Below are 72,089 nucleotides of genomic sequence, written 5' to 3'. Positions count from 1 at the left end.
TACATAGGTGTTTTAGGTAACACAACGGAACACCGTTCTAGATTGTTTAAGTGATATATATGTTATGATCGATCTCAAAACCTAATCTGTTTTGCTTTTTACCCCTTGAACATGGTATATTAAGTTTGCCACGAAGTTTGCACCCATAAAGAAACATCGGAGACGTTATAAAATATATATGAAATGATCAGCGTGATGAGTTCAGTGGATTTAGTCCTGTTTGTCTGTCTGTCTGTATATAAGCGAAATAATCATTCAAATCTGTAAAAAGCTGCTCATTTGTTGAAATCGCTGATATCAGATCACTTTAAAATACAATTGCCATACAAACTGAGCGATTAAAGTCAAGTTCGTGTATAGAAAACATTTTATTTAACAAAGAAGCTTCACGAAATTTGAAATGACTGGTTATCCAAGGCAACGTTGTAGTGACCAATTATTTTCATTCAGTATAGCATATACATAGCTGTCATACAAATTTAAATATGGAGCCTTTTTTTGCGAAAGGTATTATGGCTTTGGCGCTGCCATTTAAAAAACAAATCGCTTTCCAGTGCGAGGCGCGGTGGTTGTTCATTTCAAAGCCTAGCGTGTGATTAGAAATTATTGTTATAGGCACTTAGGACTATAAAATATTACTGAATTAAACTGATTGCCTTTTCCGTTTAATAATTACTTGGTTTTAGAAAGTATAATTTTTGAACATTTTCATATCTCTGTATTTCCGAAATTGAAGAGATACGCAATTAAATACAATAAGAAGCGAATTTATGCGACTTCAATTTATAAATATCAAGCTTGCCTTCCCTAGCACTTTAGACATATTTGCATACAAATTGTTCACCGTTCTAATTTTCAGCTGATTTTTCGCAACGTTTAACCATAACAGTAAAATAAACATTGAATGATTTCCGCTACGGCATATTAATATTATTTCAATACGGAGTAACTGTAATTGAAAATATTCACCTGCGCCGACTGTGTAGTAAAGATAAGGTTTAAATCCCTAAGCAACAATGCAGCCACACCTCAAACTGAAGACACGCGCACACAACACAAAGCAGGCCATTATGCGGTTTTAGTAGCACGGCAGCGGTTTTGATTATGCCACTAATAGCTTACAAGTATAGTACAAGTAGCTGCGTAAGTTAGTGGCGCAGCTGCACGCTTTTTCCTCCTCCCTCACCCACCACTTCTGGTGTTGGCAAACCACTCGGCTAACTTCATTTCGTACGCTTAATTAGCATAATACAAGCATCATGACAGCAGTCGCTCAAGCGTTTGTCGATTGGGCTGCTTATCTGCTAATTCATGACCGAATGGAGGCTGCGGTTAAGATACCCTGCACACTTGCGCCCAAACTCATGGCATAGATAAGTAGTACTCAGCTGTACAACGACGGGTTTTAGGCAGATGATTGTTGCAACAAATGCGCCACCTTCTACGAAAGCGTGAAGGTATTTTAAGTATTACGTAGATGTGAAATTTTATAACTTTAAGAGGTTGTATAGCACATAACTGAGTTGTAGGTAAACCTTAAGCTGTTTGAAATTACTACAATGTTACAATTTAGGCTTGAAATTTAAGGCACACTTTCTTATCTATGAAAATTTGTTATATGTTCAGTTTCATCAATGTTTATAGATTTTTTATGTTGCTCATTGTAAGTAAGTGTTCTCAATACTTAGTGTGGATTACTATTACAGCTCTTATCAACATGACACCACTTCAGCGTGGAAATAAGGCGCACACTTTAACGATACGGTTACAATGTGTTCTTAAATGGAATGCAATTAAGATTTTGCTGGCAAATTTATGACACTAAGAGGGCTTTGCAGTGGAATATAGTTACTGACAGTATTGTTGACAGCACTTTTGACAACATTTTTGGCGGTTAACAATGAAAACTCAATGCAAAACAGAAGAGAACAGAGCAAACGTGAGAGGAAAGAACACGTAGAGAGAACATTAATCAGAGTAATACACGGAAGGCTTTTACTTTTTTTAAGTAATATAATATTTCAACCAGTTTATTAAAACTTAGTTTTCGAAAAATTACTTTTGAAAATGACAAATATAAAATAAGTAAGTAATAAAAAAACGACTCACCAACCGTTTCTCAGTTTTGTTCTCAAAAGCAGAAAGCATTGAAGTGCTGAAAAGAAAGTAAGTGATACTTAAATTATTGATTAAATTATAGTACATTTTGAAAATGTATGAAATGTAAGTATAAATGAACTGCTATAAGCGCTAAATACTTCAAGTTCCTATAACAATCTGAAATCCAAAATTTTAAGAATAAAAAGATTTTGTTTAAGAATTCACGCTTCGTTATTAGAAGAATTTAAAGAAAAATATTTCACGTATTTGAAAGGCATAAGAACAGTTTTTACTATATTTATTGAGTGAAACTTACTTACTGATAAATAAACAATAAAATTAACTCACACATCGTTTTCTCAATATTTTGCCGTTACAGTATAGCCGTAAGCCGATTTTATGTATTTCGACCTGGTTTCCAGAGTTCCGTTAGGTAACTATTTATAGTACTACCCGAAGTATAAATTATCGAAATATAACATCATGGATGCATTACTCTGCCATTTTGATTTTATAAGAAATAAAATGTAAGAAGTGACAATTCAGGTGTAACTGAACATTTTATACTCTGGCTTGCAAGAATCAAAATCCGAGAAATTTCGTCAGGAAAATATAGAAGTTGGGGATAATATTGGCCCGATTTCATTTATTTTTGCCAGTAACATATTCTATTGGGTAGTCGAAAAAGTCTCATCGTATTTTGTCAATAATGTCGTTGCAGTCGTATGTCTCCAGTGCTACCAATCACATTGCGTCATGCCATATAGTGTTTGAAAGGTGAGATTTTAAGCTTCATTTAACCAAAACTTGAATTCGGGGAAGTTGAAAAAAAGTTACAGCTGTTCAAAAATTAGTGAAAATAATAAAGAAATTCCCCGAATAATGAAATTTTTTTTTTAAGGGAAGAATGCCACGCAAGCCGCCAATGAAATTTGTGAAGTTTACAGATTAAACAATGGGTCATCAAACGGTTTTCAATAATTTAAAAAGGGCTGGTTACAAAAAGATGCTCGATGTTTGGGTACCACATGAATTGTCTGTGAAAAATTTAAAGGACCAAATTAACATCTGCGTTTCTTTGCTGAAACGAAATGAAAAATTTTACATTGACGGAATAACGTTTCTAGCGGAAAAAGGCAAAAAGTGGTCAACCAAAATGGTTTATATTTGGTTCAATAAAGTTCGTTATAACTATAAAAAAAGTTGAAGTTTGATCAGAAATACGAAAATACTTTTTCGTCTACCCAATATTAACATGCCACGTACTAAAAAAATGTTCTCTGGGTTAAATTAAGGTACCTCACATACAATCACCAATTATGGTATATGGTGTAAGGACAGATGTTCGAAAATTGTTAAACTAGTTATATAGGGGGCTAAGTCAAAGTTTTTGCTGAATATTATAAAACACAATCTCTCGTTTTCATTGCGATAACTCACTTGTTATCGATATATGCGGTATAAAGTCATCCGGAAGTTCGAAAATCAATACATTAGCTATAAAAAGGCTCAGAGAAGTATTGACTGATTCAACCCATTATAAATGTACAGAGAATATATTATCAATAGATGATTTACTCTGAACTTTAATTGTATATCCTATAAATTGACCGATATTTTCGGTAAAAAGTCAAATATAGATACAAAAGTCCACATTTCTGGTACTTGGGAGCTTGAACAGTTTTGGTAAGATTTGAACATATTTTGTCATAAGGTGGCATACTTTAAAGGAACTATTAGTGAAAAGTCTTTTTCCGTTATATCAATTGCTTCTAGATTTGTGTTCTTGAAAGGCAAGAATCAAGTGAAATTTAAAATTCTGTTATACTGGAAGTAGGCGCGTTTGTAGTCCGACCTCGCTCATTTTCGCACTGTAGTATAAGAACATAGACTGTTTTTCGATAAAATTGAGTGATTTTGAAACCAATCGCACTGTCACATTTCTTAGGCCCAAGTGATCTTTCAAAAAGGTTTTCACTGATCTTTCCGATATTCCACTGATGCAAATAAGGTCTTTATCTGTTAATCGTCGATCCTCAATTCCTATATTTTATTGACGTGTTAATCATTAGTTGATGTTGTTGGTCGTCTTGGACGTGGTTCGTCGTCAACGTGCTCTCGTCGCTCTTTGAATAGTTTGTACCAATCAAAACCACTTGCTCGCAAAAAAAACTTATTGCCGAAGTCCTTTTCCATAATTCTAAACTTTTCGGTACCAGAAATTTGATTCCGCACACTTAATTTAATGGAACTTCTTTGTTGAATAGTTTCACTCATCGTAAAAATCGCCGAATGTACTTTACAGAGTTTGTCCGGAATGTACTTCAGAAAGACAAGCGTATACTAAACACTATTGATGTGACATTTGGCACAGATGTCACTGACAGTCATACCAACCTAGAAAAAAATTACATCGACGAATGAGAGTTCGGGCGAAATTTAAATTACAAAGTCTTACTATTTTGTGCTTATAGTAGTAAGAAGAAGTTCACGTACCAAATTAAGTCGAAATCGGTCGGCCGGGTCCCGAAATATATGGTTTTACCCAAAAATGGACGGAGCCTCGTCCATCGTCCAATTTTTACCCTGGTTCCCATAAAGCCGTTTCGTACCATCTCGGGTGCAAAAATGTATGTCACTGTCGTATTAAGTTATTGATTTATGCCACTTTTAGTAGTATTTACATCACCATTTAAAAGTACCGTTATATGAAGAGGGGATGAGGTTATCTTCCGATTTCCACCATTTTTACAGTCCCAGTAGGGGGTGTTTAAGGTATTTATTCTGAGTGAATTTGGTTTTTATAGTTCAAGTAGTCAGAAGATATATACATACATATTATATAGTAGAATATAAAAGTTTGAATCCTTATAAATCTCTGACGTTTCTTATTAGGTCTTACAAAATTAATGTACCCTATTCAGGGTATAATAATATGATATTGTATGAAAATTTTCATAATATTGAATAATATTAAAGTTTTGCAGTTTCGCATATAACCGTTATATTTTTGGTGTACTATCTAGTATACTGGTAATTTCTTTTAAAGTGAAATTATACATGGAAATAAAAGAAGGTTCAATAAATAATTAAAACATACATGTTAATACCTCTTTTATTTAAAATTACCCGTAGGAGCTCTAAAACGTATGTAAGTATTCAAATTTAAAATTACATAAGCCAAGTAAATACAATTCGTAAAAATTCTGTGAGCAAGATTTGTCTTTGTTTTAACTCAGTTTATGATTTTTTTTTCAATGGCAATTCCCACTCACAACATCTTAGCGTTTCTTAGAATAATTTCCTGCCTACCGACTTTAGGCTTTCTTAATCCTAATCCTTCAAAAAAAAGTAAGAAAAATCTTTTCAGTCAAAATCAAGGTTGTGTATATGTAAATCTGAATATTTACATATTAACGCGTTTATCAGCATCTAAAAATTTCACGAATTTGAGCAGATTTTGCAATGCAGGAAAAAACGAGGTCAAATACAAATGTACATGTGTTATATATGACTAAATCACTGCCAATGACAGCACTGCCGACAATGTTGTCGGCGCGACAGGCCTCCGCCTAAGCGCGAAGACTTAATATCAACGCCGGAGAATGGGCAGACATACTTATATTCATATGTACATATGTATGTAGATTGAATCCACCTGACAGCAGAAGAAAAAAATCTCTATCTACACTAGCAAAAAATGTCTAGTGTATTTTGGCAACGCGGCTTTAATCCCCTACACTTTCAGCGTGACCTCCTACACTGGTGTATATTACACATGAATTTACATATAACCGCTCATATGTGTATGTATATGTATGCGCGGAATTATTGAATTTTTTTACATACCCACCCTAAATAGCTTGGGGTTCATCGAGGTGGGTGTTTAATTCATCGAAGCGTTAGAAATCGGCGGGGTTTCCAAGGTTCATCGAAGTGATGCGATTTCAATGCAACAAAGCATGAACTTTGTAAGGCAACAAAAGCAACAAAAAACTGAATGGAAAATATGCTGTCACATGCAGGGGCGCTTTCATTCACGTTCGTTTTCAAATAAACTTTCGGTGCATAGAAATATTGTATGGTATGAAAGCTTTGAATATGTAAACGTTCCATACAGAAATACTGCACTCGAAGTTTATTAAAGCATTTATTTTGCGTAACGTTATATACTGTATTAGGTAATGAAAATTGAATTTAAAGTGTAACAAGATTAACATTAACTTCAGTTGCACCGAAGCTAAATACCCTTCACAGGTGCATTTATGTTAGTAACTATGTGTTCAGTTTGTATGGAAGCTATATGCTAAAGTAATCCGTTCTGAAAAATTTTTTTTGGATATTATATTGTTATCTTAAGAAGTAATCCATGCCAAATTTTTTGAAGATACCACGTCAAATGCGAAAGTTTTCCATACAAGCCCTTGATTCCGATCGTTCGGTTTGTATTGCAGCTATATGCTATAGTTAACCGATCTGAAAAATTTCTTCTGATATTACATTATTTCTATAAACAATAACTCATACCAAATTTCATGAAGACATAACGTCAAATGAGAAAGTTTCCCATGCAAGCATTTGATTCCGATCGTTGAGTTTGTATGGCAGCTATATGTTATAGTGGTCCGATTCCAACAAATGAGCAGCTTCTTGAAGAGAAATGACGTTTGCATAATTTCAAAACGATATCATAAAAACTGAGGGACTAGTTCGTATATATATAGAAGAACCGACGGACGGACGGACGGACGGACATGATCCACTCAGTTCAACATACTGACCATTTATATACATATATACTTTATAGGGTCTCCGACGCTTCCTTCTGGGTGTTACAAACTTCGTGACAAACTTTGTTTCTTCTTTTGGCTGTTTGTTGCCAAGGCTGTTCGAGATACCAAGTGTAGCCAGGTCCGTCTCCACTTGATCTGTCCGACGGAGTGGAGGTCTTCCTCTTCCTCTTTTTCCCACGGCGGGCACTGCGTCGAACACTTTCAGAGCTGGAGTGTTTTCGTCCATTCGGACAACATGACCCAGCCAGCGTAGCCGCTGTCTTTTAATTCGCTGAACTATGTCAATGTCGTCGTATATCTCATACAGCTCATCGTTCCATCGACTGCGATACTCGCAGTTGCCAATGCGCAAAAGACATAAATTTCTGCAAAACCTTCTCTCGAACACCACTAAGAACGGCTCATCATACGATATCATTGTCCATTTGTACGCTCCATTGAATAGGACAGGAATGATGAGGGACTTGTAGAGCTCGATCTTTGTTCATCGAGAGTGGACTTTACTTTTAAATAAGTAGCACCATTTGAGAAAATGTGATTTTGCGTTGGATTTCAAGGCTGATATTGTTGTTGGAGTTGATGCTGGTTCCACGATAGATGGGGAGTGATGGGGTATAGTCATGCTTCTGGGTTACAGTCATAGGACTATTCCCAATTCCTACTCCCGCCAACCCGTACTGTACTTGCAGCGTCTGTTTACCAGAGGTGCGGCTGCGAACGAGTGTCGGTCTTCAAACAAGTAGCTCACTATATGAATGTGTATTCAAGTTTATACTACTCGCCTAGCGGAGTTGAGTGTTGGGTTGGGGGCCCGCCACGTAGTATACGAAAAATATTTGTGGGCAGCTTGCCTTGACTTTTCAATGTGGCGACTTGTTATAATATAGGTATAGATAAATATATAGATTGTGTGGTTGTTATATGGAACTAAATTAGCGCTTATTTGAAATTATCGATTCTTTTAAATGTAGATCTTTAAATAATTTGTTTTTTTTTAGTATTTCTGTCTGCTTACCGATCTAAACAAAGTTAAATCGCTGAATTCCGGTAACGTAGAACCGGCCGTTGGAGATTTTGATTGGTTGCACAACTCTAAAAAATTCTTGCTGTCTTGGATATTTTAGCAAAACTTGATTTTTCAAGTGTCTTAAGTACGATTTTTTTTATGAATGTATTGAATTTCTGATTTTTGTATATCTCATATTTTGACTTGTTGCTAATAAAATTAATTTTTCTAAGTTATAAGTAGAGTTCTGTGTATCTTTTTCGCGCGAAGCAAACGTCACGTGATCCCCACTCAATGCTCTTCTACGAAATTATGCCAATGGTTTTAATAAAAATCCAACGTGCAGATATCTAAAATAACTCCCAGTAATCGGTCTTCTACCTGTGGAAAAGAATGGAACATCTACGCCAAATTTATCTTCTTAAAACTTACTCAGTCATTAATTAAGTGCTGAAGTTAGGTATGATAAAGCAATATTTCAAAGCGGTCGAGAAGGAAGGGATTATTTTAACCAAATTCTTAAAATAAATTCCAAAGCATATTATGGAAAATTTGAAACGTGGAATTGGTAGTACCTAATGAACGATACAGATTTAATACCGCATATGACTGTTCCGAAAATCTTAGTTTGAAAAGTTTGGTATTAAAAATTCTAAGATAAATATGCTGACAAGCTTTCAGACTCCAGGAACAAATATAAATATCAAGTTAGACCATACCAACATTCATCTAGAAAATGTTTCGCATAGTTTCGGAAATTTTAGTGGAAATTTTAGTTAAGAAGAGAAAAAGCTATTCAACTAGGCTGATAGAAGGAAGGAGAAGAAAGGAAGCTTAAAGGAATCGTCCCATCAAAGCAGATTATTGCTGGTCTCTAAAAAAAATTTTAAATCGCATAATTAAACAGAAAAATCTCATTAAAAGTAGTTTTATTGAAGCTGGGCATATGTTTTCGACATTTTCTTATCAGTTTACTTGAACGTATCCTTGCTTTTCAAAACTAAAGTGGCATATATTTTTTTGGTTCATATTTTCTGGTTTTTAATGTACAATAGGAACGAGGATGCAAAAGTAAACAAGACCTAATCATATAGTATGAAAGCATCGATATTATCAGGATTTATGAGTCCAACTATATCCAAAGTAGATGCTATGTCTAGGGCAAAAAAATCACTGTAGACATTTGTATTGATTTGTATTTGAATCATTTGTAATTTTTAGGAGAAAACTTCTCTCAATAAAATTATAACTAAGAAGCAGATTATAACCTTTTGACGTTTTCTGTTCATTATTCGTTATTACTTTATTAATTCTTCGTCCTTTAAATTACACCTATCAAATCCTATCAAACTTTAATAAATTTATCTCCTCATATAAAAATTCTTTACAGAAGTATTTTTGCGGACTTTTTGTGCATATTTGAAGGGGATCATGAAAAACTTATTATTTTAAAAGAAAAGTTAACCATACGAATTTTACAAAAAGAAAGATATCCCAGCTTTTCAGACATCATAAAATCAAGCTGCAGCCTCAATTGATCCAATTTTATTAAATTTTTTGACACATCTCATTCTCACATTGAGTATAATTTCTAGTTTGGAACATGTCTTAAAAATATCAAGTATCCATATTGTTGAAGGTGTCGACGAAAGTCATAAGAGACATACTGAGAATCAAATTTTTGCTACATACAATGTAAGCATCAATATTCACCATTTGCAATCCAAAAGTCGAACAATTTTCCAAAATTGCATAAAAATAAATATTGCTATTAAATATGCAGTAGCAAAAAGTGTACGAAACCTCAGCTTTTCACAGAAATTCACCGATTTTCATTGTCTCGTTGCGCACGAAAAACACGGCCCAAAAGCAAACAATGGCTCAGACAGCAATAAAGAAAACGACAGATCAAAGGCACGTAATCGGGATGCAATAGCATTAAAATTGCATGCGCAGGATGTCAGCAATGACAACAATTGCTGTTGTAAAATACATAAACTGCAACAGCAACAACAACACAACAGCTGCTTAAGCAGCAGCAACAGCAACAGCAACAACAACGGCAACAGCCGCACTGACAGTCGTAACAATCCAAAGGTGCATGTTGCCAATCACAACAGCACGAACCGAACTGCAACAAAGATAGCGCCGTAGAGCAAAGCAAACATGAAGACAATAAAACGACATCAACAACAACAAAAATGGCGCAACGACCAGTTAAAACTGTAACGTTGACAATGGCGCGCACGCAATACACAATAAGCCACTTTAAACCGAAAGTTAAGCAGCGGCTGGCTCAGCCCGGCTCAGCTCAGTCACAGCCAAGGCTGGGCGTTTGCAAGCCAGCCCCACTGTGTGTGCGGTTGACGTCTTCACCGAACGGCAACAAAAACGAACAAACGATTACAACGCCCGCACCAACGAGTCTTCAAACGAGAATTAGAAGCAGTTGGAGAAGCAACAGAGGTGCCACGGCTAGCGCAGAGCAAACGCAACGCCAAGCCAAGCCAAGGGGGATTGAGTGTCAAACGCAAAGAGGCTGTGTTGAGTGGGAGTGAGAGCTTTCAAGTGCGCATTCGGGTGGTGCTAAATGAAGGCCACAACAGCTTGCGTGCTGTGAAATTTATCATGAGGCACGTCGCCTGCCGCAACACTTTAGCACAGTGCACGAAGAAAAGAGTGGAAAAGAGTAGAGCAAACTCGAACAGTAGCCACAAAAATCGCTGGAAAATGGTGTAAGAAAAAATTAAGTTTTAGCCAAGCAGCTCAGGCGCAAGGGCGTTGAGGTGTGAACGCACGAAGTAAAAACAAACGGAAGAAACCAATAAGTGGCACAATGTGAACGACGTTGCACTATCGAACACCTCACGAGATTTGCTTGTGAGGCGCCTAGTGGCAGCAAGGGACAGAGATTGCGGCGAAATTGAGATGAAGCACGAAAAGCGCTTTATCACCAATTTCTCCGCACAATGTGCAATGGGCGAAATGAAAAGAAAATACGTAAAGATTGCAACTACTAAATGTGCATTTGCATTAACTGCGCATAAAATAAAATTCAGATTATTTTTAAACAAATTTCTATGGAACAAGTTGTAAAAGGTTACTCTTTAGCATATTATGTTACCCAGAAAGCGATTACATAAATAAGTTCAAAATTCTCAACCACTTTCATCACGTTTAAACGGATTCAATCGATCAGAGGATAGTAAGAGTTTTCCATAAAACACATTACTAATTTTAAGGCGAGTTAAAATTTATAGGAGCTTCCTTTTAATGACTGTTGTTGTTGTAGCTGTAGAATTCTGCTGAGTTGATAGTCCTTGGCCGGATAAAAAATCCGGGTCCGTTCCGGTTACATACACCCGACTGTCGTGGGAACGGCTTGCTTACCAGATCTTAAGAAACAGTGAGTATCAGTGATATTGTAGCGCCAAAGCATTCCCCATGAAATTTTCAGGCTGGCGAATAAACAGTTCTTGATCGCATATACATTAATCCGGATGCTTACCGATTATGCTAAACCGACTGTAGTGAGAAAAGCGAGCTCAACTAATCTGACAACTGAGAGCTTTGAGATGCCGTCGTCTCTTAATGTTTATAGCATGACCGATAAAACTTCAAGTTAATTGGATAAAGAGGTACAATCTTAGGTAAATATTCATGTCAATGAAATAGTACAGTTTTTTAAATTATTAGTATTCAGTTTCGATAACTTGCAACTCCATGAAATTTGTCCGAAGCCAATGATGCAATCTCCAAGAAAATTGTTCAGATCGGATAACTATATATACATAGGTTTCCTCGGGTGAAAAAACCCTATTTTCAACAAATTTTTTCTTATATAAAGAAATATTTTCGATGACCCCTCGGAAAAAAATGGACCCCCGTTGGCTTGATAATTCCTTCCAAGATCATCTAAAGTGAAAACACATGTATTTTAGTTGAAACCTTAACTTAGAACTTGGGCGAAGGAAAAAAACTGAAAATTGGAGTTTTTGCAGAGAGTTCCATAAAAAAATTCAAATTTCGCGTCATTTTTTTTCAAATAGTTGTAATTGAAAAAACAAATCCTTCGTCCAAGTCTTTGAGAATTGTATCTCAAAAACCTGTGGAAAATTTCATGAAGAACTGTTGAGTAGTTCTTGAGAAATCTTGTCAACCGACTTCAAAGACACAGTTTCGAGAAAAACGCGTTTAAAGACGGCGCACTTAGCCGGTGCACTTAACCACGAGCTCACAAGTTCTTAAGGCTGTATCTCCGAAACTATTACTTGGATCAACTTGAAAATTTAGGAAAATATTCTAGAACTGTTCTAGAATATAATAAGAATAAAAAAGTCGATTCTTTAAACTCATAAACTCATGTAACGAGGGCAAGACGAAATATCTCCTGTCATCAAACAAACAGTCGTCGCACTCGCGACTTGGCTCTCACGTCACTGTTGACAGTCATAACTTTGAAGCTGTAGATAATTTCGTCTATTTAGGAACCAGTATTAGCACCACCAACAATGTCAGCCTGGAAATCCAACGCAGGATTGCTCTTGCCAACAGGTGCTACTTCGGACTGAGTAGGCAATTGAAAAAAAATCCTCTCTCTACGAACAAAAACCAAACTCCATAAGGCACTCATTATTCTCGTCCTGTTCTATGGTGCAGAGGGATGGACGATGATAACATCTGATTAGTCGGCGTTAAGAGTTTTCGAGAGAAAGGTTCTGCGATTATGATCCTTTGCGCATTTGCTACGGCGAATATCTCATTTGATGGAATAATGAGCTGTATGAGACATACGACGGCATTGGCATAATTCCCCGAATTAAAACAACAACACTGCAGCTCTGAAAGTATTCGACGCAGTACCCACCGGATGAAGCAGAGGAAGAGGATGCCCTCCACTTCGTTGGAAAGACCAGGTGGAGAAGGACCTGACTTCGCTTGGAATCTCCAATCGGCGCCACATTGAGAAAAGAGAAAACGACTGCCGCGCTGTTGTTAATTCGGTTATAACCGCGTAAGCGCTGTCTACGCCAGAAAAGAAGAACACCTATATAACCACGTAACAATTTGTATGGAAAACTTCTTCATTTCTAAAATTTTGCATGTATTATTTCCTAAGGCAGTGGTCAATATCCGAAGAAATCGTTCCGATCGCTTTAACTTTTTGTTGTTGTTTTTTTTTCCAAAAAAAAATGTAAAGTGTGGAATAAAATTGCAAAAAATTAAATATTATACATATATTTATATATGCTATCAAATATACGTTTATATATATAAAGTACAGATATTAAATATAGATGTGTATAGTTTAAATAAATTATATTATATTTCCTGCCTTAATAACAGTGAAGTTTTGTCCTATAAGGTTTCATTAGTATTATAATAGAAATTAAGTGCATATAATCTCAGCTATTCGAGGTTTGAGGACGGTGCAAATAAGTCAGCCAATGATACATCGTCTATCCAGCCAATTAAAAACAACACTTTACCCTAGAAGCCCCAGGATACGCCTGTTATAGTAAAATATGATCCAAGACCCTGTAAGTTGATGAACAGACCTTTGGAATGTTCGAGAGAGGACATTTTTTACAAATGTATACATATCGAGCGTTAAACATGTCTCATATCACAGGTCCAGTTTGGAAAATATTTAACTGCTGCCGGCATGACCGCGTTGGAAACTGTTAGGGTTTTTAGGTATTTTTTAGACTACAAGTATAATGTAAACACTGTTTAGACAGTCTTTTAGAGCAGAAAATTAGATAGAAATAAGAACACAGAAGAACTCGGGCTAAGTCTATCGCCGTAAAACCATATAAATATAAAACGTCGAGAAAATAAATATTTTTGAAGGCCCATGATCATTTTTTATGCAATTAAAAAGGTAATTTACGGGTTAGTTATTACTAATTAAAAATTAAGCAAGATAAACTGTCTTCAATAAAAAGACTGACTTGGAATAGAAATTTGCAGTTCACGCTATGTTCCGTGCAGGAAACATGCTAACAAGCTCCTTCATCTTCCAAAGCCATGTCAGCAACTGAGGAGCACAATCGAAGCAATGCAGCACTGGCACAGACATACAACTTCATGACTGATATTTGGAATGCAATTTCACTACTTGTAAAAATTTCCACAGACGCAACGACCAACTTGATAATTATTCTCTGTTTGCCTTTGCTGTATGAGCGGAATACGAGCACAAGCGCATAATTAAAGAGAAAAACAAAACAAACGAATATAGCAACACTATAAGAATTATATACAGATACATGTTTGTATATACATATGTATGCGGTGTGTGTTTTAATTGTATACACGAAGGTAAGCTCATTTGTAGGAGTCTGTGCACTACACTTGCGAATGTGCCTTATCTCTTTGTGGGAAAACCTCGCCGCTTGAAATCTTCACCTTCATCATCACTTCCTCACCGCTTCGCACGCGTTTACCAACTGAGCAGTAGTGTTCCGTTTTTTCGTGGTATAAATTTGTCATTCTCCTTGCTGTCGTCGTTCTTTCACGCCTTTGCCAGTGCCTTTCTTTGCCACACCACCAAACTGTGGCAGCAGTGAAAAACCATTTGCTTATCGCATTTGCAACGTCTGCTTTAATTTCGACACTCCCTTAGCGTTTTTTGCCTTCTTCTCCTTCACCTGTGCTTTGCTGCGGCGTTTGCAACTCGTCAATCAGCTTTGGTACGTGCGTTTGCATCCGATTTGCAACAAAATGCGCTCCCTCAAATTGCCACCTACAATAAGAAGTCAAAAGTAGCTCGCCATATAACAACAAGAGCAGCAGCTGCTTCAACAGTTTCACTTTCATTTGGGCGCGATAAGTCTTCGATGTCTCTTCGCAAGGTGCCTATACATATGTAGACATAAAGGCATATATGTCAGTATGTATGTGTGCGCAAAGTGCAGGCTGCGGCTTTTGGCTGCAGCTCATCTGCTCACTGTCGCAGCGCATAAAAATCGAAAGTTTCTCTCGCATGTTTTTGCCCTTTGCACCTTTTGTTGCAGCTTTCATTGCAACGGCGGGCGTGATTTTAACTTCTTTCGACACTGTGTCCTTCCAGCAACTTTTCCGGATCTTCATTACTTATATAATTTTTTCATACGCACATACACATATACTATATATACATATATTCTATATATAAATTTTGTTTGTTTGGCCCCCGCTCACAAATTGTAGTTTAAGTTTTTGTTGCAACTCATTTCAGAGTGAACGAGATTGCAACATCCGCAAATTGCACATAAGAACTTAGACATGTGTGCTATATATACATATATATTACTGACACAGAAGACGACAAAGGATAGATAATAAGTGTTATAAATATAGGGTGTTTTTTGGATATATGCGTTTTATGCATATAATTTAATGTTATGGCCAAAAAAAGCTACATTAGCTTTACTATAAGGTTAAGGGTTTGCCGTTATGTTGGTTGCATGGCATGAAAGGCTGTCCACATCAACAAGGCCGGCTTCATTTCTGTATATGGACCAATGATTCCTTCAGCAAATCAAACAATGACTCCTTGAGGATTTTACGGCATCTGAACCGTGGCTTGTGGATTATTATCATTTCAAATGCGACAAATTTATATATTAACGTACCAATTCAACCAAAAGTGAGCTTCATACCTTAACAATTTTTGTTTTTTTTGTGAAAACCGGAATTGATGATTATCTCGTTTTGGTAGTAAAGTTCCATTATTTACGAACGTTGCTCCCTAAGTAAGTAGGTTCATTACGAAATGGCAAACTGTACAGAGTTTAAATCGCATATAAATAAAGTAACAGCTGTTAAAAATTCCAACTCGGAAAAAGTATTGCCTCATTGAAAACTTCACCTCTAAAAAACACCCTGTATGTAGGTGTAAAATATTACATGATAATGATAAGGTAATTAAGGGAAGTTGTGCGATTCCTTAAGTTCAGAACCCGGTTAATATCTAATAAATAGTTTTTGTTTCTTGTTAAAATCTGTGACAAATTTCACATCATGGCGCATTAAGTCACATCATATCATATCACATCGCGTCACCTCTCAATGTACAACGTCACATCACATCATATCAAAACAAATCAAGTCAACATTGTTAATATCTTGTTTCTCTTTAATACAAGAACCATCTATTCCATGACGTCACGTCATTTTGCATCACATTACATCATATAAGAACACATCAAATTCAAACCATGTCATATGACGTTTTTTAAATAAAAGGTGATCCATTTCGAGGTTCCCTACTTTTATTAAGAAAACTGCAAAAACCTCAAATTCGTTGGGGAATGTTTATTATCAATCGAAAGAACATTCTTTGGCATTTATTTTCTGAAAATTATTTCTTTAAAATTTTAGCGTCTCAGATAGTCCATCCGTTTCTACTTTTAGTGACAAATGACGAATGACACGCGTGATATTTTGCTCCAAGATCTGAATCGAAGCGATATTGTCCGCATAGACTTCAGATCTCAGATCAGATGATATCTGCTCACCGAAGAGTTCTCTCAATAAATCCTTTGATTGATGCGATGTGTGGGAAATGGCGATGTCTTGTTGAAACCAAATGTCACCATAATCACGAGTTTCAATTTCAGGCAGCAAATAGACGTTTATCATGGTGCAATACGACGATTCCACCGGTCCACAAACCATATAAAACCGTTGCATTTTATGGATGAAATGACAACTTTTGAATTTTTTCAGGTTGCTCTTTGTCTTAAATGCAGCAATATTGCTTACTTACATAACCATTGAAGCAGAATCGCTGATCAAAATTGAGCTCGAAAACCTGGGATCTTCTTGGAACTTTTCAAGAGCACATAGAAGCGATGTATCGGTTTCAGTTCTTACACAGACTATATTTTTCATGCTTTCAATTTAAGATCTCGACATAAAATGCGCCAAGTCGTTCCATATGTCAGCTCGGGCTGCTGCGAAAGGCGCCGAATCGACTCTCCATGGTCTTCGAACTCTCTCAGCAACGGCTGCTATATTTTCTTCACTGCGTGGTCTATTCGGTCGAATAATATTAAATAATGAACGTTGGGTCTCAAAATTGATGATGGTGTTGTTGGTGAGTACTCTCATTATGCCGATTATGTTGACCATAAGTTAAGCGAAGCTCGCGAAACACGTGAATTGTTTTGTAATATAGTTTTACGATTTGTAAACGTTGTTCAGGCCAAAGAATCCTGAACAAAAACAACATGAGAGCTTGACACAACTCACGTGTGATTTGTTAAAAAACGGCTATTGAAAAAGGTACCTCTACTTGGATCACCCGTTACTTCGCATACTTATGTATGTTTATCAGATCGCGTAAGGTTAGGTTAGGTTAGATGGCTGATCAGAGATCGCACGTGGACTAACGTAGTCCTTTGTGAAGCCACTGAAAATAGAACTCCCGTGTTCGGACTTAAAGATCGGCAAACCGCTTAGTAGCCAATATAAATATGCAAAGACGCTTAATTTTTACGCCCGCCATCGGTGGGATGTTTGAAAGTATGTGTCCCCAAGTGTCTAAGTCTTGATCTCTGAAAAGAAGGGCAGTCAAGAAGGAAGTGCTGGCCAGTCTTACAGCACGCAAGCCGATACGGCAGTGGCCCGTCAAGAGCCCCATCACTAATGAGAGGCTAGCCTTGCTGAGGGCAAAGAGATCACTAGATCTCCTGCGATCTATCTTGGACCAAAAGGCGTTTGAGACCGCGCAGGTACCAATGCTGGCCCAGCGCTGACCTAGCAGCCGCGAGGCCCAGCTATCCAGTAGTAGAACACAAGAGGATGCAGGAGCACCAACCCGTTCCCATTCTACCGATTAGTATTCTAGGGTGCCTTTCCTTGCTAGCTCATCAGCTTTGCAGTTACCTGCGATTCCATCCTTTGAACGTAGTATAGGTAGGAGAAATATTATATTTGAATATACCTAATTTAACATTTTGATTTAACAACAGATTCCATCTGGAACGGAACTTGAAACCACGATTGATTACAGATTGAATTCACAGACAGAAAAATATGTAAATAATTTTGATACTTATTTGTAACAGAGAGTAAAATTTAAAGGCGTTTATTTATGGTTTGTCGATTTATCGAAAATATTCACCATTTGCCACAATTTCTCAAGTGTGTCCCATTATGACTCGTCAGAGCAATATGCATTCCAAGTAATGAACTCAGTTCGCAAGTTTATGCTGCAAAGTGCATAATAATGCAACATCCGCAAATTATTCAAATGACTAGCGATAAATGCCAAATTTGTCGAAAATAAAGTCATTCGAGATTTCCTGTGGAATAGATGTGTGAATCATAATATAGGCTGCCTATTAATATGTATGTGTTAAATTTGAAAACCTCTTACTCATGGTAAACTGAACTGCACGAAATATAAAAGCGCTACAAGCAACACTCATAAGAGCCCAACATCAAACGAAACATAAGGAAATTAATAAAACAACGAAATAGCTGGCCGCTGAAATAAAAAGAGCTTTTCATGAATTTTTGATAGTAACAAAACCAGCAAAATTACAACAAACATGAATAATAAAGCTTTACACAAATCAATGATAAACCCAAAACCAAAACTAAGAGGATGAATAATTTTATTTCAAATACATCATTCATTTAAGAGGAAGTAGAAGTATGTATGTATGTAGTAGTAGTATGTAGAAGTTCATGCAAGAGAGGAAAACCTTCTGATTGCCATTCACTTGGGAGTGACCAGAAACGATTCTTTTACATATGGCTCTACGCTTCCGGTCTTAGACCAAGTATTCTCCGAGTTGTCAAAGAACATCTGTTTAAAGGCGAGCCAAATTGAGAAGGCCAACCATCCCTCCCAAGGGTTGTGCACTTGGTTTGGAACCGCCACATAAAAAACGCCCCCAAACACATTAAGAATCACGATTTAAGGACATGCACCTGGAATGTCCAATTCCTTAATTGGGAAGGCGCCGATGCCCATCTGGTTGATGTCTTCATTAAAATAAAAGCTGACATTACCGTCGTCCAAGAAGAACTATGGATGGAACAAGAACTAAGACGAGTAGGTCCAGTGGCCACATAAAGGAGCAGTGTGGGATTGGTGCTGGGAGAGAGACTCCGTCGCCTAGTCCTGTCGTTCACCCGTTGAATGAACGTCTAGCTAAAATCCGCATCAAAACAAAGTTTTTCAACATTTCGCTGATTTGCGAAACGTTCCACGTCCCGACGGAAAACAAGGACGATGTGACCAAATATGTCTTCTAGGAGCGCTTGGAACGCACCTATGAGAGCTGCCCCCGCGACGATGACAAAATCGTGTTAGCGACTTTAACATCAGGATGGGAAAAGAAGGCATCTTTAGTACAACGGTCGGTTCAGTCACAAAGTCTACGAAAATACGAAAGTTTCAAGACCGGAGCATACTCTTGTAGAACTCTAAGAGGTGATCTAGTGACTGATGCCCAGAGCATACTAAAATTATGGACTTTTCCAGCCCGCTGAATGACAGTGAAAGCATAATCGATGACGATGGAGCAGGCATTCCATTGCCCGACCATGAGAAGGTTCGAATAGCAATTACCCATCTGAAAAACAACAAAGCGATGGAGGTCGATGGATTGCCGGCCGAACTACGCAAATATAGCGGCCTAAGATAAGAAGCCAACATCAGCTTCTTTGTGGAATATGGTCTTTACTGATGTAGACACCGCTTACGCGCTTAAAACCGAGTTAACAATTAATATTCACCATGCGCCAAATCTTGGAAAAGATCCGTAAAAAGAGAATTAACATGTACCACTTCTTCGTCGATTTCACAGCTGCTTTTGACATCACGAAAAGGAGCTGCTTTTATTCCGCCTCAATTTGGAATACCCGCAAAACTAATATCCTTTCTTCGATTTTTTCAATCTACTTTTGGAAAAATAGTTAGAGCTGCAGAACTAAATAGAGAAAGTACCATCTTCCAAAAGAGTGTACAGCTGCAGGCGTACGCTGCTGACATTGAAATCATTAACCTCAATAACCACACCGTTATTTCTGCCTTTTCCAGAATGAATAAGCGATGCAAATGAGTCTGGAAGTGAACGAAGACAAGACGAAATATCTTCTGTCTTCAAACAAAGAGTCATCACACTCGCGACTTGGCTCCCATGTCACTGTTGACAGTCATAACTTTGAAGTCGTAGATAGTTTCATCTATCTTGGAACCAGTATTAACAGTAACAACAATGTCAGCCACGAAATTCAACGCAGAATAAAGATTGCCAACAGGTGTTATTTCGGACTGAGTAGGCAATTAAGAAATAAAGTGCTCTTTTCGAACAAAAACCAAACTCACTCATTATTCCCGCCCTGCTATATGGTTCAGAGGCATGGACGATGAAAACATCTGATTAGTCGACGTAACGAGGTCTCATCAGAAAGGTTCTGCGGAAGATTTGTGGTCATTTGTTCATCGACCACGGCGAATACCGCATTCAATGAAACGATGAGCTTTATGAGGTATATGACGATATTGTCGTAGTTCAACGAATTAAAAACAGCGGCCACGCTGACTAGGTCGTGTCACCCGAATGGACGAAAACCCCCACAGCTCTGAAAGTATTTGACGCAGCACCCGGCCGGGGAAGCAGAGGAAGAGGAAGACCTTCACTCCGTTAAAAAGATCTGGTGGAGAAAGACCTGGCTTCTAGCAGCGAAAAGAAGAAACAACTGGCACGCTGTTGCTAACTCGGCTATAACCGCGTATGCGGTTTCTACGCTAGTAAAGAAGAAGAAGACATGATTAAAAACTTTTGTTTGCAAATTTCTAAATTTCAATCCGGAAATGGTGTGCTGCAGAATTATAACGGTGCGTTTTCAGTTGAGGGGAAATATTTCATCCTAGTTCTAGTGGTTCGTAATACTTCTTCCACTGGCTTATGAGGTGTGAGATTCAATGTTTTTTCCATTCATACACCAAAAATTACTTGAAGAAAAGTGAGGAAAGACGAGATAGGAGTTCATTCAGTAAAAAACCGTTTTCAGCTAGTAAGGGATTTCCTCTCACTTAGTTCAAGTTATACGTTGAAATTGGCAGAATACAGCTTAACATACCTCTAATGAGACACTCTCAGGTGACACCAACGATAATGTTTCCAACCTGAAGCTAGTCTCGGATCTGGCTGATTGGACTATTTTAAGTTCAAGCTTATATTTACTTTGGTTACTCGCTACAAAATTATCTTAAGGAACTATTATAGCGAATTATTTTTCAGGAATAATTTCTGTCGACGTTTTGGGATTCTATATAAAAATTATATGATAAAGAACCAGCTGGAGAACTTCACTGTAGTTTCGATTTTTTTAGCTGCTCACTAAATGGGTGCTGAGCGAAACTAACTACATAACGGTACTTAGCATAATAACGGTATTTATGAAGTTGGGTTTAAAGAATTTAAAAAATAGTCCTTTAATATGAATTTTACTCATATGGGTTTTGGTATTCCAAATATACGATTCCAAAAAAACTATTTTCCTTAAAAATTGATCAGCGATGACCTGCAATGACGTCAATATCATTTATTATTGCAAAATATATTTCTTGCAACGCACAAAGAACAGGTGACATAAAAATAAAGTTCAACGTTAAAAATAAACAAATGTGACGAATAAAAAATATACAAAGAAAGAAGAAGCGCATCTAAAGCAAATATTAAATCACCTGACCGCGAAAAGAAGAAGGAAGTAACTGGTGGCAATAGCACAGCCGGCACTACTTAGGCAATATAACAAGGTATTGCATAGCAAGGCGGTGTACCAACCAGTTTCTGGTGGCAAGTAGCTGTGTTGCAAGATGCCGCCCGGTACGATGGTTGCAACAAGGTGCACGAAACGTAGCACGTTGCCAGTGACTAAAAGCGCAACACCAACAACCGGTCAGCTGAGCTGAATAGTGACCACAAAATTTAATAACTTCCAGCGATGGTGGTTAACTTCATTTTCATTTCCAGTTCAAGTAACAGCACCTACAGCCACAACGCCACACCGAAATAACGTGCAACACAAAATCTACAGCGGCTACCGACTGCTGAAAGTGACCGCAACAAAAAAGTGACTACAACAAATTTTACCACAAACGTTTTGTGCAGCAACCGATAAGCCAGGCAACAGCCAACGGTTGGTGCAACTTGAAATTTTTGTAATGTCGCAAGCGAGAAATGCAATTACGAACGAAAATGAACAGACGATCGCACGAAGATGATTATATAACAAAAGAAATATGCTTGCCACATTGGCAAATGTCCCGTGCGGGGATGGGTAGTTGCAGCGGCAACTGGTTTAAGATACTCTTTCCAAAACTTTTTTTCCGCAAGAGAAAAGGACGAACCAAAACTTGGTGACTCAGAAATTAAAACGACAACAAAAAATATGCCATAACACATGAAGCTACACTTGCAACATCCGCTTGAACATTATTAAAAGTCAGTTAAATGCAGCCGCCGGCTACGGATCGAAAGGAAAAGTGATCCGGAATACAGTGCAAAGAGCAGACTTGAAATGATCACAGCTGCATACGTAGAATGATGCGCAAACCACAGAGGTAAGGTGGTAAGATGCTAAGGTGAGGTGCGACCACAAAAATAACAAGTTGCAGACCCTCGTGACAATTCAGCGTGTAAAAACCACAACACAGATGTTGCAAACCTGTTACCAACACTCTACCGTTACACTTGACAGCGAAAATGAGAGAAAGAGAGAGCGAGCAAGTGAGAGTATAAGTGTCTCCATGCAACTTGACTACGTCGAAACGCAAACGAAAGTGAAACTACTCACTGTGCGCCTATGAGAAACCCAAAAATTCAAACAAAAAAAATCTATAAAAATCCCAGTAAACAATGCAAACTCGTTTTCCAACAAACCGTTACTCGGCGGTGACTTAACCACGCGCCAACAAAAGAAGGCCGACCAAAGCAACTTCAAAAACAAACGTCACCGTTTGCCGGTTTTCTCAACTACTCTCTCTCTCTCTTTCTATCTTGCTCATTTCGTGCGCTCACTTATCACTATTTTTTCCGCTCCCAACACAAACACATTTTAAGCTCGCTTATCTCACTTCCCGCATGCTGACTAGCAATTTTGTGTTACAGCGCATGCGTGCGCACTGTCCGTCGGGGAGACATGTAAATTGCGAGAAATTTGCATGTTACGAGACCAGCAAGTCAACGAAGTGGAAAATGTTTCACCTTTTCAGAGAAAAAATGTTGCAAAACTGGTTGTGATTGTGCGCTTACTCATCTCCACTATGAGCTTGCTGCGGTCCAGCTAAAGCCAGCCAGCGCCACAGCCAACGCTATTAACATTGTTGGCATTACTTGCATTTATGTATTAGCGTTTTTGCGGTTTCGTTTATTCGCTTAGCGTACACACTATTTGGTTATGCTGGCTCACGTTTCATGTTGTGCTGCCGCCACTGCTATGCGGAACGCCACCTGTGGTGCACAGTGCAGCGAAAAGAGTGACTGAGCCAGAGAAAAAATACTTTTATTACACAATAAAATATCAAACAGACCTCTTCCAACTGTTTGATAAGTAAGAAAATAAGTTCTATAGAAAATGTTATTGACTTATTGTAAAAGAATGTATTTAAATATAAGTATATACAATATATTCGACATGCGACAGATTTTATATGATTGATACGAGCTTCAACTTCAAAAAAAGATATTTATTCGCCAACACTTATAAAACTAAGGCGTTTTTTAAATCATAAATGTCAACAATATTCAGTGATGAAGGTATATACTATACATATAATATAGATCAATAGGTCAGCGTTGGGCGGAAATCGATTGAAGAAACTACTAGTTAAATACGATGATGAACGACTCTTGTTGCGGGGCTGCATGCTTACTTAATCTCTCGCAAACTTTATGTACATAGATGAAACAATGAACAAAATTGTACAAGTCTATTTATCCATTCTAAGGAAGGTCCGATATAACCCTATTGAAAATCTATGGTCCTCCCTCATACAACCCAAATAAAATATTCGATAATTATTAAAACACAATGAGGTTTCAACTTTTTTAAGTTTTATTCAATTTCGAATTCTTGCGAAGATATGAATCTCAAAACGAAATGCTTTTGGCGACATCTGGGCTGTCGGGCGGCTACGGATGCCGGCCTTGGTTAGGAAGCTGTTCACAAGAAAGGCGGGGAGAGCCGGCGTGTTGTCCTGGTGTAACTTCCAATCGGCTGCGGCGTTTTGTTGGACCCGATTGATCCTTCGTTTGAGTGTCTGGAGGACTTCCACGTAAAACTTGCCGATGACGGTTTGTCCAGGAGGAAAAAAAACATGGTGGACGATGCCTTTGATGTCAAAAAAGACAATGAGCATTGTTTTCACTTTGGATTTGCTCCCTTTTTTAGGTGAGGAGAAGCCGGCCTGTGCGGTCTTCATCAGCGATCTCTTCCCAGCCCTTCCAAAAGGCCTGGTGCTACCGAAACACACCACTTCTTGCTAAAGCAACATCTGGGTAAGCCCTCTTGATCATATCAAACATCTTTGTCGCAGATTTACCGAGTTTCATACAGAAATTAATCGCGTACGATTTAAGGACAGCAAGATTAAACCGCTGTACAAGCTCAATACTCTAAGAACTCAGTACGCTCGATACTTCCTCAAAACCGGAGAACTAAATTAGTTTAAGATCAAGATGTTCTGAAGTTATTGAGTGAAAAGGCAAAAATGTCACGCAATCTACCTACAGTGATAGCAGTGTCTCTAGGGTTGAATAGTAGCGCCATTCCTATGGTAAGACCTTATCTTGATATCACGTTAAATTGGCGAGTTCAAACCATTTGGCGCTCTCACTGAAACTACATATCATATATATAGACATTCAAGTTTTAGGGTTCAAAAATTCGATAACTGGTTTGTGATAAAGCGGAGCACTCAGAGAGCAAGTGAGTACCTACTTCTTTCGAGCTTGTAGCTACTGCACGTTCTATTGTAGGGTATTACCATTTTTAACGCATATTCTTCAAACGGCCAGTATTATGGTAGCTGTAGTAAGTCTATATATACTTTTCCTGAATCTACGTAATAAGTCCTTAGATTTTGTGTTGTCATAGTTTTGTCATATCTGTTTCGCCAGCTTTGCAGCCAGCCTTGCAAAATTGAGCGATATCTACAACCAACTCCTTCTTGGTTATTCCTAGCGGACACGGTATTGTCTCGTACTCGTTTAGAGGGACTCCTAACTTAGCCAACTCGTCTGCTTTTTCGTTGCCGAAAATATTCCTATAACCCGGAATTCAAATTATGGATAAGTCGTGTTAACCTGCCAGTGAACGTAAAGCCGTCTTTGCTTTGTTTAGTACACTGGAGTTGATCTTAGGCGACGACAAGGCTGTAGTGCCGCCTAACTCTCTATGAAAATGGTTGCCTTCTGTCTCCCCTCGAAGTTGTAAAAAAAGAACTTCACAAGCAGTCGCTATGCCCAGTACTTCTGCTTGGAGCTGACTTAGATAGACGATAAGACAGAGATATACATTATTAAGCTTCTCAGAGAATACCTTCCATCGGTATAGATTGAGCAAGTATTCTCTTCAACGTGAACATTAGTGAATAGGTATGAAAATTAATGGCTGATGAGTCAGGAGTATGCTATGGAAAACTGGTTTCGAACTTCAGAAACTTTACAGCAAACGCTTGCTGCAAATGTCAACAGAGAAACTAGTATTTAGGCCGCACATTATGGAAAATTATTTCACAGTAAATTTAAAAAAAAAATTAAAATATCTAAGGCTATGATTTTCTGTTTGGACTTAAGTTCTGTAAAATAAACTCCTACCCTAATACATTTTGTGAAATACAAATAAAAATGGACCCTGACTTATAGCCACAAGCCTACTTGTGTAATTATAAGGCTCTTGGATGAACTTCAGGGTCCCTTCTTATTACTTAAGCTCGACTATCTTGAAATATATTATTCCGGTTCCGGATTAAAATTTTGTCCCACTGTTTTGCATTACAAGTCGTTTTATCACTGACCGCCTTTTACTTCTCGACTCGCATTCGACTGACGAATGTACGGAACAAATGTGGACAATAACAGTAACAACATCAACCGACAGTGGCTGCTGGTCAGCGATGGCGATGTCATTGTCATGAACGACGAATGAACGCCAACAGCAGCTTGCGACCACAAGCAGCACAAGCGCTCTACAGCTCTCTCACACAACACACACCAGCTCAGACATTTTTGAAGAGATAAGTTGGTCGTTAGCGCATCAAAAATGAGGAACCGCAATGTATATATGTACATACGAGCAGCTGATGTTGTTGCTGTTAACTGAGTGACGAATGCGACTGAATGACGGTTTTTACCCCGCAACTGCGTGGTTAGCAGATTCGTAAGTGAAGCTTAGCAGAGACCGCGTCAGTCTTGCGGACCGTGTTTTGGTTGTGCGCTTTGCTTATTGATTTTGGTATTCAACGCAGCTTTCGTTACTTTTTTTGTTGATATTTGCTTTTTCTTTTCATTTGCTAACACTTTCAGTTTCTCTTGAGTTTCTTCTTCTTGTTTCTCATCCTCAGTTTTTTGGTTCAGCTCGAAGCGAGTTGTCAGAGGTCGAGGGCGGAATTTCGCAACCGCATTCGGTGCGCTGTGCTGAGAAGACGTCACCGATTTCGACGCTTGTGAGATGCACTTTGTAAGGCCAACGCATACAGTAAGCAACAATAACAACACTCGCGCAAATATTTCGAGATCTTCTGTAACTAGACGTTGCCGCCGCTCAGCGCATGCGATCTGCAGCTTTGATCGTCTCTGCCGTTGTTGTAGCCTTTGCTGCGTCTTTACCAGTCGCGACCCGCTGCTGTTGACTTTGGCACTTTTCGGTTTTACAGGCAACTCGCTTGGCTTCTCTGGCTTATATTAGTAACTGATATCATCGCCTCGGCAACATTTTTAATTTGAAAGTGAAAAGCGACGGTCGTAGGCGCCTGAAACACGCTCACACAACGAGCTGAACGACGACAAAAATCGTATAGTTCGCGCAGTAGGTCGCTGGTGACGCGCGCTTCCTGGAAGCAATTACAATATAAAAACGAAATAAACAGAAAATTATAATAAATTCGAAAACTGTGCCAAGTTTTGGTGAACTGAAATTAATTTCTCAAATCAAACGAAAATATTTCAAGCCTAACATCACAGGAAGCACAAGTGATTGAGCTCCGTTCGTGTTGCGCGTATCCGTTTCCGTTATCGTTTTTGTTGTTGCCGTTGACGCCGCTGTCAACGTGTGCCACTCTGTTAACTCCTGTTGACTAGTTTGCCACTCGCTCGCGTTCCGCACCGTAATCTAGCTTTAGACGGAAGTTGTTAGTCCTTTCATACATACGTAACATTGAAAAGGATACAACCGCTACAGCGAAACCAAAGATAACACAACTGAGGATTACATCGCAAATTCTACACGTGCTAAATTCACCACAAATGGTAGGCTCAAAAACATACAAGTTTATTATACTTCCTTCATCCTAAGGACATGCATGCATATATAATATTTAGACAAATAAAAAAGTTACCGCTAAAAAAAAATTAAATAAATAAAAATTTAAAAAATCACGAAAATCTCAACAAAGCAGGAAGCGCAAACATTTCTGCTTGTCAAATTGTACGAAATGGCAAATATACTTGTTAGAAGTGGAAATCCTTGAAGGGATATGCTCGCGTCAATCAAGTTATGGTGCACCTCTTGCGCTTGTGCATGTTTGAGAGTAAACGCCATATTTGCATTGTGTATGTGGTTATGTGCCATCGTTTGGATTTTGTGTCGACAAGAGAAATGTGGAAGAATTAACATTTTTTTCTTATACACAAATGCCTGGCATTTTTGTGTTAGTGATATTTAGGCGCTGCAAGGAGGTGAAGAGGGAAATTAAAAACTGCATTATAGGCGGGAGGAAAAATTCAATATATGAAGAAAATAAATTTAAAAAATTATACTTCGTCTGAAATGTTCAACTTTAATTTGAAATTTAATAAATTAATTAATTAGTAAATTTGTAGGCATCGAAAAATGTGTAATTTTTTAGTCATAGAGGCGATTGACCTAAAACAAACAAATCTCAGAAAAATCAAATGAGGTGAAATAAAATAAAATAATAAAAAGTGAAAAAATAAAATAAAAATAATATATTAAAATAAAAATTAAATTCAATTAAATTAAATACGCTGAACTAAACTAAAATAGGTTATAATCAATAAAACAAAAAAAATAAATATTTAACTAAAAAAAATTAAAACAATATAATATAAATTCAAAAATTTAAATTAAATAAAAATAAAAAAAAACAAACTAATATGAAAATAAAAAATTAAATAAACTAAAATAAAAAATAAAAAAATATACTGAACTAAATTTAAAAATATATAACTAATCAAACAGCAACAAAATTAAATTTAAATTTAAAAAATTAAAATAATATAAAATGTAAAAAGTAAAATGAAATAAAAACTAATATAATGACTGGCGGGCTGGTGTCTATGCCAATAAAGCAGAAAAATAATATAACTATTAAACTAAAAATGTATACTTTGAAAAAAAAAATTAAATAAAAAAATTAAATAATTAAATTAAGAAAATTAAAATGAACAAAATAAAAATAAATTAAACCTAAATAAAAATAAAATACACTAAGATAATATAAAATTAAAAATGATGTAGGAAAATTAAAAATAATTAAATAAAATAAAAAAATAAAAAATGTAAAAAATTAAATGATAAAAATACAATAAAACAAATAAACATTAAGAAATAAATAAAATAAAATAATAATAAAAATTTAAACTTTTCATATTCATACTAAAATTTTGACAAACTGTTAAAAAGTGATATGCTCAAAGTTTCTTAGAAATTTATGTTGTTTTATATATAAATAATCTAAAAATTTTAAAAGTTTTTCACCAAGCTTTAAGAATGAGAATAAAATATTCACTTTATAAGTAAACGAAAGCTCAATTTCACTACGACAAAAAAAAAATAGATCAAGCTTCTGATTTCGAAAATACTAGTTTTGAATTAAGTTATTAGTTGCTTACGGTGTCAAAAATAAGAGCTTAAGGGGGGAGCCTGCTTTAGAGGTTTAAAAAATCGATTTTTTTTTGAGTAAAACAGTTAATTGATTAAAGCAAGATATCTAGGGTTTACAGCTATATATTTAAAAATCATTCACAAATTTTGTGCATGTAAAATCTTTGATATTCTCGCATGTGCATTTGTCGAACGGCGGGCTGGATGCAGGTCACAATTTAAATCGGAAACAAAAAATTCAAAAAGTATCTTATTTTTTGATAATTTATCTTCTGGTTAAACTAAGAATTTTAAAAAAAAAATTTGCAAAATTTAAAAAAATTGAAAATACATTAATTTTGACTAAAAAAATTTACTTTATGTTGTCTAAAAATATGTCCAAACTTGACTTTTCTTAGCCTTTTTTAGTTTAAATAGAAGATAATTTAATGCCAAAGATAATAAACCTCAATTCCATAAGACGTTTAGGTTTTGTTCTATCCTGCCCGCCAATTAAGAAAAATCGTAAAAATGAAAAACCGAGAAATCGCGCGTCAAAGTTATCGTTTTTTGCTAGACGCTCGGTCACAATTTCCCTTCTAGCTTCAACAATATTTAGAATTGCCAACTAAAACTTCGGGCACATATTCTTAAATAATTTTTACAGAGATTTAAGAAACAAAAAAATCGATTTTTAGAAGCCCCTTAAAGCGAAAATATAGTTTTATACTGAATTTTTTACGAAGGTTCTTTGAAATATTAGTCAACATCTTGTAGCTTACTTTCTTCTCTATCAGCAATTATAACGGTATTCAAAGAGTACTTAAGGGACTCACAACGTGTCACAACGCATGGTAAAATCATAAAACCATTCATTTTTAAACTTGTTTAAAAAAACTGTTGTTATGTTACATACAACAATGAGTTTAGGAAATTACAATTCTCAACTATATTCTAGGTTTGTTATAATTTATAACTTCATGATACTAAATGGAACGTCTAACTATTTATATTTTATCGTTTTTTCACAAACAATATTTAATAATTGCAAAATTCAGCAAAACCTTATACAAAATTTATACTCAAACTTATTTCAGAAATGAAATTTTCTAAAAAAAAACGTTTTGTAGTTAACTTCATCCATCTCCATTAGCTCCATCACTGCATCAAAACAGTGAATTGTGAGGGCAAAGCACATTTCTCCCTACAAAACACTCAAGTAGAAGCTTTTTTTTACACACATAACAAGCCGAACACTAGAACATTGCTTCGAAACTAAAAAATCGCCAACAAAAACGCAGCAAGTGCAAAGGAATGTTACCAAATTGAAGTATGCCAAATTTAATAGGGAACCATAGAAAAACCCTGCACAAAAAGGAACAGAAAAACACCACAATTTTGGGATAAGCTCGCAATAGAAGCCACAAAAATGCAAAAGTGTTAAAGCATTACTGTGAAACACGAGCAGCAGGACGCCGAACTAGTAAAATTTTTGTGCAGGCCAAACTTATGCAGCTCTGACTGGGTGCTGCTCGCAGCAGATAAAATTTGTAAATTTGTGTAGTGGCGATTCGAAGGCAGTGGACAGGCAAGTGTGCTTGTATGTGCATGCGTATATGTGCATTTAGTTATGCACGCACCCGGAACAAGGAATTTCAAGTATTCGAATTTCAGTCGAAATAACGGGAAAACAATTTTTAGATTTATTTGTTTTTTTTTCACTTTAATTTTTTGTTGCATTTGCGGCTTGCACGCGCTGCATTTGCTAAATTTAGTGGGGAATTTTAATTTTTTCGCACATCTCTCTATATGCGCGCACACACAGCGACGCATGTAAATCGCCATGTTGATTTGTTTTGCACCGCACTCTGCTCTATTAAGTCCGCAAACGCGGATTGTTTTCCCAAGCTTGCGGTGCAAAAGGAATGCGAAGCTGTGTTTGCGAGTATATATATTTTTTTGACGAGTTATTGTTCTTTGCATTTCAATTTTCTGCTTTATTTTTTAGCTTTTTCATTGTTTTGAGTTTCGGTATTTTGTTGGGCAAAAATTTTGCTGGAAGCGTGGCATTAAGCGAAATAGAAACGAGTGGAACAAGCATGAATTGTGTTAGTTGCGTGCAGGGCATTGCAATTGTTGCGGGATTTTTGATGTATGAATGCAGAATATTTGTTTGGTTTTCAGTGTTGTTTTAGAGGTGTGTATTTTAATTGATTTGAAATGTAATCGTTGTTCAAAAGCAGCTTTGTTGCTACAATTTTGTTTGCTTACGGGAGTATTTATTTTTGGTTACTTATACGCCATGCTGTACCAGTTTAATTGGAACACGGAATAAAGAGTATTTCAGTTAAAATATTTTATTTTGAATTGCTTGTAAGTAAAATTTGTGCTATATTTTTTTACTGTTCCCTCATAAAGTATGACTTTTATGGTTTTGTAGAGAAATCTTAAAGTCAGTAATTCGTGCCAAACGCTACTTTTATTTCAATACAGTGGATTTTAGTGATAAATAATATAATATTGTAATATTTAAACATAATATTTTTTCTAATAACTTTTTTTGAGAATATTTGTATACAATTAGTTAATAATTTGAAATAATTTTTTTTTTTTTTAATATTTATGTTTTGCGTGCCTGCTTTACTTTCTCTGCTGCTCTATACCTGCTAATACTTTTAAGTAAAACAAGAAGAAACCTTAATTTCGCTTGAACGGAAACTATTAATATAACGGGTGATCCAAGTAGAGGTACTTTTTTCAATAGCCTTTTTTTACAGATCACGCGTGAGTCGTATCAAGCTTGACATTTTTTGGCATTTCAAAAATAGTAAAGATTCTTTACAAGAACTTGATGTAGAACGGTCTACAAGGCATCTATGGTGGCTCGTTCTACTCGATCTGAACAATTTCTTTGCAGCTTGTAATGTTGTCTTGCACAATATGTCACGCAAAACTTCGGTGAATCGTAGAAAAAATTTTCCTATACAAAGACTTCACCAATCATTCAGTATGTAGGCCAGCTATATTAGTCCGATTTCGGCTGTTTCGACGAATGAAGAGAAAAAGTACGTATGCAAATTTTCAGATCAATAACTCAACAATTAAGGGACTAGTTCGTGTATGTACAGACAAATGAATATGGCGGAATCGACATAAACTCGCTTCTTAAATAACCGACAGTTATTAAACAGTTTAGTTTAATACCAGGCGAACGGGTTTGAAAAAGGTTCCAAAATGACTACTAAATGTCACAGAAGGCTCTAAAAATTCAACACAGAAAAATTTCAAGTAGTATTTTGTAATACTTTAGTACATTACTACAATGTACAAAATTTCTTTAATATATTTTTTTACATTGCATGAAATTTCGAAAAATTATCATTATCATATTTGGCTAAATGAGATAAACCACCACATCAACGCACCTCTACACAAAGGCACAACACTGTCAGACTTCAATACACCACACTAACAGAACCCACACACGAGAACATCACACATTCGTACCACAGCAATAAAATCCTCACACGAGAGCACTCAACATCAAAATGATCGTCAGCTCTACACAGCATTTTTTGTAATTACTTATCTGTTCGTATTCAATTTTATCTTCTTATTAAAAACATAGATGATTCTTTAAATGAATACAGTGATATGATATTACAATCGACAAAATCAAATTTTTAGACATATGTATTCTTAACCCCAAAAGTAATCATTAAATTAAACCTTGTATAATGAAGGCTTGAAAATTATCATCATGTTACCTTTCGAAGACATATCATTTTGTATTATACAACCCTACAACAACGACTTTCAGAAATAACTTATTGTTGGATCCTTTGTTCCTTCGCTTAAAAAGATTGAATTTTTCGAATTTGAAATAAGATTACGTCAAACCTTGAAATCATCAACAGCCCATCGACAGGTCTACCTGCGGCGATGACCACAATAAGAAATACTAAAAACATATACAAAGATTTCCTTTGACCTTACAATTATTCCTTACAGGAATTTGAAACAGTTATGACATATTATGAATCCAACGTAAGTTATAAAGCGTCTCAAAATAATAAAAGAGCAGATTTCAGGTATTATTCAGCATTATTCTGAATATCATTCAGCTAACAAAATTTTCTTATGAGGATTTTCTACGTTGACACTATTTCTTTTTTGCATTCCTGCTTATCTCGTTTATTATTGTAGTCATATAGAGCACACTCGTAATCATCTAGAGTACTTTCAATAAAAATATTTGCCAACTGTTCTCAGAATTGTTCTTTTCAATAGAACTCAAAAATATCATTATTTGATCTAACAGCCATCAATAAATAAGACAGCTTTATTTTAAAAAGATTTTCGCCTCTAGCAAATAATCGCAACTGCGATGACTCTATCCATCCAAGCAAGTAAGAAACTGCAAGAAGACTTTCAAAATGCAAAGAAGCATTAATCGTACGAAATTAAAGGTCAAACGCAGAAACAGACAAACTCTTACCGAACACAAACAGGGGCGCAATAAAATAACAGACTAGTAAATGGAGAAGGGCAGTAAGTAGTTGATGCTAGCAAATCAGGACGCAGTAAAGTATTATTATATATTATATCGAAGTATGAATCACGGTATGCGCTGTACCACTGCAAATGCATAGCGATGCTGAAACTACAGTCATACAGTTTCTACAGCTGTCATTCTTTTGAACGGAAGCGGAAACACCGCTAGATAGGCGAAAGCGCTAGTGCAGTGGCAGATGAGCTGCCGCAGCTGCCGAGGAGCACAGTGAAAATGTACCACTAAGAAAAATAGACTGCACTCCAGCACTCAATACAGTCATGAGCCGCACAGCTGAACAGCCTTATTATTCGGTCAATATCTTAGTTTGCACAACACACAGATAGACACCCACTCACTAAGGCTACTGTTAAAGGACTTTCATTTCCGGCCATTGCGCTAAGCATACTAAGCACACTAAAGTTGGCTGGCAAAGTAACGCAAAGTTCTCAGTTCCGTTCCAATGACGGCATTAATGACTGCAAGCGACAGCAGAGGTGTGTGAGTGAGGAGAGTGCGAGGCGGTGTTGCAAAACCTTTTTAATTGAAATTAATTTTCACAGTTATCAGTTTGTTTTGCGCGCGCGCGTACGTAACGCTGGCAGTTAATGACTGCAGGCAGCTTAAAAACAGTCAAGCACACACAACCGGACAGGCAGAAGAACCGGCCAAGAAAGCCAGCTTGCCGAAGAGCATTTGTGCGATTGCAATTAGCGAAGCAAATACAAGCGGGCGCGAGACGCGAAAGGTAGCAACTTTTAGAGCAACAGCCAAGTGCGACTGGCAGGCGACAAATGTAAATAAACAGTTAGCGGATGTGGATGTGGAAGAGTTTGCAAAATGGCAGCAGCAAATGCAGTTGACCAGTTGCGCGGGTGTGTCGTGTTAATGGCGCTGGTGATAGGTGGTGTTGTTGGCAGGGCAGAATGCCTGAAAGTATGCTTAGTGTGCGACTTTGAAAATTTATTTCTTTCGGTGGCGGTAAATTAGCATTGCTGTAAGGCATAGAAAAAACAGATGCTCGTAAAATTGAATAAATTGCTATTTTATTTAAGTACAGCATTTGTTTAATCACTCGAAATGTTTACGTACGCCAGCAGCAGTTCATTGAACCAAGCGAATGGCAAAGCCGATGCGGGAAATGGAAGTAGCAAAATAGGTGATAGAAGTTAAAGAGTCGAAACAACACTGAGAAAAGTGACGGTGTGCTTGAGATTAACGTACAGAAAGAAAATGCATAAGGAGTTTAAAAGGAATACAGGAGAATTTAAAAAACAAGTAATTGAACTAATTTGCGAATTAGAAAGAATTTTTTTTATGGTGACCAAGAGTCTAAGAAACGTTCAATGTATGCTGACGTTGCCTGAAAGTTTCAACTTTTACAAATCTTGTATGGATTGAGCTGTTTGTATGGCAGCTATATGCTATAGTGATCCGATCTGAACAATTTCTTCGGAGATTGCACCCTAGTCTTGTTCAGTAACCCATGTCAGATTAGGTGAAAATATCACCTGAAATGAAAAAGTTTTCCATACAAGCCTTAGCTTCCTATCGCTCGGTTTCTATGGCAGCCCTATGCTAAGTATCTCGAACTGATCAATTTCTTCAGAGTTTACATGATTATTTTAAAAAAATAGTGTATGCCAAATTTCGTGAAGATATCTCATCAAATGAAAAAGTTTCCCATACAAGCACTAGCATCCTATCGCTCAGTGTGTACGGCTATATGTATGCTATAGTGGTGCGATATCGGTCGTAATGTACGCTAATAGTCGGCGAATAATTTAAAATAATTTAAAAAAAATGTAATACCCTTGATTTCAAAGCCAGTCTCAAGGAGAATCTCCGAAATAAATGTCTGGCGCTGAGGAAGATGTTTCTGCTTATAATTATCTCAAATCTAAATATCAATAAAATTATTAATACTATAGACGAAAGCAAGTAATGATTGAAGGACTTGTCAAAATTCTTAATTTAGATCAAATGGAGGCTTCCTAAGAAAACAAAAAATTTTTATGAAAAAGCGTACAGCAGATTGGCTTAAAAATCGAAATTATTTGCAAAAAATCGTATTCCATCGATATCTAATAAATATATCAGTGAAGGTCCTGTGAAATATTCAAATCTATTTGTAGCTACTCCGGAAAGCTTTTCCTCACTGACTCCGAAAACAGCGCACCGAAAAAAAGGTTTAAAGTTTTGAGGGCCAATTACACCAAATGATTATTCTCTTACAAATAGGTTCATATCTCCGAGAATACTTGTCGTATAAGCAACAAATTTTCGAAGAATACTCTCAAACATACATAAGTTCGATAAACGTATGTGCAAAAAAACAACGATTTTTTTAAATGCACAAGTGAATGTAACCCTTAAAGCTCTAAAGCTATATTAATTCTAAGTATGTACTATAATTTATATCTGCCGAATTGCTTTACCACAGGTTAGTAGTGCGCTGACTTTATTCAAATCCATTTCCAACTAAAATTTACATATCAAAGTGTGCCTTTTCAGCTTCACTTCCTACGCATTGTGTTTCATTTTGAAGTTCCTTGTGGCACTCTGTCGACCTTTTCATAGCCTTAAGCCTTTTTACGCTGTAGCTTTGGATACGTAGTTGAATCATATTTTCGTTGTTGCTTATTTTCATGTCAATTCTCATTTTCAGCGCACAAAATGCCTAATTAACAGCTCTAATTATGTTAAGCAATTTTAACATATCTACGAGTACCTATATACATATACATACATATATACTCGTAGTATGTATGCTTACATAACTTGCCTCTAGTTTTTGTATGCCGTCTTTGTGTTGGATCTTATTCAAGCATCTTTTGGTGAATACAGCAACAAAATGTATACAACTAGATGAGCATGCTTTTTAATCTTTTATTTTGTTCTATTCTTTTTGGTGGAAAGGCTGATTTTTTTGGTGTTACTCAATACGTTTTTCTAGCAATTTTTTGCTAAATAAATAACATTCCTATGAAGTCTTTTGTATTACATAAATGTGCTTTAGAATTAAACATTCCAACAAAAAAATAAATAAAGAACTATTAAGTTTTGGTGCTTCTTAATCATCAAAACATGGCCTTTAATTATAGAAAAGTTTGATATCCACGTATGACTTTTCTGTTGCTTCCAAATTATTATAGTAAACGAGATTTTAAGCTTTCCGTTATAAACGATTATCTATAGTGGAATTCGGCTACCCCTACCGCTTTAAAAATATCATATATACATATAAGACATAGCTTTTCAAGGATGTGTTATAGAAAGGAAAAAACTTAATTCTATGCATGTTTGAAGTTCTAGGTACTTTGCAGTTTATACCAAAATTATCTGCCTTTTCACGAACCTTTTATAAAAAATGCAAGACAAACACGACTACGGCAGCTAAGGCAAGGAATATAGTTATATCTCGGCACCTAAAATGCAAATAAAAAAAGATTGAATCGATTTCAGATATAGTATCCAATATATAACCATTTTATTACGGAAACACAAATTTTGTATTAATATGAGTGTATAATAACCAATATATAACCACTTTATAACCAAAACTCAAATTTTGTTTCAACAGGAGTAGTCACTTTTATAATGTTTTTCCTTCGCCTGTAAACATATGAAAAGTGTTGTTACGTTATTGTGCATTTTAGGTGACGATGTACATATGTATGTACAATATCTAACTATCTGAAAGCATTTTTGTAAAAGAAAGACATCAGTCATTTACAGATAGCTTTACATTTTATCAAAACATAAATATTTATACAAAATCAGTGCTTTTTAAAGCTCCAAAAACGATTTAAAATCAGCAAAGATGAAGAGATAATTAGAAAGTAGTATGAAATTATTAAGACTATCAAGTAGATATAAGGAAAAATTAAGAGTTTATTATTTTTCGTCCAATTAGTCGAGTATAAATTCGTTATAAATTATCAAAATCATAAATTTTTGGATTTTATCACTATATATAAAAAGAAAATTTCATAAATATTTCTTAATTTACTTAAAATAAGAAAAAATATTAACTACGTTGTTTGTATGCTATTGTAGCTATATGTTATAGTGCGACCTAATCTGTTTTTCGGAGGATTACATCACTGAACATTTAGTCCGTACCGAATTTCTTGAAGATAGCTCGTCAATTGAAATAGTTTTCCTACCAAGCACTTGATTCCAACTGCTAAGTTTGTATGGCAGTTATACGCTACCAGGGTCTGATTTCGGCGGTTCCGACAAATGGACAGCTTTTTGGTGAGATAAGAACTTGTGCAAAATTTCAGATCGATATCTCAAAAACTGAGGTACTTATTCTTATATATACAGACATACTCAGACAGATACAGCTTGTCACGCTGTTCGTTTGTGTATATACTTTATAGGGTCTTTGACGCAAACTTAATATAATGTTTGGGGTATAAAAACATATCTCCTTTGAAAGTATTTCATGAATACTGATGCTAACAAATAAATTTCCAACCATGAATATTTCCCAATTCAGAATAATCACAGTCATTTCAGTTATCAGTAAATAACAGCTGTTCTGTTGACGTAATTTTAGAAGGAGAGAATGTGATTGCTTAAGAGGTTGTTCTCTGTTAACTTCCGATGGATAAATAGTACTCTGAAAACGCATTTAACGAAGCAGGCTGTATTGATTAATGATTATAGTATTGGAGGCTTTATAACAAAAGCGAAGTTATCATAGAACTGTAATGTCAATTTTCTTAAAAAAATAAAAAAAAAAACAAAAAACATTTCTTAAAATTAAAAAAAAATAAAAAAAATGACATTAACTTTTTCGAAGTTTAGAACGAGCATACAGTGTGTATTAACTAATGATGCTTTGGTGATCCTTTTATTTTTCGAATTAAACATTTTTAAACAAGTTTTATGACAAGACGGCGAATTGCTTGTAAATAAATAAAAAACTAATCGAAAATTAATTCGTTGGTTAGAAAGAGTTTTAGCGTTACTTCTGACACTATGTAGTAAATATTAATTTGTTATACACGAAAAATAATAATTAGCTTTAAGTGTCAATGAGCACTTAATCCTGCACATTCAAAAAGTAAGCATAAAAACAAAGTTTATTTACACCTCTAGGCAAAAGTAATGGTACAGTACTTTGCATGCCCTGTAATGTAAATGCCTTAAACTATATAATACTTCCTACTTTTCACACATACACACGCGCACTTCACACGCTTGTCCATGAACCATGAACGTGAAATGCATGAAAATTGCATGGCCAATGCATAAATGCCTAGGCAACTGTTGTCTGCCATACAGTGCCTGCAAATAAAAATAAACATAATGCAGTCCCATGCTGTCAAGAGTTTGTTGTTGTTACATATATGTTGTTTTTGTTGTTGTTATGTGTTTATTGTTGTACATACATGCAGTAAGTAAGACATTTCACTTACTTGTACCGGTTTCGGTAGCCACAAAATGTGGCGGTACTACCGACCATGGCTTGAACTGACCAACACAACGGCCAATAATAACAACAACAACAATGTAATAATAGCAATAATATTACATAAGACACCAAAGATGATATTGACACGGCTGCACAGCGTAAGATAATGGGAAAAGCGTTGAAATGCAAGTGGAGCCGAAAGCTCAAGATTCCGCTACGGACACTTGAGAAATACATAAGTACAGCTTATGTCACACGCTAAATGTGAGAAAAAAATGCTGCGTATTTCGCCGGAAAACAATTAGTGAAATATTTGATGAGCGGCAGGTGCTGCGAAGAACGGAGGAAAGGAAAAGATAAACACATGAAAAAGTTTCGAAAACACACACACACGCATATATGTATGTATATTTGTGAACAGCCGACCGGCCAAAAGAAAACGCAGAAAAACTATTGAAAAAGAAATAAATACACAAAAGACCGATACCGAGTTTACAGCGAGAAAAAAATCTCAAAGAAAATAAGTTAAGATTTATATTCAATAACTCGAAGTGAAGATGCTCGTTTGTGGTGGGAGCGTGCAGCCCAGACCTGATGGCAGGCAAGCCACTGTGTTGTTGGCTTGCGCAAATAACTTTTTTCTGAATATTTGTGTGTGCATCTGTGTGTGTGTTTGTAGAAAATATGCGCATGGCGAAGAGTAACTTTTACTTTCAGTATACAAAGTTGTGTGCAGATAAATACGTTTGAAAGTTTACACAATTACATATAGAGATGCATATGTAAAGCATGTAAGAGGCTGTCACGTAGGTATTTTCACCCACACTATATACTTTATATATGAAGCAGTTAAGAGCAACTTCTGACTTCTCTGAGGCACAGTGAAGTTTAAATTTACATATCTGTCTGATTTGAATTTGTATTCTTATTAAATCGAAGTTTGTAATGTCTTTATATGTTAATATATTGCGTTTTGTATCTTTATTTTTGTTGTATAGGCGCTTTCAATTGAGTAGTACTCATTTTATTTAAAGTAAATTGTTTATACTTAAAGAAAAATTACATAAATTCAAATTCAAAATTCAAACTTCTACTAGAAAATTAAGAGATAACAAATTTAATGAGTTTAAGCATCTTTGTATTGTATATTAGCTAATACTCAAACCGCCTTTGGAAAAGGAAAATAAGATAACAAAAATTTAAAGAAAATCCAAGCAATCTGGGGCCGGGAAGAAAATGAGGATGGATTTGATAAATTTTTTGGAGGTAAAACGGATTTTCTTGATTTCCGGAAACTGCAAGTCGTAGGGAAAAAGTTATATGGCAAAGTTGTAGGTAATAAAAAGAAATTTTTGTGTTAACACGTTTTTTCATAACCTCAAAAATTAAGTGAAGAAATAAAATATTTTTTGTTTTTTAGTTTTTTATTGTTATTTTTGAAACAAATTCCCTTTGAGTTAAACCTTTATTTTAATGTCCTAAACACACTGTAATTTTTTTTTTTTAATTATTTTCACTTTACTTTGAATTAATATCTGAAAAAGCTCTATTTGTAAATCAAAATTTCTCAACTCAAAATGAATGCTTTCTTAAAATCCTCGTCGAAATCTCAGTTGCCAAATGTTGTCAAAAATATAAACTTTTATGATAAGGTTTCAAAATAAGGCCCCACTTAAAGATTCAAAGTCTTTTTTTATTTCATCTACCTGGTTTGCATCCTACTTTGATCTGTTTCACTTTCTCCGTATCAAATGCTTAAGCACTGGCCTATTGTGAAAAATAATTAGTTTATCATTTCAGCTCATTTAGCTCTTGTCATTTACGAGATATTTATATAAACGAAAATGCGAATTCTTATGGAAAAATCAGGTTTAGAGCCCCGTACTACCTCGCCGGTGTGAGTTACGACTTTGTTGCACTGGGCACTTTTGTAGAGTGAAAAATTCTGAGAAATAGGCCTCTAAAGTCAAAGCGATGCCATAAAACACCTCTTATCTGTAGATAAAAAATCACGATTGTAGTGTATTTTTTATGAAAATTTTTACATGCCTTGGTCCAGTTCTTAATTTTAATATTAAGGGCTAAAATTTTCAGGGAATTTTTTTAGGGTATTTCCAAGGAAATTTCGTGACGGGATTGAAGACAATTATAGTTCAAAAACAGAAAAAAACAACCTAGTATGTATAGTATACTAGAGCTCTGGGTATTCTACTACAGATTAAAAATCCTATACTGTCCTATCCGGTTAGTCGATTACTAGAATACCGAATATGTTGGTGAAAGATTGATTAAATACAAAATTTTAGAAAATGCCATTTAAATTTAAATTAATTTAATAAAAAAATTTTTACCACTAATTTACTTCAGTGTCAGAATTTCTTTGTAGTTGCAAAATATGTTTGTTCTATATTTGTGTAATTTGCACTTTCCACCTAAATCTGTCGAGGCATAGTTCTAATAAATTATTTCATATTAAAAATTAATAACAGTGAAACTGGAGTTTTAGAAATAAAATTTAAATATTCAAAATAAAATATTACTTTAATTAATTAAATTAGTATAGATTTATTCAATTTTATATCAAATATGAGCCACAAGGTAAATAAATTTCCTAATTTATCTTTCGAAATAAAATTAGCAACTCGCTTTTGTATATTGACGGCTGCCCATTCACTTTCTAATTGTTTTGGAAAACTAAATTTCGCACGCAAAATTGCAACTTTCTTTTAAATTCTCAGCAATTAAATTTGAAGATTGTAGACAAGGCCATTATGTGTTTGATATATTTCATTTGCAAGTCATTGACACGAAAGAAAGTAAACCGAAGAGTGTTCTAAATTTAGGTTTTTGTGGCTTAGATTCAAATCAAAGACTTTAATTGGCTCACACGTACGTAAAGTCTATGTGTATGTTGGTAGAATACGAAAGAAATTTTTACTCAAAATATACATGCTATAAAGGTCAAATAAACGCAGAAAAAAAATATTTATATATTAAAATAAATATAAAATACACATCTATGGAAAAGCGAATAAATTCATAAGAAAATATAATAAATATGAATTTTATTTTATTTCATTAGCTGTCATGCTAACCAGCAAATAATATTTACCAATATTTTGAATCACACTTATATGTATGCTTCCAAGAATTTTATTTTATGCCTTCAATTTCATTACAATTATAGGCAGCTAACATTAACAGACTTTTTCCTGCCACGTCTTCGAAGAATTTTCATGTTTAAATCAATCTTTTAATTCTATTTTTATTACTTTCATAAAATGAAATATGTTCGGCAAATGCAGAAAAGTCACTTGGCGACAGTTTGTAAACCGTTAATTAATTGAAGCGATTGATAAGGGTTTGATGAGGGTTGAGAAAGGACCAGCAAACGTTAGAGGATAAAAAATTTTGCCAAAAATAATTAACACAAACTTTTAAGGCAATTAAAGAGAATTAAAGAAGCGATACGGAAAAAACTTTTTGACGTAGAATAAAAGAAAAATTTGCTTAATTTTTTTTTTCAAATTTTGTTGATCACTGTTCATTTAAAGCGAAATTACAATAAGCTGATGGCATAGGATAGCGCGAAGATTTTAATAGTTATCTATGTATGTATCTAAGTAGAAAGGAATGCATACGTCAATGGAAATGAAGAAAATCAAACAATTTGGAAGAAACAGATTTTTGAGAAACCCAAACATTATACAGGGTTTTCCAATAAGAGTGATTAAAAAAACACACTATGTGTTAAAGAAATGCAAATATTTTTTAATTAATATGAAGTACAATCGAAACAACTAAATTCTGAATATAACATCATTCAAATGGCCTGCATGACATCTTTAGCAGGAAAGAATTCGGTGAACACAATTTTCTTGTACTTTGGTACTTTTTCCACTAAATCTAGTCGTCCGTCATGCATCGGGTGTTCAATATTAACTTCTTTAACTTGAAGAGAGTTTGGTTTATTGCCAAAGACGAAAGACTTCAAATAACCCCTCAAGAAGTTGTCTAATACATTGAATCACTTCTTCAACTTCTTGAAGGCCAATCAATGTCACAATTTCTTGAAATAATCGAATCTCCAAACTTTTGTCGCGATATTTCAGTTGTTGCACGTAGCCCTATCTTGTTGGAATCAGATATTGTCAAGATCAATTTTTTCCAATTGCGGACATTGACAGTGTCGATCTCACCAGCTTCATTTCGAAAGCAGTATGTCTAAAGATTCCATCAGACCAAAAACCACACCAAGTTGTCAATTGAGGTGAATGTAATGGTTGCTCATAAATAATTTTTGGACTTTCTTTGCACCAAAATCGAAGATTTTGTTTATTTAACGCACCACTCAGATGAAAGTAAGACTCATCGGAGAAGACGATTTCCTTAAAAAATCGCTATCGGTTTAAGTTGCTTCAAAGCAAATACAACAAATTCACGAAATTCAGTTCTTGATTGAGAACAATTCTATACGAATGCAAGCCCAAATCCTTTTTCAAAATCCGCCAGGTTGTGTTTTGAGGCAGTCCAAATTCTTGAGAACGTCTTGAAATGGACAAATTGCACTTGCCTGAACGGCAGCAATATTTTCATTTGTACTTCGAGAGGTTGTTTATCTTATTGACACTTGAAAATCACATAAAACAAATGTTCGTTCGAAACATACAACATTGCAATGAATAGCGAACAAAGGTGGACGATTATTATGACCATAAAATGGCAAAAGGGCAAGAAAAGTTGCTATTGAAAAACCATTACTTTGATAAGAAAATTGAATAATTTGTAAACGTTGTTCTTTCGTATATCTTTCCATAATAAAGTTGTAAGCATTTCTGAATGCAATGAAAAAAATTACAGATCACATGTCATTTCAAAAATGGCCGCAACGACATTTAAAATCATAAAGTCCATATTGGAAAACCTGGTATTAGTTTATTTTATATTTTTCGTATAATAATTACGTTTGTTAAAATAAGCGGAGAACACTATAGTATAGTATAGCTCAACTCCTTAATATTCGTGAAAAAATAATTTGACAATATATATATCTATAACAATATGTCTATCTATATATCATTTTGGTAAAAAATATTTGAAACTTACCTTTTCAAGTCAATTTCAAAAGCCCACATAACATCAGAAAATTGCAAACGAAGACATGAAACGATAGAAAGAAAATAGTTTTGAAATACTGGTAAAAAAAGGATTGAAAATATTTATAAGAATTTTTTTAATAGAATTCAAAAACAAATTTTAGAAGAAAAAATATCTTATTTTTACACAAATACCGAATATTCCGTGGGCAGCTATAGTAAGCGATAGTCAAGAGGAGGAGGTAGGAGGAAACTTTGGCAACAAATCCGAGGTATGTGCCATGTAAAATTGCTAATGGGTGTTTCCAACCTAAAAATGCTTAAATATGTAATCAACCACCCAAGGGAAAAACTCAGGCTACTTTTCCTTCTATACCGGCCATTGTAAGCTCAAGAAGTACTTGTATAACATGGACCTAGCTTCTTGTGCGAAATGCCGGTTCTGCGACTTGGAGTCTGAAATTCCAGAACACCTGTTAATTGACTGCACAGCAGTCTGTAGGCGCAGAATAAATGCCTTTCGATTCATGTTTTCAAATGGGAGTCAAATCGCAGTAGAACCTAACAGTACATATATTGGAATTCATCAATGGGCTGGGGCTAAGTGAGTCGTTGTGACTTAGGAGAGGGCAAAACAGACCTTAGGTCATGATGTATTCCTTATATACTTATCTATAAATGAAATTAAATTGTTCTGAAAATTACAATAAAACAAAAATTTAAACAACTAAAAAAAACAGTTTAGAAAAAGGAATTTTTTTTTCACAAGAGTAAGTTTAAAAATATAAATAATGATTTTAATAAATGAAATAGAAAATAACGGAGGAAAAGTTAGTGCAGATTGCACGATCATAGATTTGAATTAAAGCGATTATTTAATATCAAAGCTTCAAGAAAATCATAGTTTCAAGAATGATATACAGAAAATCACAAGATTTTCTGCCGGTTTCATTACCAAATCATTTAAAAATTCGTGGCTTTTTTGGTTCGCAACATTTGAAGGTTAAATTTTTCAATTAATTTTAAACAAAAAAATATTTTTTTTAAATAATTTTTAGATTTCATTAAGGCCAATGTTTAATTTTTTTTTAAAATAATTTTTTAGACTTCATTAAAGCCAACGTTTGGAATAAATAGTTTTTGTGTATTTTCAACACTATTTTGCTTTTCATTACTCATATTTTATTTTTTTCTTTATAATACAAAATTGTAAAGTTAAAAACAAACAACTTCTCAAAACAATGAAAATTCAAAAATAGTTACTTACAACCAATACCTTAAAATTTAAAGTAAAAAATATATTTTTTTTATTTTAAAACATTAGTAAACATTAGTGATTATTCACACGTATACATATTGAAGCTAATTGCTTTTGTAAACATATTTTCGCAATACCAGAAACACCAAAGAGTCTAAAAACCTCTACGCACTGCGGGAATTAAAAAAAAAAATGTAAAAAAAAGCAAAACAAAAATATGAAAAAAAACACATTTAAGGCGCCAAAGCAACATAGCAATTGTGTAAGAAAATGATGAGCCAACGAGCACAACTAACAAACTATGCAAAACAATTCAATAACAAAACAACAATAGCGAACATGTAAACACAACATAAACAGCAAATAGCTAATAAGAAACGAAAATAATTTCTATAGCGTTTTTTATTTGCATTTTTTATTTGCCACTTGCAAAGAGAGTGAAAGTTTCTCGGTTTACTCAATTAATGACTGAGTGCCGTCTTGACGAATGGATCAATAGAAGTGTTGATGCGTTGGCTAATATTTGGTTTTATGATGCGACTAAATAGGTATGTGCAAGAAAAATCGATTATTTTTTTTTTACGAGTGAAGTAAGAGGTTAGTGGAATCGCAAGAAATGAGCCTATGAGTAAGCGGTGGCGGCTTGAGGGGTTAATAGATAGTTAAATTTCACAATATTAAAAAAATATACAAAATGATTTAATATTATTGACTGTCTAAAATTTTTATCAACAAGTTACGTCCGAATTAATAAAACACCGGAGGAAAATAATTTTCTTTTTTAGCGTTTCTTAAATTCTTTACATAATTAATATTCACAATCATGACATCTTTAGCAGAGACAGGCTTTTAGCAAGCATTACAACTTGAAAGTAACAGATCAAAAGTCCCCGGCCTAAGCATACTCATGAACAAACCTGAAGCCCTAGGCCTCCATTCATCTAATTGAGTAAATTCTTTCAGCCTCATACAAATAAATTACCTATTATACTACTTAAATTAACACAGTATCTAAAAATACCCCAAATAAGCGGATTCCATACACCACTTTACAAGCATATTAAATAATTAACTGCACCGCATTGAATTTGCCTTTTATAGCAAGACGCATGCGCTAACTTATCAAACAACTTAACATCGCACATACGAACACGCATGTTTCCACCTTTGGTGTCGATCGTGCGAATAAGTACCGTTTAATTAACCGCACATTCCTCATCGCGTACTCCAGTTCACACATAAGTAGATGACTGTTTGGAGTTTGAATGTTTGTCATGCCCCTTGAGCTCCAGCTGTCATACGTGTTGCGGCTTTGTATTGGCCCCCAGTTTCTTTTAATGTAACTGGGCATGCGCACAAGCTCAGCATGTACCATAAGCTGCGGCTGGAAATAAGTGTACAACTAGACGGCTTTATTTCAACAAGTGTCTTCATTTAATACGCTTTAACGCTTTTCTGCGATCGGCAATTACGCGCTCCGTTGAGGATAGCGATGTGAGGCGTAAAATACGATAAGTAACCCGGTTCGCTGGAGGCGAAATAATTTTGTTTTGCTAATTTACATGTGTAGTGGATTAATTAAGTGGGTTCAGCAAACAATTTAAAGAAAAAGTATAAATAAAATGCCAGAGAATTTTGATGAATTGTTTTTAGATGAAGTAGAGAGATACTCGTATGATACAAATTTTGACTACCTATGTTATAAAACAATGTTTTCCTCCTAAAAGTCAATTTAAATTTTGTAATGGAAATTGTTAAGTAATTTTTTAAAAATAGTTTTATATACAAGTTAATGATTCCAAGTGAGTCTCATTCAGCTTCTTGATCGGTACAATAAATGCATATAAAATATTCATTAAAGAAATTAAATAAATAATGAATATTACTGGCTTTTAAACAAAGCTGTAAAAGAGAACTGAGCTATAGATTTCTCCATTTTTCCGTTGTAGACATTATTCCATCAGTGTAAAACTTTTCTGGTTTCTCAGCGAAAAACTGTATTTTTTACAAACTACTCTTGAGGCCAACTTTACTCCATTAGGGGAGTTCTGCATTGACCAACACAAATAGTAGTCCCATGGTCCAAGCTCAAGGCTACATGGTGGATGCATCAAAACTTCCCAGCCAAGTTCTTCCAGTTTTTGCCGAGTCATCAAAAATTCGATTGCTTGCTTCAATCTCATCAGTTGTTGACAGTCAACTGTAGAATCAATCCGTCGACTAGGCTGGAGCAGCTCATAGTGGATGATTACTTTACAATCCCAACAAACACTCAGCATAACCTTTCGTGGTGTCAATCTTGGTTTTGCGACCATCTGCCAAGCTTCACCACGGTTGGACCATGATCGTTTTCGCATTATTCACATTACTTCACTTTATTGTCGTATTTGATCTACTTTTCGCCTCCTGTTACCATTCGCTTCAGAAATGGTTCGATTTCATTTCGTTTCAACAAAGAATGGCAGATGTTAATTCGGTCCATTAAATTGTTTACAGACAATTCATGTGGTACCCAAACATCCAGCTTTTTTTAAATGATTCAAAACCGTTCGATGATGAACTTTAAGTTCCTTAACGTTATCATGGCTGCTGATGTGATGATTCTGGTCAATCTCTTCCTTAATTTCTTTGACTTTTTCAACGATAGGTCGACCAGAGCGAGATGCATCTTTCACATCGAAATTTCCGGAACGGAAGCGAGCGAACCTTTGTTGTGCAGCACGAACTGATAGATCATCATCTCCGCAAACTTCGCAAATTTCATTGGTGACTTGCGTGGCATTCTTCCCTTTTTTAAAGAAAAATTTCAATATTCAGCAAATTTCTTCATTATTTTACTCATTTTTGAACAGCTGTAACTTTTTCTCAACTTCACCTTTCACCACTTCACCTTGCCTCCACTATATGGTATGACAAAATGTGATTGGTAGCACATATATTGACGTAATACGAAAAGACTACATAATATTAAGTTTTTCACGAAGTTCGTACACCCTAGAAGAAAGTCGGAGACTAGTATATACTTGTACATACATATGTATATGTATAAATGATCAGAGTGATGAGCTGATGGATTGAGCTTGTGCGTCCTTCTATATATACACAACCTAGCTGCGCAGTTTTTGATATGAACTGAAAATTTTCACATGTTTTTTTCTTTTGAAGAAACTGCTCAATTTTCGAAACCGCCAAATTCAGCTTACTAAGGGATATAGCTGTCATACAAATTGATTAATCAAAATCAAATTCAAATTATATAGTATACTATATAACCATATTAAATTGTTCAGATCGGACCACTATAGCATTCAAACTGGATGTCCAAACTCAAGATAAACATATTTTTCTCCTTACTAAATATATTTAATTCATTTTGAATATTTCTTATATCAAACAAAGTCGACAGAAATTACTATCAAAACGTTTCTAGATCTTTAATCTTCGAATTTGTAATGTAAAACTATTTAATTTTCACAACCCCGTTAAGCTAGGTTAACTTGGTTTGATTAATACCTAAGTCTATCCCTAAGTGTAGTAAAGGTTCAATATTCCATGGATTGATTTTCTATATTCTCAAGTTTTTTGTGGTTTTTTAAATCGAATTAAGCCATTTTATACATAATATGTACATATGTATTACATATAGAAGTCCACATAGAGAGACAGCGGAATAGATCATGTTCTATTTACTATTTGATTAAAAAATATCTATATGCAATATGTATTCTAAAAAGTGTTGAGCTTATTATTTGAGTCTAACAACTTTAAGTTCTTCAGTCCTATGATCTGTTTGTATGATTTGCTACTTTAATGACTTCAACCCATAAACAACCGAAATAAGTCTCCTCCGTTTGCATAAAAATTATTGTATCAATGCCATTTGCGAGTTAATACGAAAGTAATTTGCTGCAAGAACTATTAACTTCCATAACAACCCAAAGAAACGCTAATCAGTCACAGCAGAAAATGTAATTTTGCAAAATTAGCTAACAATAAAAAAATTGTATTCAACAAATATTACATCACGTCAGAGCAATTGGAGATACGCAATGCAAAAAGAAGAAGAAATAAATCAAAGAACAGCAATAAAGCGGAAGCATGAAGCAAACATAAAATTGGACACAGCGCAGACAAAATGTACACAACTAGGGCCTAAGCCGTCGCATAAAGGCAGCAATTACTGCTCATTAAGATTGTCGCCAAGTAATGCTGCGGCGGCTACAAATTTGAGGCATTCAGCAACGACCAATTGTGCAAACCGAGTAACTACAGTCCATTTTGTTCAATTCGAAGCGGAATCGAAGCAGCAGAGGGATGGAGAGGGAAGGAGAGCAATTTCTATAAAGACGCTAAATATAAAATATCAAACAAACACGATTGCGTAAGCAACAATAACACCAAAACCGCACGCATTGAAACGAAAGTGATTGGCGGCGCAGCGAAAGGTGTGGGACGCCTGCGCGCCGCGTCGCTCGAACAAAAGCCGTTTAATAGATATTTTTCATTTGCGCATATTTGCGCGCGGTCGCAACTCTCATCGCATGTGAATAGCAGTAACTCAAATAAAGTATGTTCATTAGGCGGCACAGCCACCAGCGCCAGCGTGCACGTCACGCTGAACAATGGCGGCAGCGCGACGTGACTGTCAAAGTCAATGAAGGCTACGTCATAATCGAAGTACACAAACTTTCACCATAAAAACAACAACCACGACGGCGACGAATTTGCTATTTTTATGAATGCTTGTACAAATGTGTGCGCGGATGTGTGTGTGTGTGTGTTGGTTGGCTTGTATGCAAAGCTGTTCGAAAGCAACAATAAAGCAGCGATGATAAAAATGTAAATGCGCCATAAAATGTGCCACGAAAATGAGTGGCACCCACAAAGTGACATAAAATGCAGATGCAGTAACAATTGCAGGAATTTCTGTCACATTGTTGTTGTTGTTGTTGTTATAGCTGTTAATACACGAAATAACGACTGACTGTTGCTCTGTTGTCTAAATGTTATGGTTGTGTTGTATTACTGTTCCAGCTGTTGCTGTTTCTGATTGCTTTTGTTGTTGTTGTTGCTGTTACTACTCTTCTAGTCACGAAGCAATAGTAGCCATGTGGAAAGTCAAGGCAGATGCATTGCCAGTGTTAATGCTATATCTGCAAGAAGTGTTATGGTGAAGGGCGAAGAGATAAATTATATGGTACATAATATACTTGGATGAAAAAGTATGGATATAGTTGTACAACTACATATGTACATACATATATGCACTTATAATGTGAGATACACTTTAAATACTGAAGTTCAAAATACCAAAAAAATTCAAATTTTCAGCTAAATCAAAATATCGATAAACCAAAATGCTAAATTTCGAGATTTGATATTTTGATTGTCGGCATTATGTAATACACCATTACTCTTTTTCAGTGACGTGGAAGAAGTGGAATGAATTTCATAGAACTATTTTTATAACAGTAGAATTATTTTTTAACTTTCAAATTATTATTTTCAAATGACTTTTCCTTACCTTTGATAATATCATTAACATATCGTCCTAAAGGCAAAACAACATATCGTCAAAAAAAAAGGGAATCGAAATTGAAATTTTTATTGCTTACGACTCATTACATCGTATTACATATAAAAAAAATTTCCAGCTTCCACTGTCAGATGTAACCAAAATATAACCATTTTACATATAACTAAAACTCTAATTTGGTTTTGGTGGTTCCCATTATATCGTTTTTCAATCGCCTGTAAACTTATAAAAAGTAATATTACGATATTTTGCATTTTAGGTGACGATTAAAATACATTGGTTGCTGATTTCAAAATATTGTATTCGAAAATAAAATAAATATATAATTGGTGTCATATCTACACATATAACTATGTACAGCATTAGGCGCAGCATTTTTTAGAGAGACCGAGTCCTAAGTAAAAATGGTATTTTCTCGTTTTTTGAAGTTAAAAAATTAAGAATATGTTCGTAATCTAACCTTTTCTTTCACTTATCCTCTTTTCTGTTAAGTTTACATGATAGATGCTATAAGAGGTCAAAGCCGGATCTTCGAAAAAAAAAAAATAAAAAATTTATATTTAAAAATTATCAGCTCGACTTTGACACCATAAAATATCTGTAATATAACCGAAATATCATACAATATTGAAATTTTTAAAAACTTCTTATATTTGTTTTTCGGCTGAACCCAGATGATCTTACTGAAATTTCGAATCTATGTTAGTACTAAAATGAACTTTCTGAATATGTGATGGTTATTTTTGAGAAACGAAAATTAGTTGGTGAATTTTTCGTTTGAATGAAAAAACGAAAATTCCTATGTAAAATGTATGGGAACCTAAAACAAAAATAGCGACCCCTTAGAGTTAGGCTACAGCGCCTGGCTTGAGGGAGGATATTTTGTTTGTCAATCACTAACATTTGAGGGGGAAAGAGTTGAAAAAAAAATTCAAAATTTTTTTTTGAAGCACCCTACTAACTATACACACCTATTATTAGTCGCAGTACGTATATATTTTCAATTTCAAGTTTCCCTACTTTTTTAAAGAAAACGCACTGAAACTTCAAGTTTAATGGGAAATATTTAACATCATTCGAAAGAATATTTTTTGGCATTTTTTTAATTATCTCTTTCATATGTTGGCTTCGGCTACGTCTTAGATGGTCCATCCGTTGAGTCCACTTTTTCATGACTCGTTCAATTTCGAAGCCAATTTCCTAAAATCTACTATAGCACAAGGTCAAATTGTCATATTATTGTTATAGAAACACAAAATTCAGAAATATGATTTAATATTTTTAAGAAATGCTCTTGAAGTAACAGGCAAGTAACAGCAAGACTCTAAGGCAATGAAATTGATTGTCACTGTTATCGGTTCTGACTACAAGTGTCAATTCTAAATTGTTTAACCCAACCAAGTATGCCCACCTCAGTCTTTGCAACTGTGGTAAAAACCTAGCTGCAGTTCTTAACAATATTTTGTATTTGTTTTCTTTTCATCTGAATTGTTTGAGAATCCTTAAGAATTTCGTAGGGGACAATTGTGTTGAAAATGTGAAAAATGTCAAAGATATGCGATTTTAGCATACTCCATTTTAGTTCTTTCATAGAATTCATTGACTCTTTTGGAACAAGTCTACAAATTAAACATTTCGCTAAATAGGTCCATATTAAATATATTGTAGTCCTCTTATTTAGCATAATTCTTGTTCACTTTCAAGGATGATAGCAAATAACGTTCCGAGACCCTGCATCATAAACGCATGAGAAAAACCATTTGTTATTTCTTACATGACGTCACAATCTATTGGGCTTGTCCGTTAAACGCATTCTACGAAAACTAATGAAAGGAAATTGTCATACCCTATATTAAAATAAATTTAAAAAAAAAAAATATTAATCGAGTTACATGCGATCTCTGAAAACGCTAAAAAGACTGCTGCAGTGATTCCAGCCTCCTCTTCGTGGATGACATCTAAAATAACGAATGTTGTCTGTAGAGTGACCTACAGTCGAAAAAACTCTCTAGAAGATACGGTCGAAAAAATAGAAGAAATAAAAATCAGAAATCGTCAAGTCAACTATTTAAAATAAAGTGGATTTTCACTAAAAATTTTTGTTAAATTTTGACACACCTAATTTTGATTTTTGATCAGATCAAATAAGTCATTATATGGAGAACTTATACAGAACATGCAGAATGATAGTAACCAATCAGAACATTTGTCGCTGAGTAATCACTGAAGCATATTCGGAAAATGTTTTTTGAGCAAAAACGCATCTAACGATCAGATTAGATCAGATTGATTAAGGTCAGCGAATACACTTTAGAAGACTGTAACTTAAAAAATTTCTTAAAATCGATTTAAAATTGTATGTATGTTATTTTTTAAGGTCAAGCTAACAAAATATAAAAAAAAACATTATTTTCAAATTTAACACTACGTGTTCTCCTCAAATTATTTTGAAACTTTTATTAACGGCAATAATTTCGTCGGATGTGTTAGTACAACTATGTACACTAAAAATAAAATATTTTAAACTAATTAGAAATATTGAAATATAAATAAGTTCAAGCTTTGCCAGTTAGTAAATACATATATATTTACGGTGATGATAGTGGCTCGGTTTTTCTTGAAAATTTAGTAATTAAAACATAAAATACACAAACAGACATGCATATTTAGGTTTATGGACTAATCAAATGTATGGCAGTTGTGGGAAATAAACACGGGCTCATATGCATTTATAAATAAACATGAGACAACGAGCGGCACCTGTCAAATACGTTGGCAGCAACCAGCGCTGATGGGCGGCACACAAGCCGGCACACAGGTGCGGCATAAATACCCACACGCATGCGATCACATAAAACCAGAGCGCCGGTGGTTCCTCGCGAATGTAAGCATGGCAGTAGGGCTTTTGGCCAGCTACACTACCTCATACATATATGTGTGGATATGCAAGTGTAAAGCGGTTGTGCGCCAATAGTTGTCACGGCAAACTGGCATATCACCGACAACAACAAAAATAGCAACATCAACAACAACAGAAACGACAGCACAGAAAGCTGTTGAAAATTTAATAAAATCAATGGGCCACAACAGCGAGCCAACCGCCAGTCGACAGTCGCCGCATTAAATGCCAAAAGCCAGCCGCAAAATGTGTGGTTGACAATAAATAAAAGATGCCACAAAGCGAATGACAGCCAAACGGAAAATGGTCTGTCGTTTGACAAACGACACGGGCGGTCCCGAAAATTCAGCGAAACAAGTTTAATGCGTTGGTGAATCGATATGCAGGCATAAATACACAAGTGCTTGGCAGAGTCGGAGAGTGTGTGTGTGTCTTTGTGGGCGTGTGTGCGTTTGCGTGCAAAATTTTCAATTTGAAATGTGCGCATCCGCATATTGGCAGCGATGCACAAAGTCAATGTGACCAATCGACCTACTATCGTGTCGACAACAACAACAAAAGTAGCCAAACTTTTTTGCTGGGTCCACCTGATTGCTCAGTCAGCCGCCCGCCACATTAGTTTGTTAGCTGCCATCGTCCCTTTGACATGAGGCTGTGCGGTATTGCGACGCAATTGAATCCATGCTCAAATATGCACACATTTAGGCCCACCGTATTTTTTTATTTTTTTTCCCCCTTGACATGACGCTGTGCGGTATTGCGACGCAATTGAACAGATACCCAAATATAGACAAATAGATACACATTAGGGTGGGACAAAAAAAATCATTATTTTCCTTAGATACTGCAAAAATATGGTTCGAGATTACCCAATATACCCAGAATACCCAAATATTCATATATAAGACACATATTAGGGTGGTCCAAAAAAAATTTTTTTGTCCTTAACACCGCAAAAATATCTTCCGAAATTACAAAAACAAATAATTTTGAAGAATTTTTTTTGAAAAAGTACATAAAAATTGTTTAAAAATTATTTTCTACGATTTAAGATTGAACTTTGATCTCAAATAACTTTTGAACGAGTTAAGTTAGAAAAAAATCATATTAGGTTCTTTTTTGTAAAAAGAAAATAACTTTTTTCACTATACATAATTTTTTTGGAATGCAGAAATCATCCAATCTTATGATGTGTTATTTCAATCGATAACCTACCACACGCCATAAACGCGTAAGCGGTGTATACGCCAATAAAGAAGAATCAAACACCTAGTAAAATAAATTCTAAGACCTCAAGCTTTACCAGAGTTTTTAACGTTAACATTTGCTAATGAAAAATATATTTTTTTTTGACCCACCCTAATCCACATATGAATATATACACCCTTAATAAATATGTGCAGCCGCCAGGCCAACCCACAGTCAACTAATTCTGCGCATAAGCACCTGTATTTCGTATTTTGCTATCATTTTTGTGTTGTTGTTATTGCTTTTGTTGCTATTTTTGTTTTCTACTAATTTCAGTTTCATAATTAAATTCCATTTCAAATTCAGTTTGATGCGTCATGACCCCGTCTGGGGGCTATACATCTAGGTATGTGGGCACCAAATAACGGACCACCAGCAGCATTGTGCCACAATACCTAAATAGCGTGCAACATGCCAACACAGAGCGTTGGGTGAAAGTGCGATGCCACTCCACAACTAATTTTTTGTTTTTGTAATTTGCAATGCGCGACAGATAAAACGCAAATGCGCACTCACAACCTGCCTGCACACATACATACATGCATAAATGGTTTTGATGATTTGCTAGGTGTGTGTGTTTGTGACTGCCGAAATTTCAATGAAATTGTCTACTGAAATTAATTTGATTGTAATTAATCTGCGATATCATTAACCAACTCAACTTGGTTCAACATGGCTGAGAGGCAGGCAGTCTAGCGCAGCTGCTCACTCAACTGCGTGGGTAATAACTGTATGGTTGAGTTGAGCGGCAATGTGATTAAATTAGAAGTAAGCAGTTTTGAGATTATAGAATTTGGTTATGAAATACACAAAAATTAAATACAATATTTTTATATTCACTCAAAAGTAAAGTTTACGGTAGCGGCCTACCTAAATCCTAGCCAGAATAATTGAAGACAGATTGAGATTAATTTTAAAACAACATCTTTGAAGCAACATTACGAGGAGAAAAGAATTATATCTAGTAGTGGATTCTTTATAGAAAGTATCACACTGTTATCGGAGGACGTATCTGAATACTTTATAAGAAGAAAGTTCCATGAATCCATAAAAAGTTCTTTTGAAACAAGATGCGTGATTCATCGCAATTTCCAGTACTAGGACTTTCGGATCGGATAACATAGAGAGAGGGTAGTATTTTGACCGCTTAGCTTAATTAGCTTGATTAAAAGATGTTTCTTTCTAAAAGTACTTCCTAAATAATACCAATATCACCACAAGTGTATAGGAAGCAAGGAAGGTCTAGCACTTAAAACTCAGTTCACGGTGAGAGCAAATTTTCTTCGCTTACGACTTCTAAACTAGTCGAAATGCTAACATAGCGAAACCTCATAGAAGACTGCATTTAAACTAAGTTTGACAAAACTGTCCACCTGAAAACGATATATACTTATGGGAGAGTTCAATTCCAAAACGTTTTACTCTCTTGTGATAAATAACCTAAAAATATTTTTTTAACTTAAAATTTGGATAAACTAACAAAAACCTCATTTTACTTCTTACTTGCAGATGATTTTGCGGATAACAGCAGTAACGTTCCTGCTAGCGGCCAGTTGCAGTGATGCCGTTGTTGTGAAGCCGCGGCCACAATATGGCCCACCACCACCACAACGACAGCCACATCGTGAGTATGGCGTACCACAGCAGATACCGTTCCGTGAATATGGCCCACCAGCACTAAAGTATGGACCACCCAAATTCATTAGCGGCGGCAATGGTGGCAGCTTCTCTTCAAGTAGTAGCAGCAGCAGCAGCAATAGCTTTAACAGTGGCTTCAACGAACAAATCAAATCGCATTTCGGTGTGCCAAAGCCATTCTATGGTCCACCACATATTCAACATAAGCCCGCGCCCAATTATGGACCACCACAGGCACAGTATGGCCCACCACCACGTCCTGCGCCACAATACGGACCACCACCACCAAGGCCATCACAACAATATGGCCCACCACCTCGTCCCAGCTATGGACCACCACCACAGTCGCTGCCTTCGCCATTACCCGCGCCTCTGTTCAAACCTGAACATTCACCAGCCAGTTCTTATGGTCCACCACCCTCAGGACCGCTAAATTTGCCACCCAAACCTGTGTATGGACCACCTAAGCCTTCGTATGGTCCACCGCCATTAGCTTTAGGACTTACTGGCCCCGGTCCAGCGCCTGCCAACTTCAACAAAGTGCCTGAAACAACGATTATACTGGCAAGCGGTGGCGGTAATGGCGGCTCCTCCGGTGGCCATCATCATGGTAATGGCGGCGGCCCAGTAAAACAAGTGCAAATCCAAATAGATGCCTCAGGACATACGCACAGTGTAAGCGGCTCACAAGCACCATTTCACACAGCTTGCGACGGTTGGAAACCGATACCAGCACCTGTAGGATCCTATGTAGAGGGCAACAACATTGAGACTCAATCTGGTTATAGTCACGTCGCACAAGGTAGCTTCGGCACACAGTACAGCGGGGGTGCAAGTATTTCCGGCGGCAGTCATGGTGTTGCAACTGGCAGTGGTGGTAGCATTATTGCCGGATTGAGCGATGCACAACTTGTTGCGGTTGCGTTACAATCAGGTGGGTTCGATGGGTCCAACCATGGTCCACAATTGCCACCCACGGGACCAACGGGTGATTTCAAGCAACAAAATATTAACTCGATCGAAACTGATGTTTTACAGGTGAGTGGCAAAACGTTAAGATAACACAAGAAGCAATATATTGATTGTTTATTCCTACAGGTTGCTCTTGGCGGTGGCGATGATTCGTATAGCAAACCACCGGCAGACTCTTATGCGCCCGGCTCGATTCACGCGCATAAACACAATAACATTAATGGCGGATTAATTCCACCCAGCGGTAACTATGGACCACCCCCGCCGCCACCACCAGTGGATAGTTATGGCCCACCACCGAGTGGTAACTACCTTCCACCACCAAGTGGCAATTATGGACCACCACCATCTCAATTGCCTCCACCAAGTGGCAATTACGGACCACCACCACCACCATTGCCACCAAACGACAATTATGGACCTCCTCCACCACCACCTTCCAGTGCCGCGCTATTCGTGGAAAATCACCACTCCTCGTCTGCATCCTCCTCCTCATCCTCTCAAGCTGGCTTACATTATGGCTCGCAATCCGGCAATGTTCTGAATGTTCCTACGCATGGTGCTTCGCAACCTAGTCGTCCGGTATCGTTCCGGCCACCAGTCCCTCAAGGTCTGCTAGAGTCTATTGGTGATGCCGTGCAACATTTGGATCAATTTGGTGTTAAACCACCAACTCAGTCGCCCACTTACATACCACCTGCAGCAAATGAAATCGCCGATAATGGGATTGGTTCGGAATACGGTCCACCTCCACCACCGCCTGCGCAAATCAATGTGCCCATTGGCGTTATTGAGCAGCAGTTGCCACAAGTACAGCCGCCTCAGGTCTTCACACAGGTAAATCAGCAACACGAACACCACAATCATCAACAAAACACACAAAACTTTCAACATCAACAACAACAAATACAACAACAACAATTCCAACAGCATGGTTCATTCCAAGAATTCCCACCATTGTCTCCACCTCCTCCACAACCCCAATTTCAAATTTTACCCCCATTACAGGAGCATCGTGGCAACGCACAAAACCAATATGGTCCACCTTTGCCACCACCACCACCGCAACAGCAGTATCTACCCCCACCACCACCACCACCACAACATGGTCGCCCCTTCCCACAACCTCCACCACCACCATCTCAACAATATCTGCCACCGACACAACAAACTGGTCCAGTAACCTTCCAGCAGCAAAGTAGCGCATCCTCGAGCTCCAGCTTCGAAAAGTCATACTCTTCCTCGCAGCACAATGAGCAATTCATACACGCGCAAGCCTTGCCTCTGCAACAGGAACCGCGCTTCACGCAGGTTCATGATTGTGGTCAAGGACCGAACCTAGTCAGTGCAGGCTATCAATTGCAGCAACAGAATCAGTATCAACAACAAAACCAGTATCAGCAACAACAGCAACATCAGTTCCAACAGCAACACTCGCAACAATACTCCGCCTCAAACTCGGTTTCGAGCACCTCAGCTAACGCCTACAACGCCATCTCGCAAAGCATACCTGTGGCTGAGACACACACACAGTTCGTTGAGCAAGAACCTGCCGACAGCTACGGACTACCGTCAGCCGGTAATCACCTCGATCATGACTATGACGGCTATGCTTCACAGAAGTCCTCTGTAGCGGCGCTGCCAGATGGCACTAATCCTCAAGAACTGCCCGGTCTCGATGGTCTTAATGTGATTTCTGCGCAGAAATCTCAATCCATACAGCTGTCGCCTGAACAGGTCAGTGGCGCGGCGCATTCTCAATATGAACCTACATTCCAACTGGACATTGCCGGTAATGGCGCAAAATCGGTACAAACCGAACAGTCCGCTAATCATGAAGAGATACTGTCGGAAGGCTTACTGCAATCGATATTAACCGCCATTGAGCAACCCCAACAAAAGGGTGTGCAGCATCAGCACACCGTACAGGTGATCACAAATCAAAATAACGACATCTACGGTCATGGCGCACAAAGCCGCTCCGACACAGACATACAGGAAGATGCCACGCCCGACGATGAACACGAGCCCGAAGTGGCCGAATCCGACAAAGTTGAGGTGCAAGTAAACGCCGATGGCGAAGAAGTGGCGACAGTGCGGGAAATTAAGCCGATTGTAGCGGCCGAAATCGATGACGATGAAGCGAAGCATTAGCGACCTAGATATAAATAACGGTAGATGTGGTATTTTTAGAAATGCAAGTCACTGCTGTGGCGCATGCGCTGTCCGTTATGTGATGGCTGTGGCGCCGAGGTGATAATACATATGACCGAAGCTAGTTATCATCACGAAACTAATTTATTTTAACGATAACGAAATGTTCTCTTGGCGGAACAAATAAAGTACTTAATATCATTACAAAAAAATCAAATAAATATAATTTTCCCTCAACCTCGTTAAGGTTGCCATTAGTGTTTAAGCTCAATTACATTTACATTTATTAATTATAAAAAACATTCACTATCATTTTCCATTAAAGTTGCCATATCTTATTGTGCATGGCTTTGCCTTTGTCCTGCAAAAATGTAAACCAGCAATATTTACATTTTTTGCCTTTATTGCGTATATGGACACTCGGCAAAGCGCAGTGAGCATCTTTTCATTAAATGTTTAAAACATAATGTTTATTAATTAAAACCATGTAAAATTACATATGTATAAATAATTGCGATAATTTATTTAAAATAAAAATTACACAAAAATTAAATGACATTGTTTCATTTACTCAAAAACTATAGAAGCAAACAGCAAAGAAATAAATTTTCTTTTCTTTTAAGCGAACAAGGAAACGAAATCCTTATTAAACAACAACATAAACTCTATTAAGTTTATCGAGTTCAGAGCGGTGGACAATGCATAAACACAAATCACACTTAATAGCCTCTTAAAAAGACTGGAAATATTTTAGAGATACTCAAGCTACCCCTACCAAATTCATCAAAACGTTTCAGATGAACTGAAGCTTGCAAGCTGAGAGGCAATGTTCTTTAGCCATCTATTATAAGCACATTTAGTTAATTAGTTAATTAGCAAAGAATTATCATAACATCGCATTTTGATTTTATGTTTAATCTCCTCTTAACAAGTGTTGTTCTATAACTTTAGGTGAAACTTTATTCTATTTGCTCATTCTTTTCGTACTTTTTTTTTAAATTTTGTGTATTCCCAACTAAGAGCTTAAAGACTAAACTCAAATCTTAGAAGCATTAATATTATTAAAATTATTAGCCTTTGTTCTTTTTGTTATTGTTCCGACTAAAATAATCGGGTATATAAAACTCTTTAATGGGTTCAAAGTCACATTTAGGAAGATGAAGAATTTTCAATTAGCGAGACTTTTTTTAAGAGATCGACACCAAATTGGGGAAATAAAAATCAAGTATTATGTAACAGTTAAAAGTTAGTTGAATTGAGAAATATGAAAATTCATAGTTCGCTTTAGTATGAATATGCTTAATGACATCATTAAAATCTGAACACTATCCACTTAATGAGTTAGAATAGGATAGGTTATAGTGGACGGCTGTCACGCCATACATTGATCTACTGATCATTAATAATACCGGAAGTTCAGTTTAATTTGACCTAAAGTATTCGTTAGACAAAACGTTTCCGCTTTTTGCAAATTTTAAGAGCAACTTGATAACGAATTTTCATACTTTATCTAGTCTCTTAACCTGCAAAGCTCTTAGATTCTATATAAGGCTGAACAGAAACATAGAAGCTCTTCCAGCATCTGTCTCATGCCGTCAATTAGGGTTGTTACTTATGTCCATCCGGCTCGGTGGTGATGCCAGTAGGCTGTTACCTATCTCTTTTGACTTCGCACAGACTTGGGCTGTTGGAAAAGGCGTGTAATGATTGTTGGTAAGTAGAATTTAAAACTTGAAGTTACCTTGACTAGAATCACAAATAATTTTTGGGTGGAATAGTTCTTCACCAACATTTGATTTACTTAAATTGTTTTCAGTTAAATAAGTGATTGAAATTCTGCTGGTTTAGTGGTTATAGACACAAACAATTAGTCGGCAGAAGAGTTTTTCTAAATATACTCCGAATAAAACAAACAGGCGATAAACAGACACATATTTTTAGAGAGCCACAGCTGTGGATTAATTGTTTCTAAAAGCAAAATTCTCTCAAACCTCAGACAAAATGAATGTATAGCTTACATATCGAAAAATTCAAGGTGGGAACTTTGGAATTCTTTAATAAAAATAACTGTTAATGTTTAATTGTAAGACAGTACAGAACCGATAACAATTAAATTATACCAATGACGATCATTCCATTTAGCCGAAAGAAATAAAAACCCTCCTAATCAGGAATAAGAAGTTACGACAGAGATGGAAACAAACACGCTCACTTCTTGCTAAAACTAACCTTAATTAAAACGAGAAATCACTCATATTAACAATGAGTCAATACGCAAATCTTTATCTCAACTATCGGTGAAGTATCAAATAGTATATTAAACATCCCACATGTCACGGTGCAACATAAAAACTTGACAGTAAAATGTGGGCTAGAAGTGATGGTGATAAAATAAACAAATTATAAACTCAGATTTAATATTGGTTTTTTTTAATTCGGCATTTATAATTAAAATATTGTATTACCATATTTATAATCCGATTTTTGGTGGTTGAAAATTCGTAAATTCTCTTTAGCCAAAATTTGAGGGATAACACAAAAATAATAATGTAATAATAATTCAATTTTCAAATGCCTTTTAATACATTATTTTCAACCCTGTACTTACACAAGAGTTTCAGTTAGCGGAGTCAATTGGACATTAGAAAACTCATAGAAGCATTAAGAAAAATTTTGGGTGGCTCCTTTATGTAAATAACCAGGTACTTAACCGATAGTTTCCTTTAACTGAATTAATCCAAGTTAGGACTTTGCTAAATTGTGTAATATGCGCCTAAATGAAGGTTAACTAAATTATAAAACTAAAAACATAAATTAAATAAATATTAAACAAACTTAAAAGTGAGAAAAATTAATATGGCAGTGTCACAGAGATGAAACTGAACCCACTAACAAATTCAACGCTTAAGGCATTGTGAAATATGTAATAATAATTAAATTTTTCTATTGTTTGGTTTCTTAAATATCAATATATTGTGCTCGTTGTGCCAGTTTTGCGCTATAGAGACCAAAAGCACAAATAAATTACAATGCTACTATTTTCTACTACTCCTGCCTACATGCGTGGATTCCCTTGAATTTCTAATTTGGAATATTTAGCAAGAACTAAACATGCTTGACTCACCTTACATTTGTTGTTTCTTATTGTCAACATCATTTTCCAGGTAATCCTTTCTGGTATGAATTCCTTGCACTATTATTATTTTCACATCACAACACATTTCTTAATTCGCACACAAACAAAATGCTCATGGAACTTTTAATAATAAATAAAATTTTCGTACCACTTTTACACACTTTACACTTTCTTATCGTTATTTCAAACGAAATTTAAAACATACTGCTTTTCACATTTTTACAAACTTTTACTGCAACTCATACTACACTCACACTAATTATTTGCCCTATTTTTCACCTTTTATTCCCACTAAAATTGGTTATTTCTTCAAGTTATTAATTAATTTACAATTTTGTCCAATTCTGATACGCACATTTTTCTTCACTATGAAACTTGTTTTTGCCGGCACAACACAAATAACGGCGCGCACTCAGTGCATTTGCATGCATTGCCTACGGTTGCGCTGAGAATCATTCTCCTGCTCTCATTTATTTTATTGCAATTGATTTTGAACAGTTGTAAGTTTTGATTTTTCTTTTGCTTGTTTGTGCCAAAGAAATGAAAGGAAGGTTCTGAAATTTACTACACTTTGTTGTTTAAACAAAGAGTTTATTTGCTTAAAGAGTAAGCAAACATATTTTATTTCTTCGTTGTTTATTAATTTAACGTTATACTGAAGAGATGACAGTGTTTGCTAATTCCGTTAGTATGTGTGTTTGTACATACTTATGTATATATTTTGAGGTTGCCAAAATAATTGAAATTTAATGTACTCATGCAGTTGTGATGTGTGAAAAGCATACATATGTATGTATGTATGTGCTAAACATTATTTTTCATTAATGTACATATGTACATGTTGCATGAAACGTAAATAAAACATATCATAAGCAATTATTGCATGCAAGTTAAGAAAGCAAAAATGATAGAATACTGAATTTTCCTAAAATAACAATATCAATTAATTGACAATAATTTCGTTATAACATACTTCTGAATGTGCATTGCACAAGAAAACATAACGAAATTAAATTATGTAATGCGTTGCAAAATCAAATATATTTTTCATTTGACTACATTGAAATTGAGTAATGTGTATTTTGCACAAAATTCTATATTAAATACATACATAACTAGTAATCAATCGGTAGATATTTTAGTCAAAACTAAGTTTATAGCATAAAACATATTATTTATTTCCTATTGATTCTCAATCCCACTTTTCAGCTAGTATTCCCGAAATGTCATAAACAGTGTTTGGAAATAGGAAAATAAAATAAGTAAGGAAGCGCTAAGTTCGGATGCAACATCCAAGAAATAAAGCGAGAGAGATACCTCAAGATATAAAATGTCCTCCAAATTATCGGAACCTAAACAATTGTATATATACTACATATTGTCTATATACATAATTCATACACTGACCGACAAATTCGGCATAAGATTTATTAAAAAAACGAAAATGGCTAAACGCAATATATTTTTTACGGCTGATAATATACGGGGTAGTATAGACCCGATTTTATCTACTTACTATTTACATGTCACACGTCACGTCACATACGAAAAAAATTTTCTCTGGGTTTCATTTAGGTACCTCACATATAATCACCAAGAACATGTAATAAAGTCAGCCGAAGGTTCGAAAATCCTCACATTAGTTATATGGGGTTAAGTTTTCAACCAATTGTATCTATTTTAGCCGCAAAGATACAGTGTTCTAAAATTTTCATTGAGATGACTCAAATATTGGCGGATATATCGAGCATAAAGAGACCTAGAGTTCGAAAATCTTTAGGCTTATGGGAGCTCAGACAAGAACCGATTCAACCCATTTTTGATAAAAAGAAACACTATTGTCAAGAAAGGATTTTGTGTGAATTTCAATTTCATATCTCACACATTGAACGTTATTTTCGGTCAAAAGTCAACCATAGGTACCGTGGTCCACATATTCGGTACCTAGGGGCTTTAACAGTTTTGGTTGGATTTGGACAATTTTTGTACACAGGAAAATGAAAGAATCAAATGAAGTTCAAAATTGTGTTATATAAGAAGTAGGCGTTGTTGTAGTCCGATTTTTTTTCATTTTTACACTTACATAGAAATATAAAAAGAATGCTACATAAATTTAGACGAAATCGGTTTGTTGGGTTCCGATATATGTATGTGATTTCACTAAAAAGTGGGCGGTGCCACGCCGGTCGTCCAACTTTTACCCAAGCTCCAATAAAGCCTTCTCATGCCATCTAGGAGGAAAATTTAACGTCTCTGGCGTATTTAGTTATTGACTCATCCCGTTTTTAACCGTACCGTTATATGGGGAGTGAGCGGGGTTATTTTTCAATTTCATCCATTTTCACACTGTAGGTAGAACCTCTTATAATATCCGAGCTTAGCAAATCTGACTTTAGTGGCTTAAGAGATGTGTATATCAAAATTATTAGTGGGCACTTTTTCGAAAAATTTTTGCCGACAGGTACCCCTTGCTACTGCGATCCCCTGCGCCAAATTAGAGTTTTATATCCTAACTTATTACTTAACTATGGCATTTTATAGGTATTCGGTTAATTGTGAGCGTGGCAGTGGTGCGATTGCGCCCATCTACTAATTTTTATGTACTTTTAGGTGATACATACAACCGTTAGTTGAACAAAACTGCTATACTCTGTAACAACAGGTTGCAAGAGTATAAAAATAATAATATCCGACTCAATTTGCGCCTAAAGCGTCATAGAAATTACTTTGAGTGCACCATTGAGGACAGCCCTTATGAGCAAAAAAAACATTTATCTACTAAAAATGACACAAATATGCACACAATCGACTCGTCGTTGGGAAAAAAATCGGAAATTGAATTTCAATCCAGTTGAATTGATGTCGTCAATTGGCGTTGTGTGCTCACGGATTTAAGAGCAAATTATTCTTTGTTTTTGAGAGTGATGTATTTTTTGCCTGCACTCTTTCTTTTTTCGCGAGTTGTTTAAGTGTTCGGTTTGTTTTCCTTGCCGTGTTTGTCTGTTGTTATTTGAGAAAATAAACAAATATCTGAATGTGATATTGCTGCTTTTGTTTCCTACAAACAAAAACAAAAATGAAGTAAAAATTGTGGAATTACGAAAAAACACGTGCATGGAAATGTTGAAGGGAAAATATGCGCGTGTGTGTAACCAGAATAAATATGAAACCTGTAAAATTGGACAGAATTGTGAGAGAAATACAAACCTACTACAGCAACAACGACGCTGCGTTGATCACAGCGCAACGAAATAAGCGGTAAATGAAAAAAACTGAAAATAATGCAAGCACAAAGCTGTACGTTTACGCAAACAAATAAATAAATAATAACTGGAAAAATGCTACGGAAGAAAAAATTTACACAAAAGAGAGAAGGATTTGCAAATCTACGAGTGTGAGTTGCAATATAAACAGGCTAGTGGCAACAAAGTTGCCAGCAGCCGGCAAAAGCTACTACCAACGCGTTGTGTGAGCGATGTTGCCGTTGATTTCGATTTTATTATTTTGTTGTTGATATTGCCATTTTGACAGTCATTTACACAAATGCAGCTGCCAGGCGCCAACATAGCACTACAAATGGCTGCAATGTTTTAAAGAATAAAGGTGTAGCACAACAAATTGAATAAAGATTGCCTACATTAGGGTGGGTAAAACGAATATTTAATGGTTAGAAGGAAGATATGAAATTTTCTATCAAATCATAAAGCAAAAAGATAGAAAACTCTAAGGCAGGGGATAATTCCGTTACAACTAAGGGCTCGCAATTGAAGATATTTTTATAGAATTTATTTTTCAAAATACCAAGCGAAAACAACATTAGTTTTTTTACCCACCCTACTACTGGCGCTACTAGAAATAGATCCAAATACTTATTATTTAGCCATAACTTTAAAAACAGCGCGTGTATATCGTCATTTCGATGGTGACGTCTAGCGCAGGGATACTATCCTAGAATGTCAGGCTAGGTATTGCTATCCGGTGAGGCGATATCGAACTGGAAATATATTATTAATTATGTACATCCCCGAAGTTACAAGTTGCCTTACAGGATATCACCCGAACATAAGTAGGTGCGCAATTTCGTGGTGAAAACCGATTACTATTAGGCGACTTTAGCACGCACCATGAACATTGGCCTACCTGCCTTGCGGAACAGATAGACGATTCGACATTCTGCACAATGAATGACGAGCCCCCACCAGAATTTTGGGCACCTGCAATAGGTTGCCCGATATTACCATTGCTAGTGGTGGTCGGATAAATAGCATAACCTGCCGACCTATGCTAATTCTCGCAGCAGACCACCTGCTCATAATTATCTCGATCGAGAAATCTCCCGACTTTATTTCTGTGCGCAACTGCACATCCGTTAACTTTAGCATAGCTAACTGCGTCGGCTTTACAGAACCTATCGAGAACGCCTTCACTGCTTTATGCATTCCTACGGACGTAATCGTTGGTGAGCGTTAGTTCCTCAAGGTGATCGCAGCGGCTACCGCTCATTTCTTTCCGGCTGGAAGAATCGCGGAACTCCGCCTTAATTTCCCGCCGAAGCAGCAGTTTTAACTAATAATCGCGATACTTTACACCATGCCGATACCTGTGATACCCGAATAAGGGATCTCAATTTGGAAATTCGACAAATGGTAATCCAACACAAGCGAAAAAAATGGATAGAGTACCTGAAGTTCTGCAACCTCTCCACCGGTGTGAGTAAGCTGTGGACTACTGTCAAGACTTATTCTAATCCGAAGCGACATGATGACCGAGTTGAAATTCACTTCAATGGTCATGCCTCTTTGGACCCGAAAAAGTGCGCGAGCTATTTTAGCCGGGAATTTACACTGCACCCTTCGGTGGACAAAGCCAAACGATGTGTTACCCAACGGCTGCGCAAAATGCCAAAAGACTGCGCACCACTTACATTCACTGATGATGAGGTTTAGAGTGTTATCAGCCAGCCAAAATCGTCCAAAATCTATTGGCCTTGATGGAATTAAAATGCTAGATGCTTTACCTTCGACGGGAGTAAGCTACCTTTCCAAGGCCCTCAACTATCGCTGACCACTCTTTAAATACACCTTGTGTGGAAAATCCGAAGAGCGGTCCCGCTATAGAAACCTGGGAAACCCGCCAACAAAGGCGGGTCCGAAAACTCTCCTCTACCTAGTAGGCCTTGCAACTACCGACCTTCATTCACCACCTAAGCCTACCAAACCTCCAGCATGACTTCCATTCATGGTCGTAACCAAGAACCACAATGCGAGAGAACGGTCCTCACAGCGTTGGACTTGTCAAAACTCTTTGAAGCAGTCAATGACACAAGACTACTTGAGGATATTGAAAATTCTACGCTCCCTCCAGGACAGAAGAGGTCGTCAATCATCCGTACTATTTCGAAGTAAAAGCTCCAAACTGAGAAGAATTAAAAAAGGGGTTCCGCATAGTGGTGTCTTCTCTCCTATATTGTTTAACTTCTTGAGACTCCCGAAACCACTAGAGAGAATTTCAAGCAACTCGTACGCTGATGACTGCACGATAATGACGACGGGAAATGGAATCGATGGCATGTGCATGTGCTTCCCCGCTTCCTCGGAACTTAAGACTCTCCCCCACTAAATCCACAGCGCTCATATTATCGAACTGGACGAAGGAGTACAGACCTGACCTTAATATTGCAATCGACAGAGTTAGTATTCCGACTTTCAGTAACCCTAAGATTTTAGGTGTGACTTTCGACAGCCATTATTGACATAGTACAAAGCCTCAACAAAATTCGCAAGTCGCTAGCCAGCAGCAGATGGTTAAAGATAAAGAAACGTTGTTGGCAACATACAAGTCATTTCACTGGCCAGTCCTTGACTACGCCGCACATATATGGTCGCCTGGAAGCAGTGAAAAGCAGACGAGGAAGCTGCAAACTTGTCAGAACACTATTCTCCGGACTACGATAGGATGCCTCTTGATGTCTCCCATCTGAATAATAAGGCCCGCATGCTCTCTGTTAAGGAGCATAATGAACTTCTCTCCAAGCAGTTCTTGCTGGGGTGCTTTCGCAGAAATTATACACACACCCCCCTCCCTCTGGTCCGACCCGTCGAAAAAGCACTTTTCCTGGACCTACCGCTAGATAACGTGGATGACAACTACTCTAATCCTTACCATTCTAATGGGGATTAAGTACCCGTTACAACAACAACAAAAACTGCAAAGGTGGGACTAAAAACTAATGTCGCCAATTTACCCAGAATGTGAAGAATGCTTTCAACTCAGTTAAATGGCGAAATATAATTAAAGTGCAATAAGAAATACGCTTAGCCTAATATCTTATAAATATCATAATGAGCTAATTTGAAAACAGACGATTGATATTCATCAAGGCGCGAGCTACTCTTGATGCTTCGAGTGGACTAACACAAGGCTTGGTTTTAGATCCTCTCTTATGACGAGAGTATCAAGAATAACTCAATTTCGAGTGGACCACCTCTGGGCTTGGTTTTAGATCCTCTTTTATGGAACTTGATATATGATGGGACCAAAGAACCTGAGAAATTATTGGCTTACACTAATTACCTTATTATGGTAGCAGTAAGCACCAGCCCCACAGCTTCCGCAACAACTTTCTGCGCCAATGGTTCCCCTGCGCTCCATTCCGTCACAGGACAAAAGTTTTGCTCATAAGCACTAGGAAAGTGTGAGACTATTTTGCAACTGAAGTATTTGGAAGTAATATTAGACTAAATGCTTAAATTTAAGGAGCACTTGGAGTACAAGGCACGTAAAGCAATTAAAATCATATATGGTTTTTCGAGAAAGATGGAACGCTGCGTGCGTTCCAGTCGGCGATTTCTTCACGCATAAATTTAGATAGATTTTATTGCATGTGGCTACAATAAATCAAACGTTAGGCGAATAAATGCATTACATACAATTTCGGCAAACAGAGAATCTGTACTTTCCGACCTATATCCAGTAAGCCAGTAAGCCTTTCAAATAGAAGAACTTGAGCTGTTAAATTAGTCATCAGCGACATCAATACAGACCAAAGGGAGAAATATCATTACTAAAATGTGAGAAAAGCGCTGACAAACTTATACCGAACATCCAATCGTGGATGGCTGAAAGGGCTATTAGCTGAAAATTATTCAATATTGAAGGCATATCTGTGCTTCCCGACCATAACTATACAATTGTCAGTTATTTCAAGGAATGAATTTTGAGTTACTATGTAAGCCATAAGGAATATAAAGTCAGTGGAGGTGTACCACGGAGATCTGTAGATCTGTACTCGGACCGATACTTTGGAACATAATGGACGGCTAAGTACTGCCACAAAAAGTACCCAAAATGTTCAGATCATAGGATTAGCAGGTGAGGGAATATTCTTACGATAACCAGTGCAACAAAGTCGTTAAAAAGGATTTGGAATAAAAGTATGGGGTTACTCTTTCAGAGAGCAAAACTGAAGTTGTGCTTACTACTAGCAGAAAACCCGGTGAAACTGATAAATTCAGCATTAAAGGTGTTAGTATAACAACCAGCCCTTAAATATTTGGGAACAGTTTTTAATGCACGAATGTTCTTCGAAGAACTCTTGTCTTACACATGCGAAAAAATTCAAAAAAACTATGCAGCACTTTAAACCGGCTGCACAAAATATTGCAGGCTGGAGTTTTCAAGTCAGTCGCTCTCTGATGCTGAAGTATGGTACGCGAAAAATTACGTGAAATAAAATCTAACCGACATTGCTTTCTTTCCATTTACGTAATTTGTACACTCAGAGTGTCATGGGTGTTTCATACAGTTATGGAAGAAGCTGCTTTGTAATCGCAGACTTACACCGAGAGTGATGACACATGTGACATTTGCGAAAGGCATTGTGAATTGAGAAAGTAGAGCATAAATTGTAAAATAAATAAATTGAGAAATAGCCTCCAAAATCATGAAAACCCAAAGAGGCCGAAAACCGCAGCGGAGAAGAGAACTCTAAAATTAAATGGACCACTACGACGCGAACCAAAATGACCAGGGCTTATGCCGCTGCGAGTGAACGCCAGCAAAATCGAAAATGAAATGTTATGTTGCGGTCCACCACTTAAAAAGGAAGGCAAACAATTTTTTTTAATGAAAAATGCGCAAGTATTAATAAAAAAATATAAAAATAGCAGAAATGTAGCGAAAAAAATTCGTAAACAACAGCTTAAAAACAAAAACAACAGACGACCACCAAATGTAAATGTAATTTATCCTAAGGACCCGAGTTAAAACAAACACATTGCATACTTTCCGGCGTTGCGCCACTCAATGCGCACAAACACATTGCGTTGGAACGGCTACAATTCGCACCGCCAGCCGCTGGCTATTGCTGAAATGTATGCTTCTATGAGTGTTGCTGCATATTTTTGGTGGTGTTGTTGCTGTTGATTGCGGTGGTAAACCAGTGGAAACACAGCGCAACCGGCAGTGGATTGAGGAAATGTTCACTCTTCTGCGGAAAGTGTGAAATGCAGAATCGTAAGAGCAGTGGAACCAAGCACTTTTTAGTATGCTTTTTTGTTTCTTTATTTATTTACAATGTTTATTTAATATATGTATAGGCTTTAATTTCGGTAACGTATATATTGGGTAGCCGAAAAAGTCTTTTCGTATTTTGTCAATAGATATTACAGCTGTTCAAAATTGAGTGAAAATAATGAAGAAATTCGCTATATTTTGAAATTTTTGTATAAAACGGGAAGAGTGCCACGCAAGCCATCAATGAAATATGTGAAGTTTACGGAGACGATGCTGTATCAGAACGCGTAGCACGACAATGATTCGCTCGCTTCCATTCTGAAAATTTCGATTTACACTGATGAAAGTTTTACACTGATGGAATAATGTCTCAAGCGGAAAAATGGCAAAAAGTTGTCGACCAAAATGGTTCATACTTGTTTATTTATTTGTTAATATAAATATAAAAAAGTAGTTTAAATTTGATCAGAAATACAAAAAGATTTTTTCAACTACCCAATTTTTAGGATCTTAAATATTAACCTTTAATTTTTTTCTGCATAATGCTAGGCACAGTAGTCCTTTTAAAGTTTTCATATTAGACTTACTTATGTATATGTATGTATATGCAGGGTTGTGATTTCTTTCATTAAAAAATTAATATATTCCAAATTTGGAATTAAAAATTTAGTGGACCTTTTATTTGAGACCAACTTTGCGTCA

General features: G+C 36.1%; 1 protein-coding gene across 2 annotated transcripts; it reads left to right on the top strand.

Annotated features, from left to right (window-relative positions):
* Positions 1-27,098: 27,098 nt before the first annotated feature.
* LOC120775648 (trithorax group protein osa) lies at positions 27,099-59,762 on the top strand. 2 transcript variants are annotated; one of them, XM_040105904.1, is made up of 4 exons: positions 27,099-27,380; positions 56,483-57,649; positions 57,710-58,420; positions 58,592-59,762. In XM_040105904.1, the coding sequence occupies exons 1-4, from the start codon at positions 27,378-27,380 to the stop codon at positions 59,735-59,737; spliced, it is 3,027 nt and encodes a 1,008-aa protein (XP_039961838.1). In that variant the 5' UTR covers positions 27,099-27,377; the 3' UTR covers positions 59,738-59,762. The 2 variants fall into 2 exon arrangements, with proteins under 2 accessions (XP_039961838.1, XP_039961837.1); XM_040105903.1 differs by having other exon boundaries at positions 57,710-59,762.
* Positions 59,763-72,089: the final 12,327 nt, after the last annotated feature.

The sequence above is a fragment of the Bactrocera tryoni genome, chromosome 4 (genome assembly GCF_016617805.1).
Source record: "Bactrocera tryoni isolate S06 chromosome 4, CSIRO_BtryS06_freeze2, whole genome shotgun sequence".
In the NCBI taxonomy this organism is placed as follows: Eukaryota; Metazoa; Arthropoda; class Insecta; order Diptera; family Tephritidae; genus Bactrocera; species Bactrocera tryoni.
Note: the sequence above shows the minus strand (reverse complement) of the source record. Positions and strands in the feature narration are given on the sequence as shown.

Excerpts from the sequence above, each read along its gene's own strand:
- LOC120775648 (XM_040105903.1), top strand. Across the intron at positions 57,650-57,709 it reads TCGAAACTGATGTTTTACAG|GTTGCTCTTGGCGGTGGCGA; the intron begins GTGAGTGGCAAA and ends TTATTCCTACAG.